The following is a 72,089-nucleotide window of genomic DNA, read 5'->3' as shown; positions in this document are numbered from 1 at the left end:
TAGTTTCATCTAAGTATTTACCTTGCTTGTATCCTATTAAACACTTGTGTGAAATTTTGTTATGATTGGTGTGACCTTTCACCACCAAAATCTTAGTATCTCATCCTTGATTCTAAGTGCAGGTTTCTACCAAATTTGAAGAAATTCCCTTTAAGCATTCCTGAGATATCACAGTTTCACTATAAAGATTTTATCCACTCCGTCCAATAACATTTAGTCTGGAAGCACCACAGTATTATTTTGACCTTAGGACAGCAATGATTGGTTTGTGTAATGTAGCCAGTGCATGACTTGACTTTCAATATATGTGATGTTGGATTTTTTTTTTTTTTTTTTCATGTCATCATCATCACCTGTGCTGTACAGATCCAGACATCGATGCTTCCTGGTACACGCTAAGAGGGATCAGACCAGTTGGGAGATTTGGCCGAAAAGTTGCGAGGAGAAATGAGCATCTGGCTCTCATCACAGCCAAAGTTTACAGACCAACAGCTGACAATGTTTGGACCACACGGTAGAAATGCTGTGGATGACTGAATGTCTACTGTGCGCTCATTCTTCACTGTTCACTTTGGCTCTGTTTGTTTGTGGGGTTTTAGACTTCAGTTTAGGCAGCAGTTTAAAAAGGCAGCAATGTAAGAATGTTAGTTTTAAAATACGTTGCTCAAAGCATGATCTGTGAAAATGTGTTGTATCTAAGAAGTCCTGGAAAGTGCTTTATAAAGAGCGATGTAAAACATGTTCACACTTCCTTGTACAGATATAACATTCTTTTGCATATTGAACATATGATGCAACAATTTCCAGTACAGTCAATAAAATCACATCATGCACAATGTTAATCTTTCTTGCCCTTTGGCCTCTCCTCTCTTTGAGTCTATCTGGGGTGTTGAGCAGGGGTGTGTCCAGACATTTTTGACTGGGTTGGCCCAAGTTGGGAACTGATCTACGCAGGGGTTGCATGAAGTGTGTGCGTACTTGTGTGCACACATGCATGTACACGTCAGAATAGCATTAATGTACAATTTCTCATATCTACTTCAATTAACAACATAACAGTATCTTACAGTTTCTTACATTCCAGTTAATTTTTTAGCTAAAAGATAAATAGTTCCACTTGGCACAAAACAAGAGTGGCACAATAAATACAATATAAAACTTCCATAATTTAATCATTAAGCCTGCAATAATTAATTGTGTTGTAAAATGACCCATTAACAAAATTAACCTTGTAAAGAAAACAAATTAAAAAAGGAAACAATGCACATTTAAAAATGCTCATCATCAGGTGTTTGAAACTGAGGTCCCACCTCTCACTGAGTTGACTCATACTTTAGGATAAGGAAGTGGCACTGGCTGGGGGATTCAGTGCAGACAGACAGTGCTGTTATCATTGAATATTATATATTCAACACTTCAAAAACATTGCTTTTGAGATCCTTTGTTTCTTTTCTAAAACATTATGATTTGCAAGGAAAGGTAATTATGAAAAGTGGGTAAAAAAAAATAGATATGAATAAATGGCAGACCCTGACAATAACAAAGACGTAGGATACTGAGTTGTTACTGTCCTGGGTGTTAAAATAATTTTTTCATATGATACTGGAGATTTATGTCCATGTCTGTATATGTGTGCATAAGTGTTATGTTTGTTTAAATGCTTCTTTAAATTTGTGCTTATGGTTGCATTTGAGAAGTAAGATACAATTTAAAAAATAACATCTGTCACCATGTCACACACAGCACAAAACAGGAGGGAACAGATTTTATATCTGCAGATGTGTTATACGCAGACTGTGACAACCATCCTACACAAGTGGATCATGGGATGTGTGTAAATTGCATGTGACTTTTTTAAGGACATTTTATGTATCATGTTTATGCACTGCAAGCTTTTTATGTGTCATTTAACACTGTTTAGTCATGAACATTTTATGAATTTTGAATGTGGTAGTAGTCAGGTGACCTTCTTCAGCATAGTCAGGTCGTCATGGTGATGGTGGTTAACATTGAGGTTTGGTTAGGTTTAGGCACCAGAACTTCTTGGTTTGGTTAAAAAGATCATGCTGTGAGTTAATCCCATAAGTTATGTTATGGACATAATGTAAGTATGTTTAACTATGTTACATTAAGTTAACTTAAAGTTAAAGTCAAGTCAAGTCAAGTCAACACTGACTTTTGGTTTCGCTGCAGCCTTCTGGGTGAAAGTCAGGTGTTTGTTAGTCCATCCATCCACCCTCCTCCATAAGTAGACTGTCTTACTCTATATTCTATGTCATCTGACATTTTTTTCTCTCATACATTTGCATATAAAATGGTGATCCTTGCATAGGTCTGTACAGAATAAATGGCATAAAGTGACATGCAAAAAGAAGAAAAAAGGTGTTGATAACACATAAGTTGACTTAAGACACTGGCTCATTGCTCATACTCCATACACCTGTGGGACAGTCTGGATCAACGTGTACTCATGTACTGTATTTTACTTTTTAGTTTTTTTAGTTTAAATTTCTTGCCCAAGACACACTTTTCACTGGCCTTTATAGCTTGGCTGATTTTTGTTAAACTTGTAGTGTATGAATGGACATGTAGTCATTGGAAAAGTGCAAAATGTATTTGTTAGAAGTGTGTAAAACTCCATGCAGACGAGGATTTCTTGTTTCTATATTCTTTAACGCTTTGTTTGGTTTTGAGGAATTTATTCGAATGAAATAATCAGTGCAAACATTTCAAACACAACACAACAGCACTCATGGAGCAAACTGAGGCTTAACTGATAACTAACTAACATCCTTTAAAAAATGTAATATTATGTTTAATCTTCAATACATAAGTTACTTCTTACTTGTTGGGTTACCTCAAAATAGCACTTCATAACTTAACAGTCAGAAAAATGTGACTGAATCAAGAATGAAGCATTGCTTAACTTCGCTCTGCATCTTGCAAATAATTGTTGAGTGCTTCATTGCAGCTCGCTGGTTTATCTTTACTTCAGTTGTATAACATGAAGAAAAGCTCGACTGAGATCACTCAGGGGGGTTACACAATATGCACAAATCTGAAACAGCCGTACTCATGGTTGTTGTTTTTTGTTTTTAATTGACAAGATTTATATACTCATAATGACAACCAAATCGGTCTTATTTCCATTTCATCTCCTCAGCATGAGGTGTTTTTTGTCTCTGTGAGGCCTGCAAACCAAATGAGGACCAGCAGGCCCTCAGGCCCTACAGAAGCTTGGTTTCAATCAGCGCAAGAAAGCCTCGCTTCATCCCAGATCTCAGCAACGTTTTAAATCACTAAGCAGTAAAAAGTCTACACTTGGAGCCACCCTGCAGAGAAATACTGTTGTGTGTGTGTAGAACACATGAGAGAATATTATGCAAAGATCAAGTGACTGACTGCAGGGGAGAGAAGGCACTTTATATGTTGGCTTCAGTTGGTCAAATGCAAACAGAAATACTATTTTATCTCATGTCAGCAGAGTCTTTTAAATCCTGGTCTTAGCAAAGCACAGGGACCATATTCATATTATTTATGATTGTGTTGTCATGCACAATGAGTTTAATCCAAAGCACAGCAGATTCCTTTGCATCACACGTTTACAAATCATTATGTCAGAAAAAACATGCAACAGCAACTCATCCTAGAACACATACAGAAGAATTTATGCAGCATGCAAGGTTTAGATTAAATTCTTTTATTATGTGACTTAAAGTATATAACTACAACACAACAAATAAAACACACAGGGAACAATTTACAATTTAACCCTTTATAAGTACATATATATGGCACAGCATCATGTTTTCTCCACTAGAGGGCACACAAGGGGCACATTTTGTCCACTGGAAGGACACCCTAAAATGCACTTTTGCAGCCTTTTTTGACTAGTTTGAGTTTTATAAAAATCAAATGAGTAAACTGAACTTGAGAAAACATGGACAAAAAGATATTAAGGTGAAACAACAACTCTTCAGTCACATTCACAAAAAATGCAAACAAATTAGATTTCCATTTACAGTTTCTCAGTTTGAAAAGTCAGTTCTTCATTTTACACAAGAACTAACAGAGGCAGTTGCTCCAGTTGGAGCTACTTTGTTCTAACACTGGCACAAAGAAACACACAATAAGCACAAATATGTGAAACCACTTGCAGTAAATGTATTGAATTGCAAGTTTAAGGGATTAGGGGCTGAATTCAATACTAACCTTTATCATGGTTGGTTTGCAAAGTTTCGTTATAAGACAGCAAGTTTCCATCATGTTTTTTTTTCTTTCAAACTATAAAAAGAAGGCTCTCAAGAGAGTTTTAAGTCTCACAAAAAGCATGCTGGGAAGTGGCTGGACTCTCAAAATAAGCAGCGCTATGACTCATACTCAACTGTTTGTACAAGAAAGTAATAAGTTGGTAAAAAAACCAGAAATTTTATGTTAAAAGCCATTACACACAAACAGCAATGCAAATAAACGGCAAAATTTTGACATGCCTGATTATTCACATCAAGCATGAAATGATTTTGCACATAAATTATTAAGCTTCTAAAAAGAAGTTGGAAAACATTGAAACATTTTTGTGTTCCGTATAACACTGCAACTCTTGTTGTAATAATGTGTTTTTGTTACAGTAAAAGAGCACTAGTCAAACATTTTATGGAACAAGAAACATAAAAACATTGAGAACATATTTTCACAAACATTTTTTAGCCATCAAAATATAAGCTAAGATAACAATTTATGTGTTGTTATGTGTTATGGCCTTGAAGTAATTTGTCGTAGTAATGTTAGCAAAATGACATGGCATAGACACAGAGTGTGGGGCTTGATCCTAAAACCGCAACAGAAAATCACTATAACAAATGGAACTGCTGTGGCTGCTGAGGAATTCATAACATAAAAGTCATGGACTCATCCTGCATGAATAAAAGTCAATAGATTTTGGTCTCTGTTACTTACTTATTATACAGTAAAACAACCTGAAAATCCCTTCCTTAATCTCAGTAAAATGCATATTGCAGGATAAATGTGGTGTTGTGCATTGGTTAGTCAGGTGAGGAATGAAAAGAGGCAGAGAAAAAAAAAAAACACTGATTCAAGCCCTTTTACTTGATTCGAGATCTTTTCATCCCTGGTGCAGCTTTAGAATGATGAAGACAGACAGGCAGCAATCAGCAGTCAGACAGTCGCAGAGGTCAGGGTCCAACTTTGCAGCAGGATGCAAAAGGACTGAACCTGTCCCTGCGACGCAGATCCACAAGCGGTGTCTCCTGCCACTCTGACAGACCTCCCTGCTCCTCTCCAATGCACTCGTACACTCTGTGGGCTGAATCAGAGCAAAATGAAACTTTTATCTCAGACCTACAATAAGACAGGATTTTATATTTTTTGTTTTGTCATTAACTGTGTTTAAATTGACAGTGATAAAGTACGTTCACCCCTCACCCCTCACGTTGGGATCTACCGCCCTCTAGTGGTACAAGAGCAGCCTCTCCCAGAGATCAGCCTGTCAGGCAGACTGGGTATGAATCCAGTGAGCACCAACTGGGATTTTAACCTTGATTTCTGGTTTGAAACTGGTGGATGTTCAGTCTGAGAGTCTCATATCTCTTTTTTCTCTCTTTCCAACCACCTAAAATGTGGTTACAGTTTATTGAATTGTAGGTTGAGAGAGAAAATATTGATTAGTTTGAAAGTTTCCATCTCTCTGGCCTCCACAAAGATGTAATTTCAACACATATAATGTTTGAGCCAATGTCATGATTACATCATGGTGTTAGCTGGAGGACATAACCAAGCCAAAATGTAATTTTGTTGTCTTGTTGGGTGCCAGAATTGAAACAGTATGTTTTATCCCATACCAGCTGCCACTGCCAGTCAACAAACACAAAGACAACTATGGTTAAATGTGGTAAAACAAAAGCTGGAAGATTTGTGCAAGCTGCGACAAAATAAACCCACAAACAAACTCTTAAAATGTCAAGAAAGGAAATATTCCCCCACACATATTTTCCACATTAAACAGAAAAATACAACTAATCACCTTCTGAATTCTGAAGTTTTTCTCTTTTACCGAACCAAGACGAGCTTTAATTGCCGTCTTAACACGCTTCACTTTTACTCAACAGACAGAAACCAAAACCATCTTGTCCAGTCTTTACAAAAATTTTGCAACAACAATTACCAACTCTGCTTTGGTCAAAACAGATCTTCACAGAGTTTGATGTGAAAATAGTCTCCACAGACTGTTTTTCTCCCACTCATCCTCTGGCCCAATGCAGACCATTAAATTAGCAAAAAAAAAAAAAAAAGATTACATCTCTCCAAAACTGGCTAGCTAGTGTTAGATAACTTGTTTAGGAAATAGTTTGCCTCCACCTAAACTCTGCCCACAAAAACATACTGTTGACCAACAGAAAAGGGGTCTATAGGCTGTGTGTTCCCAGAGGCTTTCAGGACTTTGTGACGTAAAATAAAGAAACTGCACTTCTAGCTGTCGCCTAATGCACATGTGCAAGTATTTAGGCATATTAGTCACACCTTTGACTACTCTGGGATGTAGTATAAAGAGCGGGAAAGCTGTTCAAATGATCAAGAAGATGTAGTGGCAGATGCAACACATACATCAATATCGTACTGCGACTTTAAAATGATCGTATTTTAACAAAAATTACACAAACAACCTGGAAAGGGGCCAGGATACCGCACTGAATGCCGAAAGTATGCCATGTGCACCATATTAGAGGGAATCTCCATCTAAACAAGATGGCAACAGTTTATCACTTTACACTGAAACATTTGCAGCTCATAACACAACCACTCCTTCTGTCCTTACCCATCAAAATAAAAGCCCCAGACTGTGTCACTGCTGATGTGATTGGTGGCTCTCATTCAAGGTTTTGTTACAGGTTAATGGAAAAATAATTGTACACTCTTTTTTGGAATTATTGATTGTATATCGCACAGGTGTTAAAATTATGGAACAAATTCAATAATTATTGTACACCTGGCACCACTTTGCGGTGGAAGGGTGGGTTAAACACAGGACCTTTGAGGTTTTTTGGAGTCCTGAAGTGATAAGAGGCTTTTAATTGCATACATAGGATGAGAGGATGAAAAATGTCACTGCTGCAAATCCAAGTGAAATATGGTCTAAATGTGAATGTTCATTCAGTATCTTCAAATAACAACTCAACTCTCACTTTTGAACCAATTCTGAACATCTTTTCATACACGACTGTAGTCGTTTTTCCAACGTCTTTCCAATGAAGAAATACTCACTGGGTAATTTCAGCTGTAAACCTCATTAAACCATCTCATTGGTGGGATTTGCTAAAAGACATCCTAGGAATAAACATGGAAGGCAACAAAAGTCCCAAAACAACTTCAACATCTTTACTTACCCACGGCTAGCAGCAGCTCGTTGATTTGATCCCCTGACAGTGCTGATGTCTCTAAAAAGGATAAGCCCCTGTCATTGGCCAGATTCTGTCCTTCCTGTGTGATGACATAAAGAAACCAGAGATTGTTTGTGTTAGATTATGATATACAGTAAATGTATGTGATGGGATTGACTGAGATTAGAAAGGTGATTGTCTGTGTCTCTGTCTGTACCTGCACTGATATTTGTCGAGCCTCTGCCAGGTCTCCCTTGTTGCCTACCAGCCATATGACAGTAGATTCTGGGATGTGCTGTTTCTCCAGCTCTTTGAGCCACGCCTGAACTCTGACAAATGTTTCCTACAGTGACGCAAGTACACACAAAGATGCACAATGGTGTTAACACCAGCCAAGGCAGGGTAAGTAAACGTCCGTGGTTGGTCATGTCTGTTCCTTTTACCCTTTTGCTGATATCATAGACCAAGAGTGCAGCGTGGGCTCCTCTGTAGTAAAGTGGGGTGACACTGTGGTATTTTTCCTGTCCTGCTGTGTCCCATATTTCAAAGCGAAGAGTGACGTTACTCAGATGCACCACCCGGGTCAGGTAGGCACCTGAGGGAGCAGACAGCACAGTGACACCAGAGGTCAGTGGACCTGGCTGGGTCATACATACTAATTTTTGAGAATCAGTAAATCAGAACATGTGTATGAAATGGCAAATATAAAGCAAGTGTCAGTTACGTGTCAGACAAATACGTGGGTGTCTATTTGTACCCAGGTGAAAATAGTCACAAATCAGCTGTTTGGCTATTTTCACCCAGCTAGTTTAGCCATAAACTGCGACCATGTCTCTATAGAGAAGAGGCTGTGGTGGATGAAAGGGTTAAACACAGACTTTTAGACTTAATTGAGTTTGGTTAGGTTTAGGAAACAAAACTACTTCATTCAGTTTAAAAAGTAAGTGTAAATAGATGCTTGGCTATTTACAGGATTGCATAGTAATAGATTACATGTAATGAGATTATAAAAAATAAGTAACTATAATTGGCCCTTTTTAACTGACTACATTTTAAAGTGGACCATTATTTAAGCTTACAGCCAAGAGATATTAGCATAGCTCAGCATAAAGGCTAAAAACAAGGGGAACCACAAGCCAAGCTCTTTCCAAGGATTAAAAAATATGCCCACCACACTCACTGGTTAACATGTTATATCTTGTTTCATTAATCTGTACAAGAACTGTTACTCCAGGAAGTCACTGCTGCCAGCCAGTCCAGGAGGTAACTACAAATGCATAGAATCACAACTTATTTTTACACTTCAATTAATAGATATACAGTATATTGCACAGTATACTAACAGTAAATAGACACTGTTAATTTGTAAAAATTTAGAGATACTGTGGGCTTTTTCTTTTCTTCTTCTTCTTTTTTTTTTTTTTTGCTGTGGACAGAGCCACGCTAGCTGTCCCATGTTCTTCAAGTGTTTATGTATGCTAAGCTAACAGGCAAACAGTCTTCTGACAGTAGCTTCATCTTTGCCATACTACAGAGTTGTAGTATAGATCTGCTAATCTGACTCACAGCAAGAAAGCAAATAGGTTACCTTTACAGAATTCACAAAATCAACTACTTTTCCTTTAAGACAAATCTTAATCTTATAAGGTCTTTTCAGCATTAAAATAAATTAATTTCTCTCTGATAGGTAACCACTGCTATCCAAAGCTCAGAGTGACATGAACTCACAGCCTACAGTAGGTGATGTGCTCCTGAACTCATCCTTGACAAATCGAAGCGCCAGACTGGACTTTCCCACACCAGAGCTCCCCAGAAGTACCATCTTAACCCTGAGGGTCCGAACTGGTCTACTCAAAGAGTCACTGTGGAGTCGGGCTCCTCCTGGAACCCTTGGGAGAGTTTCCTCCATCAGGACTTCACTTAATCCAAAAGAGTGAAAGAATACAGATGGACGAGACAGGTCCTCGAGTCCTCATTCAGTAGTCAGTCTTTTTCCTTTGAAGAAGCAACAGTTAGTCCAAAATGCACAGAACAGTAAATGCGTCTTCTTTGTTGTGAGAGTCTGCAGATGTGCCAGCTTCACCTTGTTCTACAGAAAATAGAAGTAAAACCAAAGTCCAGCCGTAACTTGTAAAAGGCCTTCAATGGAATTTCACTTCCTTGTATACAGCCACAACTGAGCCATAAAACCTTGCAGCCAATTGCAAGCTAGCAGCATGCACGCTTCAAACTTTGTGCTCATTACACTTCATACAAGTATCATCTATGGTCATGCTTATTGCAGATTACATTTGGGAAGTTTTTTGCGGTGTCCAAACAGAAACCAAAAGTGTTGTGGGAAATGTTTGGCTTTTTTCCAGAATTTGGTGTTGTTTCACTTCCACTCGGCTATTTTGATTCCACTGCTGCATTTCAGATACAAACAGACGCTCTGTCAGTGTTCAGTTTCCTATCTATTCACACAATTCAAACATTTGATAAAGTAGGTTATTATAAGGTTATTTTCATACTACTGACAACATAGCATGCTTTTATTAGTAATTTCTTGTATCACTAAGTATGTTGTATGGGAAAATAAGTTCCTATCGTTACAAATTAGACAGAAGTGTCCTCTTTCTTTCAGCTTGTATATCAGAGGCTGCAGAGATTCTGCACAGGCTGCAGCACGTCTGTTTTCTTCCTGTGTGTTTGTTCTCATAACACTGTATGAACACAGGATGGCAGCATTGCATATATAATTAAGTGTCAGGCCTCAGCGTCTATGAGCATGAGTCCTTTTATATTGCTTTATTTTAATGTCATTTAAATCACTGGCATTCAAAAAAGCTATTTGCAGAAAAGTTCCCCTGGTCTAATAAGTAATGAAGTTACTAAGACACTGTGATTGAGTACAAATTTGAGATTCTTGTACTTGAGTATTTTCCTTTTATGCATCTTCATACTTTTTTTCTACTGCAGTACATCTCTGAGGCAAATGATCACTGTAAGACCAAATTCACAAATTTATTAATTATAGTGAGTAATTAAAATTGAAAGTTTATTTAGAAGTTATACTAACGTAAAAATGTTCGGTGGCAGTAGAATTTTCTCTTTTTTGAGTTTAAAAAACTAATTTAGGAATATAAAGTTTTTGCAAATTATGTAAGTCTACTCAAAATGACAAATTCAAAGTTACTTAGAATCTTGCAGTTTCAGCATCATTTATGTTCCTTTTTTGACAGAATAAATTAATAGTGCATGTTAGTGCAAGTTATTGACTCAACATTGCTACAGCATAGATACCCATGTTCTGTGCTATTGAAACATAACAGGCAAAATAAATATTTTTTTACTTTTTAATAGCTTTCCTGTTCAGTAACAACCATATATCTTGTATCTTTTTAGAGAAACAGTATGTGGTTCTCACAGGACAGCCACACTACAAACATGTTGATCTTACAGAATATGATGTACTGGTGTAGAATAAAATTCACAATAGTATAGAAAGTAATTAAAATGAGCTCAGCCTTAAACATATACAACAGTAAAATGCAACATACACTTTAAGGCAGCAGTAATATGAATCCAAAAACATCAGATATACTTGTGGAACACTGACAGCGACCGTTTCACTGCACAATGACTACATTTACTTTTCATATTTTTTCTGACAAAGTTACATACTTTCACTTCACTAAGGTTTTGAATGCTGGACTACTTGTAGTGGAGTACTTTCACAGTGTGGTATTAGTACTCGCACTTAAATAGAGGATCTGAATATTTAATTGTATAACAGCTATATAAGCCATGTGTCTGCATATTATTAAATAATTCATATTATTAAAATAAATCAAATATGTAATTTAAGGTGGGAATTAAACATATACTCCGATGTTAGTGTTTAGGATAGTGTTTAAGATGCCACCATCGTCCAGCTACTGTAGGTCACATGTCTTGGTTATGTCAATCTTTGAACAGTTTCTGGAAACATGGTTTGGAAGTTTAAATTAAGTATTTAGATAAATAATCAATAATCATATGTTGGTTTGGGAACCACCTCCATATTAGAAAATATAGTGGAATGCCCTAAAATTTTGTATTGTGTGATGGATTATGAGATACTTTTTTTTTTTTTTAAGTTATGTTTTTGGCCTTTTTGGCCTTTATTATGATAGGACAGCTGAAGAGCAGACAGGAAATGGGGTGAAGAGAGGGGGGCATGACACGCAGCAAAGGGCCGCAATCAGGAGTAGAAGCAGTCGCTGCTGCAGAGGACCAACAGCCTCCATACATGGAGCAGCTGCCCCGATTATGAGATACTTTTAATGATACTGTGTATTCCATGTTTCAGTTTGTCCAGTAAAAAAAACAACAATAACATGAAGTTACAGTAGCAGCAGTAATTATAAAAATACATTTTGTAATACAGTGCATAGTCAAAGCAACAACATTTAGGCATGTATGAAGCAACTGCAGGTGGTAGTAATCACTTCCATTATTCTGCGGTCTCAAGTTTAAGCCTGGCCTGCAGATCATACCAGGACCAAGGACCCAGTTAGAACAGGATTGAAGAGGATTGCAATGAGAAAAACTTATTTCTTAAGTGAGAACATTTGCCTAAAATAATCTATAATACAACAAAACAAAATAAACTTTAATTTAACTGAACGTGTCTCAGAATTGGACTTTTATGGAGACTGTAAAAATATGACAGGAATAGGCTTTATACTTTATCGGAGTTCCAAATGATACGACAGTGATGCCAGAAGTTATAAAAAGTATCTAGTGAGGTCACTTAAATATCCCAGACGCACTACAGGCCTGTTGGACCATTAGCCTACATCAACATTATGGGATCTGCATTGTGCCCATTCAGACTGAGCTCTTGTGTATCTCTTTAAGAAACTCCAGACTGTTTTTAGAGCTCGCTGGTCATCATTAAAAATAGCAGAGGGGGTGTGAGAGAATGCGATAGCCCAGGCAGGAGCTGTGGTTTCTGGCTGAAACTGAACCCCTGAACATGGAGTCCCCGTCCAGAGGTTGATGCTGCATTCAAGTGCTCTGCGTAAAATCCAGACCTGAACCCTAACCCTAACTGGCGTCCAAAATTGTGTCATAGGAAAACTTTTCTGTGGACGTGATTTAACTGAAGAAATTAATATACCTATTTTGATTCACTCTCAGTGGTGTGTACTAAGTATATTTACTCAAATACTGTACAAGTTAAAATTTGAGGTACTCTCTAATTTATTTATTTATTTATTTATTTATTCATTTATTTATTTTCCTTCTGATGGTACGTTTACATTAAATATTAGTACATTTTCCCAATTATACTTTCTTTTATTATTATTATTATTATTATTATTATTATTATTATTATTATTATTATTATCATTATTATTTCTACACTGTGGTATTAGTACTTTTTTAAAGGATGTGAATACTCCTCTGCCATTGTTTTTGGCTACAAATGTGGTTTCTACTTTATATGTTTAACTGCTGAAATGGGTTGTTCCCAAAGAGGGGAGTTCAGAAAGTTTTCAGGTTTTATCATCATCATTTCATGGTGGTATATGAAAAATATATGTATCCATTTTCTTTTACAAAGGGGTCCATAGTTGTATGAATAATATTTTAAATTTTAAATCTAAAATAGTTCATAAATTGTATTCTAATCTAACATCTATAACTCTAAGTAATGAGAATCAGCATTTTATTTTATGTATGCACTGAAAAATAACACACACTCTTGATGTATGTAGATATATGTAATAAGTATTCTGTGCTGACATGGTGCAAATATTTTTAATACATGTTTAATATTGTTCTAATACATTTATCTTGTGTTGTTATTTCACATAAGAAGAAGAAGAAGAAGAAGAAGAAGAAGAAGAAGAAGAAGAAGAAGAAGGCTTAGTCAAATGATTCAAAGGACATATACTTTATTTGCTAGCGGTCCTTGGCTCAGAAGGAAATGAGGAGCTCTTAACTTAATGACCTGAGTTTCTCTTGTAAGTCATATTTCCGACAGCACGTGAAGGCATCTTGATTGAGTACAGTCTTTGAAGTTCGTCAGAGTGACAGCAGGTCTGGTCCTAGTCTGGTGCTGTGAGTCCGTCCGTCCGTCCGTCCGTCGGTGGAGTCAAACTGCTGCTGCTGCTGCGAGATTAACACGACACCGTCAAAACACATTTTATTAACGGTAGTTTAGCTTCAGTTCATGTTAATTCTTCACATGCTGGTGTTTATTTTCTGTCGGTAGAATGACAGACGGCTGCGGTTTAAACAGAAAGTGTGAACGGCTTTGAGTGAGAGTTTCTAGCAGCGCACGTGGGGCGGTCACAGACAGTTTGAAGCAGTCCTGGTAGTGAGTTTGTGCGTCGGTACAGAGACGCAGGAAGAAGTCTAACAACGGATATAAGACAATGAGCCATGCTGTGACTGTGAGAGCGAGCAGCTGCACCCACGGTTGGTTTTCATCACCTCGCCTTTAACCTTAACATTTCAGCCGCGGCACGTGAGAGCCAGCAGCAGCTTTGTTTGGATTATTCTGCTCGGAGCGCAAGAGTGACTTTATCTGCAGCGAGTGGATGAGAGTTTGAGGAAACATGGGGACTCAGGGCACAGGACGGAAAAGATCCACCAAGAAGGAGAGGTCGACGGCTGAGGACGATGCCCTCAATCTCATTGCGAGAGAGGTGAGTAGAAAGAGCCTTAAATGTTAAATAAACCCTTTCTTTGACTAAACACTGAGGAGCTGGACAGGTTTTACCCCTCACGCCCCTGTGTAACGTATGACCCCAAAACCTACAAACTGACACATGTGTCAACCCAGATATTTTTAGTGCTAGAGAGGCTGGTATTCACTGACCACAGTTTTTTACTTAACAAAGCCATGTCCTTAACCATAATTTATCCAGACATTTACCTCCTAATTAAAAAAACAAAATCTTAAAAGCACCCAGAATGTCCACTGACAAAAATAGCCCACTATTGTACCCAATTAAAGGGACTGTTCTCCCCAAAATTAAGAAAAACATATTTTCTCTCTTAACTGTAGTGCTATTTATCCATTTAAATAGTTTTAAAGTGAGTTGCAGAGTTTTGGAGATATCAGCCATAAAGATATCTGCCTTCTCTCCAATACAATAGAACTAGATGGCACTTGTGATGCTTGAAGCACCCGCCCCTGCCAAAACTGAAAAACCCAACGGCAATGTCTCCTTCCAGAAACCGTGACCCGGTTAATCAAAATAATCCACAGACCTTGTTGTGAGCAGTTTCATGTAGGAACTACTCGTCTGGGATGGTAGAGGGAAAATAGTTCCTGCTTGGATGGTTTGTCTGCCAGCCGTGTCACCGTGCAGAAGAGGCGTGCATGTATTCATCCCTTGCTGTCACAAGCACAAGAAGTAAACCTGTTAATATTCCTGGCTCAGGTGTGACCTCTGGTCTATGAGTAGATGCACACTTCTGATACAGCTGGTGGGTGTAGTTTGGAGACAAAGAAGCTGCTCACAACATGTCTGTGGTAGAGCTGCAATGATAATCGGCTAATTAATTAATTGCCAACTATTTTTAATTAACTGGTTTGAAGATTTCTTTAAGAAAAGAAGTCAAACTTGCCTCTAAAATGTGAATATTTCTGGTTTCTTTAGTCCTCTAGAACAGGAAACATCTTTGGGTCGAGGGCAAAACAAGACAATGTCATCTAGGGCTTTAGGATACACTGACATCTTTCACTATTTTCTGATATTTTATAAACCAAACAACTAATTGATTAATGAAGAAGTAATCAACAGATTAATTAGTCATGAAAATGAAAATAGTTGCAGCCCTATTCTGTGGATTATCATGTATAACCGGCTCATGAGTTCTGGAAAGAGACATTGCTGTTGAGTTTTTCAAATGTATTTTTTGGGCGCTTTCAGCACCACAAACTGAGTGCCATTTAGTTTGATTATGTTGGAAATAAGGCAGACTACTCTACAGCCAATGTCTCACACCAAAACTGTCTAGAGGGAGAATTAGCGCTACGGGTTAAACGAAAAATATGTATTTTTGATTTTGGGGTGAGTTTTAAAAAAGTCTCCACTGTCTCCACTGACCCAGCGCTGTACCAAGTTAAACTGTAACATTCTTTGCAAGCTTTGAATGTACAGACTTTCCAAAGCAACATATTTTCACTGCTGTTCATTGCTGATTTCCTGATTTCCAGGCATCCATAGCTTCTCTTTACTCACAATGTTTTGTCAGATGCTCAGTGGTAAAGGGCTGGTTGCACTGAGAATGATAAGTATTACAAATAACTATAAATATGGAGTTTTAAAGATCATTCTGAATCAAGTGGATGGCAGAGGGCCCTGCAACAAGTTCATTCCTGGTGTGGACGACCCACAACACAGGGTCATTCTGGGCCATGAAATTCTTCTGTCACAATCGACTTCAGAGTTGGTGTGTAGAGAAGCATTTAATTCATAAGCTGAAGAAGGAAGTTTTCCTATGCAAAAGCTCATGTCCATGAGACACATAGTAAGAATGCTGTCAGACAACCAAATAAATGCCTGAAGGCTCCTTTAAATAAAGGAGTATTCAATTTACATGGCCACAAAAACAACTGAATTCACCAGTTCTAGACGGTGCAATGAAAATGACATGTAACTGCAGGTTTGCTTATCTTTTCTTATTGTGATGACTCACTTGGACAATGTCCTGTTTTCAAGACAAGCCCTCTGTTGCCTGATGAATTGGTAAACTGATGTATCTGACAGCCAAACACTGGCAAAGTTGCTTAAACATCAGTGTAATTAGTTAATTTCTGGTTATGATAATCAGTAGTTCGGCATGTAGTTACTTTCTTGTTGTAGGGAGACTTATCTGTTCTCTAGACTACACTGAATACAGTGCTGTGGCAGTTCTGTTTTTTTTTTTTTTCTTTTTTTTTTTAACTGAATGGTTTAGTGTACCAAAGAATTAGCCTGTCATGTGCTAACCTGCAGGAATTGTTGGGCTACTCCTGAATAATTCAAGACTGGAGTTGGCAGCATTTGCATTATTTGTTTCTTACAGGTGCTGAAGTCATGTCCTGACAGGTTTGCACGGTTTCAAGCTTTATAATCTCTTTATGATGATGAGTCTAGTGTAGGATAAATTAATGTTTTGTAGTAGAGTAATGCTTAGTGTGTCTTATGTCACCCTGTTTGAAATGTGATACCCTGCACGCTTTTGTCTACACTTGTGCCTTTGAGGTGTGAATCACAGGCAGAAAATCAATATTTGAATCGAACATCAAAGCAAAATGCCAACCATCTACAGAAATAAAACAAAGCCTGACATTTACTGTTACGAAGCAACATTATTAATCGTTTCTTTGAGTTGTCATTTATATTTATGAAATACTGAGCAGTGGATGTTTGATGTCTTTTTTCTTGCCTACAATCAATTTTCAAGTTAATAAATGTGGACCCTGCTGCCTGTTTCCCAACAAAATGAGTTTCTTCTACAGTGAGGTGGTGAACCTTAAAATCCTGAACGCCGCCATCATAGCCATCAGCCTGATTTAGGGCAGCTATGACACACTTTCTTCAGTTGGGAGGAAGTTGGGTCTGTGCTAACCCAACCCGGATGTTTCAGCAAATTTGCATGTCACTCTTAACTGACAAATACACAAGCTCTATTGTCATCATTTTTTAGCTTTGAATGGCTGCAACCCTGCAGAGATTTGGCTCTTTCACTGTTATCTTCTCTTAACTGCTTAGCAGACTATTTACACTGCAGTAGTGTATCTGAGGTTGCACATTCCTGTAGCTGGCAGTCGTTTCTTGTTGTAGTCTATTTGCAGGGGCAGTGGCTGAGGTTTGAGGAGATGAGGAGTTGGACAGAGCTCACGCACAGTTCGTCAGCAGCAGCAGATACACAATATCCAACCACCAGAGTTTTTGTGATGAATGAATGATCTGTCTCTTGTGCTAGTGAGGCACCTCTCCAACAAGAGAACAGTAATTGTGGCCAGTTTTCTGTCACGTCTGTGCAGCAAAGAGAAAGTCTGTGCCTTTAAGTAGCAGAGGGGTCACGTCCCTCACTGGCAGTCCTCTGACAGGATGGTATGTCAGCCCTGATGAGTTGGCCCGTTCTGCAAAAGAGTTTTAAAAATAGACCCTCCTGAAAGATCAGCTGTTGTCTGTGGGTGGGGGATGGGGACGGAGAAGGAGGGATGTGGCCCACCAACTGGCCATCCCACCAGCATGCAAACATGGAAACAGCAAGTTGCTACATGGAATAGTCAGACACTGTTTGTGAACACAAGTCTGTGTAGAGCAGAAGTTTGAGATGCTGGTAGCTTAAGGTCATGGAAGTGGTCCATCAGTATCAAGTAACTGTGCTTCTCTGTTCCTCTTAGTATGACAAGGATCAGAGAAACTGTCCATACTGTAAACCTGACTTTGTGTGGACCAAATGGGAAAAGACCACACATCAGGAAAGAATGTCAGCGCGAAATACCAGGCCGTTAGTAACTCTGTACTTTAGGGAGTTGTTTCCCTGCCCATGTCAAACAATTTGAATCCAGTTGTAAACATTAATTTGTAGCATGCAGTTGGCATACTGAAGCTGGCCTGGGCAGAGCTCGGACTGTCTTTGAATTGCAACTTGCATTACTCGGAAACTTTACAGAATATTTGTCTCAGAAATAATTTACACAAGAACAGTCAAGTGTCCACAACATTTTTAATGCAAGCTTTTGTATGAGTTCATCTGACACCATTAGATTAATATAAACCTAGTCCATTTTTTGTGATGAACGGAGGCTCTAAGGCGTATAACTCACCATCTGATTTTACAAGGAATTAAACACACTATAAATATTAACAAAACAATGAGAGAAATACTAATCTTTCAAGCAGGGACCTGGGCTCTTTAGAGCTCTTAGCCCAATGATGTAATTCTTAAAACAGAGACATAGAAGAGCAGATTGTGTGTGTGTGTGTGTGTGTGTGTGTGTGTGTGTGTGTGTGCGCGCGTGCGTGTGCATGTGTGTTTTGTTATTGTTTCTTAAGAGTATTAAAGGCTCCTTCACCTCCTCACAAGTATTTGAGTTATTCTCGCTGACAGGACCTGGCTGATTAAACTAAGCTAGGAGTTACACGAGGTCATCTGGCTTCATGAATGAATATGAATTATAAAAGTATAATAGGCCTTTTTCATACAAGAGATTTTGACATGTCACAATAGGAAGAATTACAGGTGTAAATGATAAATGAAGTGAGTGCTGAATTCCAGTTTCAGGGTCCTGGCATTGTGCATGCTGGCTCAATGTCATGCCTTAAACACCTGATCTTTTCCTATTATAACAAGTAAAAATGTCCACTGTGAAAAAGGTCTTAACTCACTCGCCTGTGTGGGTTTATGATGTGTGTGTGCAGGGCCTTTAAACTTAAGCAATAACTGCCTATCAGCAGCAGCCTCAGCCCTCACCACTGATAAAGCATGACCACCATGAGTTGTGATTTTCAGTGACAGGCTGCCTGTGGTATAAAGTTCTGAAATATAAACTTGATTAAATTTGGTGATTTTAATTATTTCTGTAAAAATATTTGTAATAAAGTAGCTTCTAGCCAGCTCATTCCACCTTTAAGACTGAGCAGCTAATTGTAGTTTTCAGACAAGGTAGCAGCAGGGCTTTAGGGATGGTAATGTCTTTGCTGCAGAATGAAGTATCTCATTTGTTGAATGGAGCAATGGTGACCAGAGAATCATTTGAACTGACTTTGGTGATGCTTTTACTCTAGAGCTGCCATGAGGCTGACATTTGTGGTTTTCAGTGAAATGTTGGACAGATTGCCATGAATTTTGGAACAGAAGTTCATCTTCCCCTCAGGCCCAACTGGCATCATTTTGATGATTCCTTAACTTTTTTTTAATCTAGGGCCGTCATCAGGCCAAGACTTGAAATTGTTCCTTGCTTTTACTTCTTATTAGCAAACGTTGGCATGCCCCTGTGCCTAAATACAGTCTCACGGACGTGCACTTAATCACAGTACAGTTGTGTTGCTGCAGTCTTTTGTTACAAATATCAACAAGATGCATCTGCAGACCGAGCATCGCCAGCAGATTATGGCCAACAATTCTTGAGTACAAACAGGAAAATACTGCCTCAACAAATAGTATGTAGCAGGATTTAAAAGGAGCATTTAATGTTAAAAATCTGTAGGACCAACAGATGATAGTCAACAAACCAGTGATATCTTTGAATTACTTGTATTTAGTTTCCAACAGCTCAAATTTTTAATGTAAGAATGAAAAGTAGCAATAGGCTACTTTACTCAAGAGCATACTCAACATGCTTTTCCAACAGGCAGTCACTTTCATTGCTTGTTTGCTTGTCTTTTGGTCCAGCTGTCTGGTCCATGTTTGTTGAACCAGTCAGCTGTGGCATTCACCCCGATGAGCCGGCCAACTGCTTTTGGGTTTGGTTATTTACCAACCAGTTCATCATAAAGCTCTGAGGAAAAGAGGACAGTTTGGTAAAAAGGATTAATCAAATCCCCACATGCTAGAGTTTGCTTTGAGGGATTTCAGCGTGTTTATGTTCTGTACATCAGTCTGTCACAGCTACATTTTTGCATTCGTGCTGGCTTTTGGAGGAATTGTCTGTAATATAGATAGACACCTGGAAGAAGTTTTTATTTGAGTGTAGATCATTAATGTAGTAAACTGAATAGTGCACACATCGGATTACAGTAGATTTCTGTTGGCTGTTTTCAGCCCTTGCCCTTCTGGGTGTGACGTCTGTTGTGAACCACAATTATGTAGCTGAGAAGAGTAATGAGAGAGCAGAAAACCTATACAAACACTGGGGATATGATGGTGAGCCTGCTAGCTGGCAACCAGTTTACCAGTTTAACCAATGCTAACATAGCTTGCAACCACTAACCACATTTAACATACAGTACTGTATCTAACAGAAGCTTATGCAGCGTGCAAATTCTATTTACAACAGTACGGACGTATCACTGGAAATTATTGTTGCTTGGTGCCAAGCTGATATTGACTCAGTTAAGTCAGAGTCATGATAAGGAGGGAATTTGGCCGGAGGTAAACTCTCACTTTTCCGAAAGCTTTTGGTTAAGATTGAGTCCCAGTTTAAATCACACCCAGCTTTAAATGTCATAGTGTAAATCTAGCTGAGTTTGTTCATGAAGAAATGCTTGGCTTGTGAATGTTGTTGAATTAAACTCGACAGCACCCTTGATAAATATTGACTAGTATTTTAAGAGTTATGTTCCTAAATGTCTTCCATGTGTTGGAAAGTCAAAACAAGTCTTCATCTCTCTGAAAAATATTAGAGTCGAGGTTATTTAGTCCTCACACACACGCACGCACGCACGCGCGCACACACACGCACACGCACACACACACACACACACACACACACACACACACACACCTCTTCACATAGAAGATTGGGAGATCTTTCTTTGAATACTGCCAATAACACGGCAATATGCTGCAAAATATATATGAAATTTCTTTAAGAGTCAGATACACAGGATTGATGCGCTGCCTTCTTCTGACATCTTCTGCATAAACAACAGAATAATGAATTAGAACCGATCTGTCTGATGTGAGTCGAGGTGTTAAACACAGTAGACAAGTGTACATAATGGTACTGTTCTGACTCAGCACTTCACCAAAACAATAGGACTTTCCTATTATCAATGAATGCACAAAAGAGTTTTACATTTGACATGATTGCGCAGTCATTAAAATGGACTTCTTGTGATTTGGGTGTTCAAGCAACCATTATTAATTAGAACCATCAGCATACATAGTGAAATTGTTAGATTTTGCAGCTACTTAAAGTGTTTAGCATCAGAGTTGGAGATCAGTGCATAAGACATTAAAGATATTCTTATCGTGTATTGATATCTTAACCCTGGTCTTGTTTGATCTTAATTGTAGTCCCTGGTGTACCAAAAAGTTTCTTTTAAATATTTAGACAGACAGACAGAAAATAGTGGAAAATGTTGCTTTCTGTCTCTCAAAGCCCAGAATGATGTCCTCAAATGTCTTATTTTGTCCACAACCCAGCGATACTAAGTTTACTAAAGAAACCAGAAATCAGAGAATTTGGACACTTTCTTCTTCTTTCTTCTTCTTCTTTCTTCTTCAACTCAGAATGATTCATTGATTATAAGACTAGTTGGTAATTAATTTAATAGTTCACACCTAATCGATTCATAGACTGCTCGTTGCTGCTCCAGAACTGTTACCTGGATATCCTAAACCTGTCTGGGACTTGTGTGATGATCAGGTTGCAGCAACAAACACACCTCTGCAGTGTTAATAGTCGTGGGGAATTTGACATGGAGGAAGTTTTCAAATGGTTTGTCTTTCATAGGGCTGCCATGCAATATCAGTGTTGAAACCTGTTTGATAGTGTTGATATTATGAACCAGAACTGGCCTTTCACTGATGTAACAGGAGTTTTTTTTATCAAGACATCAGAAGATTGATAAGAGGGTGACATTTATAAGAAAATGAGACAGATATATGTGTTATACCATGATGGTTGAGGATTTCGTGTACTTTAATACTAGTCTTCTTAAATGTCACTCTCACAAAATCAGCTGAATGATAAGATTTCTATGGCTGCCCTCGAATATTTGACTAAACCAGTGAGAATATCAGTCGGAAAGTCTCAGTCGACCAAATTTTAATTAGTCTGTCAGTTGCAAAAGGAAGAACATGTCCAACTCCACTCCGGGATTGTCTCAACACAAAGCACTCGAATCACCAGTGCATTGCTGCTAATTGTGCTGTAGCTGCCATTGTCTAGTTAGCTTGGTTAGTGGTCGTATTAGACTGGGACACCAGCCTCTGTGACCAACAGAGGCCAGTTTGATGACTGGGACTGGGAAGTCCACGAATATTTGTTTTTACTAAGTGGGATTTCTTTTCATTTCAATAAAATGTGTCCTTGCTGGTTGTTCTGACACATTCAGAATCATGACCGCTTTTGCTGATAGCATTCAACAAGGAGCTTGCTTCATGCCCTAATATATATGTATAAATAATTGAATTAATATCATAAACAGAAGACAAGGGCTGAGTTGATGCACAATCCCAGCATCCATTTCCTGCTGGAAAATGGCTGACAATCATAGGCTACAAAGCCCTCTACCATTGTAACATAGCGATTTAAAAGCTTTCTCTACTTGAGGTAGTGCGTCGCCTCAGAGTTACTTTAAGTCAGGAATTTGGCGGACATTGCCCAACCCTACATGCGATGACTCCAAGTCAACAATGAAAATCTTTAGTCAGGGCAGGCTTAAAGATTTTTGTTGTCTTTAGCCCCATTTACTCACAACCCCATAATCCTCCATCAGTGTTGCAAAGTCAGCAGCAACTCTTCAGGTTTCCGTTGATAGTCTGTTTTGTCTGCGTGAGTTTTAGGAGACAATCTAAACTGTGGATTAAGTCGCCAGGTTTGTGCTGGGTGACTGTCAGAAGCTCAGTGAAGCGTTGAAGACAATCAAGTATTTAGAGTGGATTAGTCTGGCGCTTGACAGTGAGGAAGGGGAAGGGGAAGCCCACCACATAATCCCCTTTTTTATTCTTACAGTCATCTAGGGAACAAGCCAGAAAGCCCCAGTCCCTCATGCAGTCATAGCCAAGTTAATCTTTAGTGCTTGGGACAAGCAGCACACATTTACACAATGACAGTCAACAATAAAAATCCCCACAGAACACATGGTGAATTTGTGTAACTGTATCCCCATCCAGTCTAAGCTCTCGATTTCATTAATATGTTTACTGTGTTTCACTTCTAAACAAAGCATTTAAGTGAATCAAACAGCTGTGCCATCCAGAATGTGTCTGGAGCAGACTGACATTTTCCAGTGAACACCCATTATGCCACAAAGTACTTAAACAAACATTAATGGTCCAAACAATTACTTGTGCATTTCCTGATCTGTGTATATGCACGAACGACTGGCTTCGGTTCGGCTTGGCTCGCCTGACTCGTGTCACCTTAAAAGGAAGTGGCTCTGTGTGTGTGTGTTGGCTTCCTCTTGATGACATCATCACATGCACAGCCCATACAGATTGTTATCACAAACTCCTTCCTGTTTATTCACCATGGCTCAGTTTCTTCCAAAGCTTAGGGAACGGTGGGGGGTGAGGCTTGGTGGGGACAGACTGCAGGTATTACAGTTCATCAGGTCAAGTACACGGAGCGTGGTGATGCATGGATAAAATTTGATGGCAGTACAGACCGGCCACACTGCGTTGTGCTACATGCAAGAAGGTCTAAAATAAGACAAACGGTCAAACACAAGTTCAACCACTTCCTAATACAAAACATGTTCTCATGTGATCAAAGAAACAAAAGACGCAGCATTACTCACTTCAATATTTTTAGGATAGGACACTCTCAAACCAGGGTTTATGTTAACCAGCATAAGCTCATTTTTTGCCAGTATCACGTGTTCATTTGTAATTATAATGAACTGTATCTTTTATATTAAACTGACTTTTTTCAGTCAGTGCTGTACATCCATGTTGTTTATGTTGTTCTTCTTATACTTTTGCTGCTACTATCACTGCAGCCTGCATGGTACACTGTAAAACATCAAGTTTTGGACATTGGCAACAAAATATGGCAAATCAGAAAGGGTGACCAAAAGTAGAATTGCCCTATAAGGAACACTTCTGACCATTCCATTATCAGAGACTTGGCCGTTATTAGGACCTTACATCAGTCCCACAGTGGTTGATCAATTTCCCATGTGGCCCCACCATGAAAAATAATGACATAGTGACACATGACATAGACCATATAAGATTTCTAAAATGAAAATGGCATGTTTAAAAAAAATCAAAGTTAAATACTTTTGATTATTTTAGTGCTGCTTCCTAATAGTTGACTAAACCATGACTTAGTAACAAGAGTCTTTAGTCTATGTTTACATTTATTAATAAAAACCCTCCTCAAATTCCATTCAACAGCAGTGCCTCGCCATTTTGCCCATGGACCCTTTCTCTTGTGATACTGTAGTATCCGGCACACTGCTGCCAACTGTGCTGTAGCGGCTATCAGCTAGTTAGCTCAGTTAATGGTCCTTTTAGACTGGGATATAGTTAAATGAAGAGAAAAACTGAGGTAATTTCATGTAACAGCGGCTGTGACTGTGATTAAAGATGTGGTGGGCTCAGGCAGAAATAGGGAGCATAAAGCAGTTTAGGACCAAGTTTGTAACTTAACTTTTAAATATACATCATCTATCCATGAAAGGACCTGTGGGAGGTTTAATTCTGGCATGTTGAAGTAGCAACGTTTTATCATATGTGATCACATTCCCTTTTCTGGACAGTGAGGAAAAATGCTGCCAGAGTGGAAATTTGTCATGGTGAGCCAGCTGCTTTTGTGTTTGCACTTGATAGCCAGTTAGGTTTGTTTAGACTGTGTAATTTTTTTCTTTTCTGTAATATTAGTTAACTTTCATTTCACTTCTCCTGGCTGACCCTGTGGTCTCTCGCCTCTATTCCTCAGGCATGCAACCATTTAGATGCAGTTGAGGCACTGTAATACCACTCCCCATGTTATACAAAAAAAACAAAAAACATTTGTTATTGGAATTATTTTGACTGATTTGAATTGCCTCAGAGTGACGTTGTGGTCAATTGCACGATGGTAAGGATGTGCCATGGTTATCTGTGTAGGGCCCTGAAAGCCAGCACTAGAGTCCTGAACTGAATACAAGCTGCTCCTCGTGACAAGTAAAATGATCTTAACGTGTATAGTCGAGAGAGAGTTCCCCCTGAAGTCAAAGCCTGTCACTGTCCCCCTTTAATAAACCCCATCAGTGTTCCCAAGTCATGTAGCCATTGCCTACTTGGGTGTCACTGCTCAGTGGCAAAGAATAAACAGTATTTGTTTCCATGTACCATGAAGAAATAAATCATCCTTTGGAAACAAACATGTCACAGAAATTCCTTTCTGCTACTCCTGTTATTCACTGTGCTCACAGAGCTACTTTGTGTAACTTCCTGTGAGGTATTGCTTTCTCCCATCATGCTTTAGTAGCAGTGAGAGTTGCAACATTAACTGTTGGTGCCTGAAGCACCATATTCAGGCTACACGAAGCTCCTTATTACATCCACAAAGAAAAACAAGTAGGGCCCCACAGTGTAGAACCAATTGGAAACATGTGGGTAACCTCAACCAAAATATATCAAATGATGGTCACATACAGTACATCACAGTCTTGTTGTGGTGAGACCCACAGCTTCTTGAGAAGATCAGTCCAAGATCATGTTTGTTGATTGAATGGTTGAAAGTTTTCTGGTATCCATAATTGACTGTCTTGATTGGAAATAATATTGACGTGCTGGGCATGGCACACTGTTAGTACTTCCATTTCCCCAACATTGTAATGTTGTTTTGCTGGTTGGATTGCATTTTTTCACCGTTTAAACTCACTTACTTTCTGTTTTATTTTTAGAAATGCCTAAAGCATTATTTGTTTTATTCCTGATGTAGCCCAGCATAGTTAACTGTTAACCAGTTTATTTGCAGTGCTTAGAGCTCTACATCTGTTCCATGTGTTTGTGGTGCAGCCTTGAGTTGCATGTCTGTGAGTGAAGGCAGGAAGATCCACTGTGTAAGTTTTAGGGGGGTCTATTTGCAGAATGTGGCAAAAAATGGAATATAATATTCATAAGCAGGTTTTTACACTCACCTCTATTTTTAAGAGCACCGACCAAATTACGTCAATACCACCTAGTACTGTTAAATGTTAGATCAAGCTGTACCTGAGAGCGCATCTGGCTGAGAGAGTAATAGAGAGCATACAGAGAAAGAGAGGGCTGCTGTGGCTAATTTTAGCTCTGTTAGCCTCGCCGTATGTTCAGATTACTGGTGACACAGCTACCAAACGTCCAAACATGACTGGTTACATTGTTGCAGAGTGCTGAGGAAAGTTGAGGCGAGCAACAATGATAATGCAGCTAATTGGCCAATATGTTTCAGTAATACATATCTGATTAATTTGCTGTTATGGAAAGGTGCTGCACAGGATTCATGGGTAGCCTTTTGTCAATGTTGTGCAAACCAGTTTTTCCTAGAGCTTTCAGTACAGCCTTCATGGTGTTTGCTCCAGATAAAGCTAGCAAATGTACAAGAATGAGCTCTTCTGCTTAACATAAGACTGCAAGTCAGTAGCTGTAGTGGCAGTAACATTTCAACAGACCAGTCTCCCTGACAACTGACTGTTTCACAAGGTCTGATAAAGACCTTGTGAAACAGCTGAAAATGGACTGTGAGTGGGTGTGTTTTAATTAAGTGATCTTTTCCAATAAAAATAAAAATAAAAAAATGTGAAAAAATGAATGAGTTATCATCATGAAGTATCAATATTTCCATTGATGTAAATTTCAGCTTTTAAACAATGTATGAAAACTTAATGGCACTGCTAAACTGCACTACACTTCAGCTCTATTAAAGATGTCAAAATATTCTCTTTAGTTGTATGTTTAATCGCTTTACAAAGGCTAATTTAACTATCTATGTATTGCACAGTAGTTTTTCATGGTTTGTAGTTTTCTATGTGAGCATATGTTGACTCATTTTTTTTGCAACACTTTATAACGATTTGGAAACAAAGGCTAGATTTATCCATTTCTGCTCCTTGTGAGAAAAAGACGCCCGTTCAGTTGACTCATGTCTGTGGCTATAGTGTTAGCTGAGTGTTTAAGCAGCCACTCCCTTTTAGGCAACATCTGTGAGGTTTTGGAAAGAGGAAGTGAGCTTTTTTTTTTTAACAGCTAGTCATCATAACACTTAACTGGATAATGAGCTAACTGTGCGTGTGAATCCACTTAATAGCCCCACCCCATTTTAAACTCAGAAATCAGAGTTATTTCTGTATGCTGTCTTTGTCCAGCCTGTCAGCACTCATGGTCATTAAAATACCCGTCCATTTTGGTTGCTGAAGACTGGTATTCAGGGCGTGGGAATTTAGCTCGCTGGAGACAGAGTCAGACCAGGCTGGCATTTAGTTCTGGTGGGACTTGAAGGCACGGTGCCCTCACAGATTGTCAGTAGACACAAGGGATCAGGCTGACAGAAGCCAGGTCTGTCCTCTGCAGTCACCTCAGTATGTCGCACGCGCTATGTAGGGCTGAAAAAAGCAATTTAAAACCACTGTTTGTAGAATTTTTATATGATTAAAGTACATTTCTCATAATTCTCATGACATAAGGTTGTGTTTGCAAAAAAAATTCAGGAAACTAATCTAAGGAAGTTTAAAACACAGCCTTTACAATTTTGTAATGTAGATAAAAATGTGACATTTCATTCGGGCTTCATAGCATAGCTCTTGGTTGATAAATTGCAAGTCAGGATTAGGAGGAAGGAGAACATACGCTATGTTACATAATGCACCTTTACACAATATGTGTGAAATGGACCCTCCCTTAAACTCTTATCTTTTTTTCTTCTTTTATCAGCATTTAAACCATTTCAAAGGTTATGTCCAAATAACACATCTTGTTAGAGCATCCATTTTTGTAATGAACTAGCTCATTTGCTCTCAGGAGAACAGTCAGCCTACTGAAATTGTGCTGAATTAGAACAGTTCTGATAGAACCTGGGACCATGTAGGTCATTATAAATAGCTGTAAAGGAGAAGGGAAAAAGATGTGTGATTCTGTCTTTTGGCCTATTTCGATGCACGTTTCTGACTAGAGGCTAGATATACACTCACAGGTAAAAGTATGTATAAACAACACTGAAAAACACTGAACTTACAGGTCTTGAAATCACATAATGTTTGGATAGTGTTAGTTTTGGTTTTTGTGTTAAATTGTTTAGAAAACCAGATGGGTGGAGTTTGACACCTCAAGGCAACCAAGGTGATGTCGGGTAGCCACAGGAAAGAATGATGACTCCATTTTTACTCACTTTCTTTATTCTGACACCAGTATCGCACATTTTTGGTGTCTACTTGCCAAGCTTCTGTCATAATATAGAAAATTGTCTGCTCAAAATTACAATTAAAGGTAATTTTGAAATTCAATAATCAGATTGGCCCCTCACATGCTCCTCACTGCTTTGAATGTCTTTGAAAACAAATTGATTGTCTTATTGTTGTCGATGAAACACTGGATTCCTTTTTTTAAGCAAAAACACCACCCCCACCCAGTAAAAAGGAAGTCTGTAATGTATAAATGATGAAATGATTCACACCTCTCATTTTCAAAAGGCTCTTTAGAGGCTGCCACACTCACGAAATTTCAAACACAGACAGTCACAGTTTACAAAATGGCATTTTGTGAATGCTCACTTTTCATGCAGCCATGCTGGACTGCAGCACTGCATCGGTGACACGACTGATTACTGTTAGACTTAAATGTTTTTGTTAAACGTGTTCAAGTATAATATAGGTCTATTGTGTTAGAGATGCATGGCTAATTAATCTGATGACTCTTCTCTTTCCATTTTGTAGTTAATGTTTTCCTATCTTTCTAATAAGTGGGCTGCAACGTCTACATTTATACTCTTCTTTATTCCCAGTTAAACTTCACCAGAACAGTACAGTACACCCAACTTTACTCTCTCGGGTTTACAGCAGGGTAAACACTCTACTGTTACACTCTTGTCTGTTCCTTCTTAAGAATGGCTCTTAGCCCAGGGGGACACAAAGAAACAACTTAAACACTAAACATGTAAATATATAATTAAAATAGTTGAGGTGCTGTAAATGATAATGAAGTACTTATCGTATGCAACAGTAAACAGGAATTATGTGGGATTATTCCTACTTAAATATATCATGTACACAGTAAACTGCAAAGCTGAATAAGGAACATAAAATTAGCTCAGTAATTTAGTTCAAGAAGCCCAAAATGTAATGTGCACAATAACTATACTGTCAACAGGAAACAGCAACAGGAATTTAGAAATTGATGAACAGCTGATGAAAATAAAACATAAAATAATTGGAATAACTGCAATGTCATTATTAAGTACTCATATCAGTACTGAGTATCTGCAGCTACCCAAAGGTACGTACTTTTACTCTGGTGACTTGACTTCCTCTCCATAGAGTGCTGCAGAAATGAATCATAAAACCCGGAAATGAGTTTGCATATTTGCACCTCCTGGTCTCAGAGTCAGGGGTTTTTTGTTTAGATGCCTGAAGTAAGGTCTGCGGGTGATACAGACTTTTCACGTTTTTTTTCTACAACATAAAATATGTCAGTAAATACCCCAGTCATGAGTTTTGAAGCTTTTACACATCTTAAAAAAACATGGCTGTCAAATGAGACTAAAGAGGTTGTTGGGGACATTAAACATCATCACACTTCACCTCCACTAAGTGTTAGTCACTTAGTGGAGGTGAAGTGAATTCATTTGACTGTTTGTTTATAGTTAGCCTTTTACTTTGAATGGTTACATTTGTGCTTCGAAATTAATAAGAGTGATGTGCATTTATGAAAAGGATCTTGCTGAACAAAACATCTCAGTATCATAAACTTTTGTTTGATACAAAGCTTATTACTGCATTTATACAAAATCCACTGGAAAAATCCTTTTCTTTTTAATGTGGTAGAAACCAGAGTGAGGTTAACTTCCGCGTTGGACCACAAAAATGTATTATCCCTGCAGAAGTCTATATGGTGTCAGTTGTGTCATCACGGCACTGAACGCACTGCATGACAGACGCCACACAAGGACACCTTCAATGTTTCAAAATAAAATGTAGGTCAAAATGAATGAGCAAATAATTGAACAGCAAGCGAGTAGCACTGATACCAGAGAACTCTGCTGCAGAGAGTGATTTACGCTCTTTAAAATTTTACATTATGACATTATTTCATTTGTTTTTTTTACATTTTGTATGTATGTAGCTCTTGTAAAAGGCATGTTTATGTTAAACTATGTATACTCATACAAATAGTTATGTCTCTTGTTGCTCAAATATATATGTGATGTGCAAAATGTGCAATCTTCAAATTGCTAAAAGTGTTTTTTAGAAGGAATAATTGAACGTTGAAGATTTGTGGCCAGTTTTGACCTCTCTAGTGTCAGTCAAAGGTGAATAAAGAGATATTTAATGTAACTTAACATGACCCAGTGCATTGACTAGAGTTAAGAACATCACACCTAAATTTACACCTAAATAGCATCTGGGGTTTTGGACAAACTCATCCAGTATTTATGTCATGTCGTAGTTTATTTTAACAGAGGATAAGTGGACAAACAAAGTATGGTAGATTAGTAATAGACTTGGAAATAACTCTTGGGTTTGTTTTAATCCGCATGCTGTCGTTGGGTGGGGTTTACTTCATCCGGACAATTCAGAGAGTGTCGAGTAAGTTGTCATTCACAGGAAAGTCTAATTTACAATGCAGTGATTGTCTACCTGTCCTTGCCCTTATTGTGTTGTGTTGCATTGTATGTGGCACTTTGGTACCCACCCATCTGACGCTTCAAGTCAAAAACAGCTGTAAAAATATTACCAATTGTTTCCATCCCAAACTGACTGGTATCAACTAATGCCTCTGTGAAATGTTGATATTTTCTCTCGCCTTTCTTTTGAATGAAGTCAATAGAAAGTCTTATATACTTAATGCAAACTAAAGACAAAGGAAAAGTTGTTTAAGACCCCTGAGGCTAAAAGACTGATGTCATTTTACTCCTCTGATCCTCTTGTGACCCTTAGATTCATGGGAGATAAAACATGAGAGAGAACCACACAAGTTACACATAAGCTTCAGTACAGATATGACTCAGCACAGGTAAATTATTAGATTTGAAGAGCTTGTGTTTTTTGTGTCTAAAAGCCAAGGGCACAAATGTTAAGAATCCCAAGGACAATGACCAATCATTGACTGAGAGGAAATGCCATTGAAGCACTCAGTGAGTGAGCCACAGGGAGAACAGCAATCAGTAGGGACTATTACTGGAATATCTCCATTGCTCAGACTGTTTTTGTGACTAGCTTGATTAGTTATTTTAAAGGACAACATTCTCTTTTTTTTAGGAAGGTCCTGGTACCCATTCACACACATCCACAGGCAGGAGGTACTTAGTACACACATATTACTGCAGGGTAAAAAGCATCTCCACTGATGCAGCAACAAGCCTGCTGTTCTAACATTTTAGGCCATTTCTCCACTACCAGAGCTCTTTCAGAGCAAATTCAGGCAGATGGCCATTGCGTAAATCATTCACTGACTTATGAGAGTGCAACTTAAACTTCTACATTGTATAATTTAAAGAGAAAAGGCATTGCTGCGCTGACCTCTACAGGTTGAAAGGTTCAAGTTTTTGAGTCATTTTGAATCATTTTTGTCCAAATTCTCTCCTTTCAGCTTCTTAAATGTTTTTTTCCATTCTGGGCTGTGGACAAAAGAATTTGAGGATGTCACCTTAGCCTTTGGGGAAACACTAATCAACATTGTCCAGTATTATCTGACATTTTCTGGGCCAAACAAATATTGTGGTTAGTGCTGACTGATATGCAAAAAAAAAATCATATTGTGATTCTTTTGACAGATGCTGTGGTCTGCACCAAACAAGCATTTTCCTAATGTCTGAAAAATTTTAGCCGGTTTGTCCCACAATACTTTATTTATAATGGCACTAGTGCAGTGCCACTACAGGTTGGCCATAGGTTTTGCTGGTTGCAGCTGTACTAAACATTAAACCTCAAATTAGCTAACACTTGTTAGGTATCTGCATGGCAAGTGTAATGCACCAAACTTTTTCATTTAATTTGATTATGATTTGTTTTGTTTTTTTGATTAGTTGATAAATCTAATGACTAATTTGTCAATTTATTCTAATTATTATTTTTTAATTACATTATTAATAAAGTATTTTCCCCAAAATAAATATCAAAAACTTGTTTCATTGATACTTCAATATTTTTTAAAATCATCTAAGCATTATGTTCTAATTTCCATGTCAGTTCTGTGTTATGATATTAATATTAATATTAATAATAATAATAATAATAATAATAATAATAACAATAACAGAACAGGTGTCTAGTCAGAAAAATACTGGACCTCAAATTTAAAAGGATTGTGGTGAAGATCAACTTATTGTGTCCTTCATGGTTTTGTCTTGGAGATGGAGAAGAATCCTTTAGTTACAGGAACAAGACACGTCCTACTCATTCATGTTTTTTTGTCTTGTGAGACACAGTGATAAAGACTGTTAAAGGCATGACTCAGATAACCCCGTTCACATACATTAAGTTTCAGTGTGTGAACGCGCTTTCCTTTGAAGTCAGTTCTTCTCTTTGTCTGTTTTCCTGTTACATGGTCATGGTGACTGACACTAGGGAAATGCATTAGTGTGATGATAGGAGGGGTTTCGGTGACCCCGCCTAGAGGCGAACAGACTGCAACCACAGAGTGCCTACCACAAAGTTAGAGGAAGGAAATGCTTACACACACTCATACAGTACACGCTCTGAGAGAGGTCCTTTTAAGGAAAAGGTCCTGCTCTAGCCTGAGTGCTGAGTGGAGCAAAGGCAATGCCCTCAAATACAGAAATATAAATACATACACACATTTACACACTATTGTGACTACATATCTGCATGCGTCTAAAGATTTCTCACAAGATTGTAGACATATAAATACAGTCCACTACAGCTATTCAGAGTTAAACGGACACCTGATATCCTGTTTATAGACACTGCTACAACACTGGTAATCCAGTCCACTGTGGCAAGAACATGATCTGTGAGGACTGGAAATCAGTTTTTAGGTACACTGATTGAAGGTTTAGAAGCATTACTTTGGTTTAACTGTAAAACCTTGCATCTTTTAAATAAAGGGCTCAGTTATTGAAACTCATAATGCACTTGCTTCCCAACCACTTCCCACAAATTTCACGTCTCTGTCTAAGAACTGGACCTCTGGTCACACGCATATGTCATTTATAGATGTGTGCCAATTCAGCCCAGCTAAATCGGCTGCTGTCTTACTTCTCTTTTTTTCTATTTTCTCTCTCATTCTATTTATTTCTTTATCTGTCCCTCAGGCCGAGGCCAGGCTGGCAGCGAAGAGGGCAGCCAGGGCAGAGGCCAGAGAGATCCGCATGAAGGAGCTGGAGAGACAACAGAAAGAGGTATAAGTCAAAATACACTCTCACATTTAAAACTAAGAACACAGGATACACCTTATGGATAACTGTAAGTCACCGGCATTGGGCAAGCTACCCAAAACATACTATATTACATATTACTTGTTGATTCATTTGAAATTATTAAGTTTCTTTATAGTAGTGCTGTCTGTCAATATTACACTACTTTTTCAGTCCTTTCATCAAAATAACAGCAGAAGTATGACTAGGCATGATAAGAGGGTAATGTTGTTTCATAGGGGGTAATCAAAGTGCAGAAGGTCACGTTTATTGTAGTTCATAAAAAAGCCAGTGGTGGGCAATATTGTTCAGCCTAAAGAGGGCTCTCCTCCGGACCGCAGATCTGGTCCATTACTACATTCACACACAATGTAACTAGTTACCACTGATATTAGAAAAGAAGTTCAGTTTTTCTTGAACTAGGGTTGTATGAGGTATTTATCCATAGTCAGTGTATTACCTACAGTATTTAGAGGTCAACATGACCGTAGCTTGGAGAAGCAGCGGGAGTACTGGTGCAGGAAGACGAGCAATGTACTGCTGTGAACAGGGTCAGCAGCAAAACATATTTTAGTTACCTAAAAACAGGTCTACTAAAAAAAAATAAGTGTCAGTTTAAGTGTACACTATATTACACAAGGATATTTTCACCACTTTATCTTGCAGTCAGACAGTTTTTTTCCAACAGGAAACCACTGTTATATAAGCCAAATATCACTCTCTCCAAAGCCCCCAGAGTCCTTTGGCAACAGTAATTTTAGCTTGCAGGACACTTTTTCTTGAGTTGCTTGCTGGTCTAGAGCTTCCTCAACAAACTGGGGGCTTGGCAGCCACCATCTACTGTAGGTAATACACTGACTATGGATAAAAAAAGGAAGATAAACAGTTGCTCTTTTATTTTCCAAAATGCAGGTGTTACTTTTTTGAAATTTTTCTGTTTGGATGGTGGTTTATGTTGGTAAATGTCATTTTTGTGCTGTTTCATAGTTTTAAACCTAGGGGAGAGCTTTTGTCTCCCCCTTCTGGCAGTGAGTGTAATTACACTAATAACACTGTTGACGTGCTTGTGAAGTACACCTACAGTTTTCCGACATAGGCTACGCCATGCTGTAGCCTACTCTCTTGCTACGTTTGCTCCTCTCTTTACCTCTGGCAAACCAGTCATTGCTGGTTGACAAAAAACACATTGTAACTGGTACACCAGCACAGAAATGTCACCAGACAGACACCAGATTAGCTATACTGCAAAACACAGAGAGATGATAGGCTAAATCAGCATTGTGTTAGGGGTTGAATGTAACAAATCATCATTTAAGTCCCACAGTGCAGATGTAAGTATTAGTGAGGTAGCTGGTATATTTACTGATGCTAAGTTGTCCATGTTGGCCTTCACTGGCAAGCTGTGATGACATAACTCCACCCACTTCCTCCCTATCTCACAGCCACCTGACAGCAGTAGTGCAGTGAGCTGGTAACATAATGCTTGACATAATAAATGTACTAATATTACTTAAATCATATTAGTAATCCAGTATATTACAATAGTGAGTTACCCCCTAACATTGTGTGGCCTAGTGGCATATGATGGTTTGAACAAAAGGGAAAGATTTTGAAGAGTGTTTTATCCATGTATCATGCCAACTTTCCTATTTCTTGGGTACTTATATTATGCCTGAATCAAAATAACTGCTTATTGGTGAAGGTCATCATTTATTCAGCATCATTACATTCAGGTTTGTAACACCATATGCCATATGGCATACAACCTGATAAGGCTTAAACCTGAGTAACAAGAGGATTTCCGCAGTCTTGTTGGTACTCTGTTTGCAGTTTGGACCTGAAGCATTTCCTGTCAATGTTGCCTTACACTCTTAAGCTGAGACTTTTAAATCCTGTGGGTCATGGATCAGAGGTGTAAACAGGGTGCTGTAACTGCACCACTGAGGAGTGCTGCCAGGGATTTTACTAGCAGTCTTAATTTTTGTTCATAGAAAGTGTCGAAAAAAAGATAGAACATGGAATTCCTCTTAAAATTGACATCTAAAATATAGGTGATGAAATGCTGCATGTGCATGTTGTCTTGTTCCACATACTAAGCAGTATTCTCAAGTGAAGTATTCATATTCTCTCAGTCTTAAGGTTCCACTGGTTTAGGAAACATCAAACAAGTCAAAATGAGGTTAAGTGACCAGTAAACATGGGCGTTTTCTTCATGGTGTAGCTTCCCACTGTGATGTTTAGCACACAGTCAGCCGAAGCGATGAGATGAAAGTCCCCAAAGAGGGTCCCTAATTACTTTTTCGAGAAGGGTTTATAACCTTTTCCAGATAGTTTTAGGCCAAATTGAAAAAATCGTCCAAGCCTTTTAGCAGAAACTTTTCAAGTCATACATTTAATCAGAATTCTTCTTCATGATCAGTGTGGAACGAAGAAAACCCAAGGTACACTGTAAATTGTTTTATTTTAACCAGTTCTTCCAAACCAATATATTATTCTTTATCATCATTTATTTACATTCTATTCTCTGTTATATACAAATAATTAATTGATAAAACTTGGTTTTATCATGGATCTTTTTGTATAGCCCTGGTTCTTTAGTTAACAACATACAGTATAAAGTATTGCAGTACTAGTATTTATTCCTCTGGCTGGCTGCTGTAGTTGATCCTAGAAGCCTCTGGGTGATTTCTTTGAGAAATTTCGAGGCCTTAAATAGAGGGGCCTGGTGTGTAAAAAAGGTATGAAATGTGGTAATTATTAATTTAAATAAATAAAGTAGAAGTTTGATTGATATTTTGTGTAAATGCTACGCATTATAGATAAATAAGAAGACCAACGACACCCTATATCTCTGGTTTGTGCCCTCTGCATCCAGCATCTCCAGCGCTGGCACCAGACCTACATTCTGATTTGTGTTGAAACAGGTGCAGAGCTGAAAGGTCTCTGTGTGTGGTTGTGTGTTTGGACTGCAGGTCAGTGGTGTGTTACTTGGGTTTTCTTTCTCTAGTTTAACACCTCTGATCTGAACCATGGGGAGTCGCACTTTTCCCAGCTCACTATTCTTAGCCTGGCATAATCTCATACACACAAACAGACTTCTGCCTCTCACCCAAACTGAACTCATAACGGTTTTCTTATTTCTGTTTCCAGAGAGGATTTGGAAATTAAGACCCCTAAAACTGTAACCCTTGGTGGCCTCAAACTAAAACCTAAAACTCTTGTACTTTCTCTACTCAGCCACTTTTTGTAACCTGAAGATGTTTCACATTTTTAGGGTTGAGAGAAAGGCACACACCTTCTGCTAGGGGTCAGCAATATTAAATCATCTATAACAGTATCTGTGATGCTTTGTTATAAGCATGTTGTCGGCATCGACTGATAAAGGCAAAATTAAATATTGGTACTGGGCCAAAGTGAACATTTTTGCCAATATGATGCTTTAATTATGCACATGGATGCAAAATGCCTTTTTGATGTTTTTTTTGATGTGTCCAAAACGGACAGCAAAGTTGCCATTTGCAATGATTACTCGGCATCGGTTAAGATGCGAGAAGAGGACAAATCACTTTCCTTCAACGCTACAAATTTAACTGTCCATCTGAAGAGCCATCATCCCGATCACTGACAAATTTGTGAGCAGTTTAATTGTTTTGTCTAGTGAATGTGTATGTCTTGAATTGTATGTCTGCATCTGCCAGTAGACGTCTGAGGAAGGGCCTGTGTGCTCAAAACGTCACTTACCTGCATAATAAATCCTTATAGTGGGCACTTCTTGGTGTGCAGATTTGTTTATTTTAAACTTTCTAAGAAGTTATTTGTCCGTGGATGTGCATGTTTTTCAGCTTTTTTTTTCTTGCAAATGCCAATGTGCCATATCAATAAGAGTAGGCATAATAATGTCAATTTCACAGCAAGACAGACAGATTTTATACACAATTATGTGTATACATCTATCTGCAATCAGCCAAGATGTGTTGGAAAATAACAGATATTTGCAAAAATCCAATGTTGTGCATCCCCAATATTGAGATATATTGCTGGAAATGTAATTGAATAACACTTTAACAATAAAATATTCAGATCAGGATGACATTTTAGGCAATTCTGTCAAATAAATACCTGGAAAAACTTAATCCATTATTGAAAAAATACTGTTAATCAAATACTGACATAAAAAAAAAACCTCCTGGATTTACAGCATTGCTCACAATGGCCTAATACAACCAGGGATAATGCCACTGATAGCTGCTATACTTTGCTATAAACCCTGAAAATCTCTGATAATATGTGGTCACATTTCCCAACGCTATTCTTTCTGTCCTTTTAAAAATAACCACTTCACGACTGTCCAATCTATTTTATAAAGAGATTTGGTGCTTGTCATTATAGCAAACGCTTTTCCCATTAAGTTATACTGGGATAATCAGCATCCCAGCAGTACTCAATTATTCAGCAATCACAACACAGGTGGTGAGCCCAAACAACAACAATCTACATGTGCACACACACATCCACCAGTCATACGCAGCGGATTAATGGTCATTGTTAAGCCGAGTCTGGTCAGGGTGTGTGTGCATGTGTGTCCCTTAAACCCTTTAGCCGAGTTCTAAAGTAGCTTAGCAGGTTGCGCTCCTTGGTCCAGCCTACAGTGGAGCAGTTATTGTTGACATGAGCGATGGGTCGCTGCACTCACAGCCACCCTCGGTACTTCTGGATGTTCTCTGATTCACTGAAGACTGGATCTAAAGGTGGATTAGTTGCTGTGTAACGGCGAACGAGAACCTTGTGGTGGCTTCTGTTGTTCCGAGCTCAAATCTCAGTGCTCCGTCCCTCTGTGATCCTGCCTACATGACTGGCTGTGGTCTTACCGGCTAACTGCTGAGCAATGGCACCTTTCCTGGTATCCTGAGAGCAGCAGGACGGCCGGGCGTCGGCTGGCGGGGAGGGGGCTGAGGGCTGCCCTCACCGGGCGCCCGCAAACCCCTCCAATCAAGAAGGGGAGCTCGGTGAGTTGAATGAAACAAACATGTAATGCTTACATGTATGTAAGCTGATTGTGTAACTCATTTGATGAATGGGCTTATGACGGTGTCTGGCTCACTTGCTAATCGGGTGTCCAGACAGTAATGAGAGATAATTAAGCAGACAAGATCTCTTTGGTCAATTTTTTTTTTTTGCAATATGCATTAGTAATATTTGTGCCATATTACGCTCTTGGACATCATATTCTTATAATTTACAACTGTTGGAATAAGTAAATATTTTTATATCTTTTAAATGATAACATCCTGTAGATGGATGTCAAAGGTTATAACAGAGAGTTGGAAGGTCAGCGCTCAAGTTGTTCAGGTGGATGAAAAGATTAAAGTTGATAAGGATTTATCTGATAACTATTATGGCACAATTTTGTTTTTCAGCATAATAGTGGAACAATTAGGATGTTGCAGAAATGAGGTGAAATTAGTGCATTACTTTACTCTTGTACTTGTAAAACCAGTGTAAGATTGTCAAAAGTATTAACACTTTTTCGATAACATGTTTGAAATGATACGATTTGTTAAAAGTACTGTATGAAAAGTATCAAAGCTCTAAAAAAAAATATGAAGTTAAGGTCAGTTCATATCATCCTGCTTGAAATTTAGCTCACAGCAACGCAAAACCTGTCTGTGTTCGGTGACTTTTTCTCTACCAGCACTTTATGGAAGTTGTTAATAATAATTTGAAACTCTTTTTAATCCTACTTTTTGTGCCTCAGACTTTTTTTTCTTTTTGCCATGGTATCAAAAGACCCAGCAAGTATCTTTATTCTAATACTAGTATTATAGTTAAGTTTAAAATTTGGGTATCGTCACAACTCTGCAGTAGAGTGATGTATCACCTCTCCTCTACTGGAAGAGAGGATGACTTTATTTTCATGACTAGATGAGCTCGAAGAAATTCTTTGAGTCAACTGCAGTAGGAGGTCACCAGCGTGTGGATCTGACCTTTCATCTCGACTGAACCAATACATTAAGAGCAGAGGACAGGCGAGGGCACGAGGCTGTACTCCACTGATTACCTGGGAGCGTTGTTGTTCCTGAAGTGATGCCCCAGACAAAAAGGTCAGCCGAGAATCCATTTCTGAAAGCCAGAATTGCAAAGCCAATCCATATATTGGGCAAGCACACGAAGCAGACAGTGGTAGTAAATCTGGATTAAAGTACTGGACCGATGGGATGGAAAGTGCAGCAGTAAGGGGTGGGGTGTTGGATTTGTTAAGAGGTGAGGAGCTGAAAGAGGCCTTTTTAAATTTACGAGCAAATGTGTTTGTCTCACTGCTGAAAGGAGCAATTGCACATTTAAAAGTGTGTATGAAAAGAGCTCAGTCAGGCAGTGGTTTCATTAGATTTATTTAATGCTAACTAGTTAAGTCAGTTGCATCTATGTAGTGCTATCTTTGGGTTGTGAGTACAAGACATTTGAGGACGTCATCTTAGGCCTTGGGAAACACTGACTGGCATTTTTTACCATTTTCTTACATTTTAAAACAAACAAAACTATTAATAAATTTATCGAGAAAATGATGGACTGATCAATTGACTATGAAAATAATTGTTGATGATGATGTTGTTGCCAGTTGTAAAATCATCTTTGTCTCTGCACCACATGTCCATAATAGTTAGTTGTGTTTAAAAAGAAAATAATAAACACGACATGGACATGTTGTGCCATGATCAGCAGCAACAGCTTCTTTTTATGTTCTCTTCCACATGTCGAAAACGGAACTTAGGCAACAACTCTATGGCAACTCTGAGGAGACACACTACCGCAAAGAGGGCTTTTAAATGACAGTGTTACGATGGTTGATGGCTCACTGGTCAATGGCAGTTAGCTGACAAAATAGATGATGGCAGCGTCCATCAGTCCAACCCTGCTTCATAATATTATTATAGAAATTCAACAACTTCTACCATAAGCAAGCACTTGGCAGCGGTGACAAGAAGAAACTACTGTCTGGACCACAGATTTTATTATGAAGCCTCTGACTGGTTGACAGACCCAACCCAAGGCACCTTGGGATTGCAAGTGGGTGGCTACCAACAACAACTGTTTTCAAGACATAAAAAGTGAATGAATAACTACAGGAGACATGCGGTGTTGGATTTATCTTTGTGGATTTGTTTTACCACATCTCCAAAAAGATGCTGCAGTTCAAGGCTGGATTACAAAGCTTCTGAAAGGGATACGATCGTACTGGAGCAGACGTAAAGGTACAGCGCTAGTGTTTGCGGTTGCTTAGCGTTAACCTTTCCTACTCTGCTTACTTCGGGGCTTTCCCCCTTCACTTTTCCAACAGCTGGGAGACAACAGACAAGACTTGTCTTGGTCTTGAGAGGCTGCAGTGTTTATTGACTGGCACACTGTAACCTGTCCTGTACATTTACTGCCAGACTGACAACTTGCTGCTCTGCTTTGTTAGCAGCACTGTCGCTCTCAGCCTGCTGCTGCTCTCTCTCCCTCACTTGCACACAGCACACACTTATGTCCTGTCCTATTCCTTAAAGGAGTTACATTATGCTTAGGTATGCTTCAATCAAATGTCATTATTAAGGCAGTCAGGGTAAACTGCCATCCCATGAGAATATGTTGCTTTGTCGGTGCGGTAAGAAAAAATCAGTGTCTTCACAGCTCTAATATTACCATTGAATCACAGTGTACATACATGAATAATATAAGAAAAGTTAATTGTGGTGTCTGTTGAGGATTTAAATGAGTGTACTAATGAAGACAGTGGCAAATAACATTCCATATAAAATAAATATAATCTTGGGTAATTGGTTTATGTATTTATCTGTAATTGGCTATAATTTGTGTACTTCCTCAAGCATTCCAAATTTTAGACAGCAACGCCCAAAAGTGACAGCACGCACACCAGCCACGAGAGACACCTACCTGGTGACATACCGACTCACAATGACAAACAGGCCAGCATGGTGTGAACTCTTGTCCCCACAACCTCACGCTGAACCTGGGGAGGTTAACAGAAATGAGAGGATAGACATGAGTTGGACTGACGTATACCTGCTCAAGATTACTACCAGTACTGATTAGGAAAACTGTACAGATCCCAAGGTTTCAGAAGATACCTTCAATCATAGAAGTGTGTTTAAAGCGGTGCAATAAACAAACAGAATTACAAATTAAGTGTATTGTTGCAGCCATAAAAAACATAATTTTGGGTATATATCACGCATTGTATGTATGCTGTAGCTTCTGAACATTTTGGTGATGTTGTTGTTGAAATCATCTCTCAACAAAAACCCTCTAAAACCACAGCTTGTCATTATCACCACCAAGGAGGTTATGTTTTCAGCTCGGTTTGTTTGTTTGCCTGTTGTCATGAAACTTGGTAGAAGGGCGTAGCATGGGCCAAGGAAAAGCTCATTAAGTTTTGTAGCAGATCTGAATCCCAGGGGAGATAAACATTATTTTTCACTGTTGTTAACATGCAAGATAGGTCAGTTGTTATACTGGTGACTATGGCAAAATTAACTGAATTTGTCAAACATGCAGGGACCTGTTGTAGCTAAAGTGAATGTTGTTCTGTGACTAAACCATAGACCCTAAATTACTGTTAATAAGGGACAAAGCTTCTGGGTCTGAAAAGCGAAACCAAAGTGGAAGCACACTTGCATTATTTGTAATGGCCAGTAGGGCTGCAAAAAGAAGTCAGATTGTATGCAGTCTTGTGAAAAAATAACCCAGCTTCTCAGTTGATTTATGACCTCAGTAAATAGTTTCTTAATGAGTTTATGGCCGTAAATTGCTAGTTACACATCTTCCTCTGACGTACAATTAGGAAATTATAGTCCCATTTAGCATAAAATTGCTGTTAAAACAGGCTATGCTTTAGGCCACCATTATTTCCTGTTTAATGGACAAGCCAAAACCAAGCACCCGCAAGTCGTCACTCACCAGCTCCATGCTCTTGTCAGTGCTGCACATGCTCTGGTGGCAGCCCCCATAATGCCAATCTCTAGGCTTCAAAATCATAGTCCACAGACCAATGGACAGTCATTCAAACTAAACTGCAACACATCAAAAATTACTGTAGAAAAAAAAAAACACAGCAGGTGTGTAAGAAATAAGCAATGTCTAAATTCCCATTATTGTTTTTTTTCGAAGTTGATATGACCAGAATAAGCCTATTAAAAGGTTATAGTGGGATAGCATACACACTCCTGATTGCTTCTCAGTATATATTAGCTTTAACAATCATACAGTTGGTCGTTGTTGTTGATTTCAGCCTAAGCCTCTGATATTTTTAGATATGTACATGATAATAAAATAATTTGTGGTTTTCACTAATGTGTGTGAAGTACTTCCAATTTAGAAGTTCATAATAAATGCACAGCTGAGATGTTAATCTTCAGCTGAGCACAAACATATTGACATAATTGTTATAGTTTTGGAAATATTTAGATGTAGTGGTTGCTCTTGAAAATTTACAGTTCTGGCCATGGTGGAGGTCTGTGATCCCTGAGCGCCCCTCTAGTTGCTCTTTGGTTTTTGTATGGATTAAACATACAGCATGTTAAAGGGTAGGTGACTATGGCTTAGACAGACAGTAACAGACAGACTTAAGATTGACGTCTAAATTCATCCACTGCACAAAGCAGTTTAGTTCTTGACTATCTTAAGTAGGACTGTGGCACAATCAATTCCAGGTAAATTAAGACCTTTTTCAAAATAAAGAAAAATCCCTGACCAAGTGACCACATCCAACCACTCGGCTCCGTTTACCCCAGTAGAAAATATGTCTTCGGTGGGAACTTAACAGTCACAAGGACATTTTACTTGAAAAGTTTAGCAGAGGGTGTAACAATGAAAAACAAAACTAGTATAGTATCTAGTATATATCATTGTAGTCTCCATAACAATGTTAGAAAACCACAAATTATGAGTCATCTGTTTTTTCTGTTTTGTTGTTGGGTGCTACTGATCAGTTGGTGGCACTGATTGTTACCATGGTAACATGGGTCTTGAGCCTGAGTCAGTCTGGGGGTAAGGTGTCTAATGTTTTTGGCTTACAGTTAGTCAGTCTTTATTGATGTGAAATGGTCTAACTTGCAACAGACTTTAGAATTGTCTAATACTTCAGACTATTCTAAAATGTCTTTGTGAAACTGGCCCCTGAAGTGGTTTTGCTTGTTGTAATCATTCCTCCCGTCAGTACAGTGTAATAAGAAGTTTACTTTAGAGGTGCTGGCAGGCTGATTTTGTCACCTTTGGACTGAGCCTGGCTTATTTTTCCTTGGGTTTCCTGTCATTATGCTAAGCTAGGCTAAATGCTGCAGTTTCAAACTGCACGGCAAAAAAAAGAAGTGTATAATTTTGCAAAATGTGTAACTATTCCTTTAATGGCAAACGTAAAGGGGATATTGAGGTTAATAATCACTTTAATTTGAAAGTGATCTCAGCTTGCAGGCTTCTTTTGTTGAGATTTTGATTCTTGGTACCAGGAAGTATCAGAGGCCAGTATGTCACAAGACTCAGCTTTGTCGCTATGGGAACATGGACCTGAAAGTCACACTGCTGCGCTGGCACTCTACAGCTTTCTGCCATTGATACCAGCCTAAAGGAGCCATGGGAAAGTGCCTGTTAACCCAGGGCCTCAGCAAATGTCCAGTGAACTTGTGTTCTTGGGTCAGGTACTATTGGTCCAGCCGTGCAGCGGGGTACTTCGCATTCCTGAGCTGCTCTCATTAGCAGAAACCTTCCTCTGTGCATGCTCTCTGTCCTCTGTCCCATACTGCAGCTCACTCTGCCTTTTGTAAAGTTTTAATTTCATATCTGTCTTTATCATATTATCTCATTATCTCATTTCAGTCTTTTCCCCTCTGTTTTCATGTTTGATAATCTTTCTCCTGTACCTCTCCTCGGTGCTGGTGTGTAGATCTTTCAGGTGCAGAAGGTAGGCCTCCTCTTCCTTACTTCCAACTCTGACCTCATTTTATTTAAGCATTATTATGTAATTGTCCTAGGTGTGTTTCAGTTTTACTGAGGAAAGTAATGGAAATCTGTTACCTGTTTTTTCTTGCCCTCATTTCGCATCTCCTCTCAGAAATATTATGGCTTGGACACCAAATTAGACGACCGAGGGGACAGCAAATGGGGAGATATTGAACAATGGATGGTATAGTTTCTGTGCTGTGGTTATACTTAAACATTAATGCATGTGTTTCTTTGCCTCTGTGCATATTTTGAGGCTTGTATTTCTGTTTGTTTGGAAGCTTTTGGCGTGTGCCGAGTCTGCTTTTGAATTCCAGATAATTCCTGTTAAGCCTTTTTAGAAAATAACGGATTATAAGGAATCAAAGCTTGGCCATTAATGATAATCCACTTATTCAAAGGAGCAGGGTGCCCGTTTGGCTTTGAATCAGCATGACCATCTGCTCCGTTGGTGTGAGACTGCATGGGATTTACTATGATGAATTTACCACTGTGGAGTTACTTAGTTTGAATTGCCCCAGACCATCAGAGAGTTTCAAACACAGCATTTAGGATATTTAGCGTGTGTGACTTGTAATTTCACTAACCACCGTGTGTTTTTCTACTAAAGTAATTCACTTACAGAATGCTGCAATTTGAGGTGACAACATGGGTGTCTCAGTGGTTTGTTGACTGCGTCACTGGTTCAGTGTGGTGGTTTTAAGAACACGCATGCTTGATTCTGTGAATGTCTGTGTGTACTTCACTGTCAGGTTGTCTAGATTTGTTTAATTCATGCTTTCTACAAATCCAAAATGAACCAAAAAGAATTTGACATTTCCTGGTATTTGCTTACATGCCAGTCACTTCATGTGGTGTCCAATATTGTGTGCTAATTGCTCCTAAATAAAATACCAGCAACTATCTTGGCCAAAATAATCACACATATCTCAACATCATAAACCATAAAACAATACTGTAATAAGTTTTAAAGATTTTTTGGCTGTAATCAAAAAATGCAACTTCTTCTTAGACTGGACACAACTGGACCTCAAAAAATTGAGAAACGGTTAACTTCCTCCTCCATCTGTCTTGTTGATCTTTTGACATTTCTCTCCTCCTTCATCTCCTCTCCTCTCCTCTCCATCTTCACCCCTTCCCTCCCTCATCCAGGAGGACAGTGAGAGATACTCACGTTCTTCACGGATACACACGGTTTGTAGCCCTCCCTCTGTTTCCATCTCTTCATGCCTTTCCATGTCTAATCTTGTCCACCACCTCCTGGAGAACCACTGGGAGCAACTCAGTATCCAGTGTTTGCTTCAGGTCGATAGATGTAGCAGGCTGTGTGTGGTCAGAAGTGTATAGATTTGTGCAAAGGGTGCTCCGATCAGGATTCCTGGGGCCGATCCCAGTGTCTATTTGTAGCCTCCTTCTCATCATTTAGCTTTTCTTTTTTAAATTTCACTATTCTTAACAACTTTGTTAAATATAAAACAACTTGAAAATGACCACAGAAGTACTAGAGAACCTGTTGAATATGCCTGTGTAGCAATGAATGGTATATTGTTACGATTTTAGCTTCTAATTATGAAAAATACTTTAATGAAACAGCAAAAAAGTAATTACATGTGTAGGCCTATGTATTTCCTGTTTTAAAGGCAACTTGAGTATAGATTACTGAGTTTCGAGTTGCATTTGAATGCACCATGAAGTACTTTTAGGCGCCCTCATGCTTTGCCCCACAAAGCTTAGTAATTACGCCTGAATGCAACATCAAGTCGCTGTCCCTCAAACTATTTTGAACGAATATTTGCTGATAAAGATTGTGGCTGATCAATCAGAGCACCCTTAATGTGAGCATATTATTTGAAAAGGGCCTCTAATGTGTGAGTTTATTTTTTTTGTCTGGTGACATGATGAACACAACACTTCTCCATGTTTACCTGTTGTCTTGATAAATTCAGATGAAAGTACGTTTCTTTAACACCAATTACATCAATATGGTAAAAGTGAAGTTTTTAAAGTCAAACATAAACAGCATTGTGAGTTTCATTGACAGTAGTTTGACCATGGTTGTAAAACACTGAGTGAAAACTGTTTTTGTTAAAAAGCATAGCTATGCTATATAAAAGACAAAGCGCTCGCTATGCCTTTATGAGCTACTAGCCTTTGCTAGCTAAGCAACCAGACTCGGACATTATGCAGAATCACAAAGCCCTGAAATAAATCATAGTTATTTCGAGATGTTTTGAGATTTGAAATTTGATGTTCTTTGTACTTTTTTATTTTTTACTTTGGTTTTCATCTCAATTACAACAAAGTCCACACACACATCAGATCTCTAATCATCATAAACATTGTCAGAAGGAAAACACTGTAGCACTGCAGCAAGATGTCTCCTGTCATAATCCACTGTTCGCTGAGACTGTTGACGTAAATCACACATTGTGACCATTTTCCAAACCCCTAACCATCCATTTCAATCTCTCACTGTCTCACACAGCTCTCAGACGACGATGAGCGGATGTCAGTGGGAAGCCGGGGCAGTGTCAGGGTCAGTATCACTCAAACTGCACATGCATTTAAAAATCCAGAGACTTTCTTTAAACCTCTCTTCTCTCCTCTTCCTTTAACGATTATCAAATAAATGCTGCTTTTTGATTTCACAAAGATGGACCTTGTCCTCTTGAACCTTTGGTTATGTGGAGGCAGTGTGTCTGTCCTTGGCAAGTTAACAAGGTGCCGTCAGTGTGGGTGTCACACGTTGGTGAAGATGTTGTTGTGTCGTTTGTACAGTCGGATCTCGACGCAGTCGGGGCTTACGGCGGAGGGGTAAGGGTTGGTATGCTTGGATGAGTTACTGCTTGAAGATTTGTCATGTGAATGAGTCGTTGTTTGAGTAAGAGCTGGTTCAAAGAACTCAAAGCATGGAGTAAATCTTGTTTTATCCTTGTGATGAAATTAGGGTTTACAGAACATCACTGTATTATACAAAGCATGTCTGTGTGCTGTCAGTTCAGTTTTATTTTCTTTTTTTATGAAGGATGAAAGATTTATGGTTCATAATTTTAAAGTTTGTGATTGTGGAGGAACACAACTAATTTAAATATGTAGGAAACAGCATGAATCTTGATAAGTTTCATGTGATCCTCTCAAGTGATTATGTTTGGTCGTGTGCTTGTTTTTGCTGTTCTGAAGAAACATTGACCTTGGAGTCAGTTGTATTTGATTTCGGCAAAAAGAACAGGGTGTGTTAGAGAGCTTTACAGCTCCAACCAAAACACAGTGCGCTTTTTGGCTATTTTAGGCTCTGTTATGTCTCAAAATGGTAAGTACTATTTCTTTAGTGCTATGTAATGTGGAAAAATTCTTCATACTGATCATTCTCATGGTCGTACAATCCTGGATATTTGGCTCAGCCAGTTTTTTTTCCGCCAAATCAGTTATTTTTGACATATAATGGAATGTTAATACTTTGTGGCCTTTTTGTATGCATATTACTAGAGTGTGGAGTTCATGATGCATGTATGTGTTGCTTGGATTTTCCTGCTACAGTAATGATAATGTTATTGTATACCCTTTTTTTGAAGTGAGAGATTTGTCCAGATGGCGTGTTTGCATCCTTCACCCTTCACTTCTCTTTCTCTCACTCTAAGGCTTCTTCCTCACTCTCTTCTCATAAGAAGTCAAAGAAAAAGAAGAAGCATAAGCACAAAGACAGAGATGTATGTAAATGCCCCACCAGTAAATGCACAAATGGCCTGCACGGAAATGGCAGCAGTGTTTCTCACTTGTGTTCTTTATCCATAGAGGAACGGCTGTGACGATGAATACAGTGTAATATCCAGCAGGGTCAGTAGCTGTGTGTTGAACTGATTGTACAGACATTTACATTTGGTCGGTTTGTAGAATAAGGGAATGTTTGCAAATTTCTAGACAACCTCCAACCTGTCATTCACGAGCCTCGTTTTTCTCATGCTGCCAGAGCTCAAGACTCAGTGATGAAAGCCGAGTGTCTCGCTCCTCCAGACTAGACCTCACGGTGCGTCTCCTCATCCTTATTGCTGAAAGCTGTGCACTGACTGTCCAGAACAGTATATAATTTAACTTTGGGCTTGATGAGCCAAATACAACTGCACTGTTCTGAGGCCAAACTGCTCTGTTAATGCTGTGATACTCTGATAACAAGTGGAATTCTGCTTTGTGTGGAGACAGATTTGTCTCAGTATTTGTGTGAACAGATTGACAATCCATATATGTAAATCTGTAAATATAAAACACCTTCCACAAATACAAAAAAGGATTTGTAAAGTCATAAAAATATTTTGCAAATTATAAAAACAATCTGCAAATACACTGCAAAAACCAACAATAATATCTGTGAATACATTAAATTTACAAATAAATGAAGAGAAGTTGTGAATCTCTTCCTAACATTTACAACTTTCAAACAGGCATTTGTGAATCAGTTTTTATTTGTGAATCCAAAACTAAATATGATGCGGCTCTACACAGACATTACAGCTACATTAGTAAGATGTGAAGTGCTTTGTGGCTTTTGCACTCGCTGTGTGATATTAACATAATAAAATAATGAATGCATGCTGCATATTGACAGTTTAAAGACAAAAAATATGCTTATAGAAACACTACATGGTCTTGTTTTGAAATGTGGAAACAGCACCCTGCTTAAGTTTTTCGATTATATGTTGGTGTTGGTAGTTGTTTAAATTTTTCCTTCAGCCCAGGAAACTTTGTCTCAAAACTCTGTCTTAAATGCAGATCCACAGGTGTAGAAATGAGATTTGCAAATGCCATTTTGATTCACAAATAAAAACTGGGTTCATAAATGCCTGTTTGAAAGCTGAATGGTAGGAAGATATTTAGAAATGCTTTTCATTCATTTGTAAATTTAATCACAGATATTACTTTTATTTGTGCAGTCTGTGTATTTGCAAAATATTTTTGTGAGTTTACATCTCAGGTTTTGTATTTGTGGAAGGTGTTTTATATTTAAAGATTGTACATTTACATACAAATTTTCAATCTGTTCACACTTAATACCGATAGCTGATCTCTGTAGCTTTTGAAAATGTTGTTTTGAGGCAAACTTAAGTGTTTTGTTATTAAATTTAGTTACCTGGCAACTTTGATTGGTTGCGTGAGTACGGCCAAGTTGAAACAGGATATCACATGTTGTTGGTGTGCACGGAAGGAAAATGTTCTCTTCAATTTGATAATCTACAAGCACAATCTGAAGGGATTCCTTTGTGTTTGAAAAAATGAATAAGACTTGGCCTTGGAATGCAGCAATAAAACTTTAGATGAAAGCTTACTTGATTGAACAAGATAAAGAACCAACAACATTACATGACAAAGGAAGGACTAAATAAACTGTTTAATTAGTTCTTGTCGAATGAAGGAAATTAGCTCAACACAAATAATGTAACAATTTATTCAAGATTAACCGCACCTCCACAAAGGACATGGCGGTTTTTTGAAACACAACATTAATAACAAATTTCCAAACCGATAGCTTCAGATCAGTATACTGTGTGATTTGTCAATAAGTTGGACCTCTGTGATGCTGAAACAAAGCTGTGTGCTGTCAAATGGATATATTGAAAATGACGTTCAGTTTCTGTGATGTTGGCGTTTGACTCTCAGAGCTCCAGACTAAGTGATGACAGCCGGGTGTCTCGTGCCTCCAGATTAGACCTGCAGCCGGTGGGTAGCTCTGCACTGCAGATGGTTTTATTTCTCATATCACTAATAGTCTGTGGTGATCACCTCTCTACGTGTGTAAAGTTGTGAGGCATGTAGTTTTACTCTAATCAAGCTGTTCTGTTTTATACTAAAGAACATGTGGTGCATGAATTTTGTCATCCTCATTGTTGTGGAGTATCTCCCGGAGATGACAAGCGGTGTGATTGCCTTGTTGTATTAAAAAAAATAGCTTCCAGAGATGAATGTCTATGTACCAGTGGACTTTTCCTGACAAGGACCCATCAGACCCAACAGTTTCAAAACCATAAATGTAATGACTTGGCTATAGTGGAAATTTATTTACATGAAACTGTCATGTACAGTAATCCAGACTAACCTTTCCACTAGCAGCACTGTTTTTTGTTTGTTTGTTTTTGGTATGCATGGTATTAATCTATGATCTTGGATGCTTTACATCTAAATTATTAATAGGACAATCATTATTGTTATTTCTGCCTCTTTGTTAAATGACAGTTAATTGACTGAATGTAGTGCAAAGACGTACTGCATGCAGCAATGTGTATCATTATGCACTAAAAATGTCAAAACACACAATTAAAAAATATGATTATAGACTCATGTTGTCAGCATTTGTAGGAGATACTTAAAGAAAAGCCCCGCCACTGAAATCTAACTCTAAGCAGTTTTTCTGTCCAGACAGGGAATGAATGAAATCTTTAGTGCTGCATCATTATTACTGATAAAATAAGGCACCAACAACACACACACACACACACACACACACACACACACACACACACACACACACACACACACACACACACACACACACACACATCTACACAAATATGTCAACAGTCATCGGTAGCTGGGCCAATAGTGGCCAGCTGGAAAATCATAATATATCACCCAACCTTAATGCCCACATAAAATTTTAACTTGCACAGTCTTAAAAAAGTGTTGCATTTGGGTCGCAGACTGCATCCCTGTGTAATACAATATGTGGAAAAAAAAAAATATGTTGTGACTGTTTTGAAAGATTCAATATGAGTTATGATTGTAGGAGGAATTTTTGCATTTCATTTTCATTGAAAAAAAAGGATGATGGTGTGATATGTAGGCTGGGGTCTCTCTAGCACCACGATGCTTCATTTGTAGTGGTTTGTTGTGAAACATTTTACCTGCAAAACTGCAGTTCCTGTGATCTGGATATTGCACTTGGCTGTTGTAGTTTTGATAATATTTTGATTAATTGCTCAGCCTTAGTGTGTAGTCTTAGTTCCACTGATTTGTGCATGTGTGTGTGATCCTGGTATGAATGCATCGTTCACAGCTGCAAGTTACACTTTGGTTGAAGGATGACTGTATAAAATGATGTTTCTGACCATCCTTTCCATTTTCATCCTTTCCATCTCCTTCTCTTAGCTTGTTACTGTCGCTTCATTCTTCCCCTTTGTTCATTTCAGGCCTCCTATGCTTCTTCTGACTTGTACAGCTTCAATGGTCTGTCCTCTTCCAGAAACCCAGGTTCATCTTTCAATGGTTATCAGGTCTGTATACAGACGACTGCTAGTGTTATTGCTACTCTCAACCCGCTACGTGACCTTCCACATTTCTGTGGAGAGGGACAAGAGAAAAGAGAATTGCTCATGTTTTCAAAACGTGTTCCAGCCTGCTGTGTCGTAAACCTTAGTCTTACCTCCAACTCCATCCTGTGTTGCAGTTCTACAGGTCACTCAGTCAGATCAGCCAGCAGCTGTATCGCAGGGTTGGTTCAAGTCATTATCAGCTTACCTTTTACCCACTGTAACCTCCACGCAGTGTAAAATGACACCTGTGATTATCGTTCACTCACACCAGCGTTCTCTCACACCTGAAACTGACCTTGTTTGTCTTAAGAGCAAAGGATTGAATGAAATCAGTCAAGGGCTTCCAGTTAACAGTATTTTTATGCATGTTGGAAAAGGTTAATGGAAACTTTTTCAGTTTTGCTCATTTTATTGAATTTTATGTTTTCCATTTAATAAATGAAAAAAAAAAACAGAAAAACATGAGAATTTAAAACACAACACCGTACGTCTCAGCATATTAATAAGGAAAGGGGGAAAAAACAAGCACATCATTCTCTGCAGGTACGTCTATCAAACATTACACATCATTTGAGTCACCACAGCAACCACCATAGTGGGGCCGTAGCAACTCATAAACTTAATATTAACGCTCTCACATATTCATATATACAAGAAAAGGTTTCCACCTGATAAAATTAGCTGTTTTGCTCCTGAAAAAATAACGGCACGATATTTCTTTAGACTGTTGTATATCAAAAAAGTTTTTACACTCACTTGAGATGGTTTTTGCTTTTCTTGAAAAACAGTCAATGGCAGATAGCAACACCTTTTCTGAAATAAGTTCTGGCATAGCAGATATTTAACTCAAATGATTGATCAGCTGTTTCCAATCCCACTGTCTCCTCGTCATTCCCATGACTCTGTAATACATCCCTGATAGCGCCACACATCTCACATCAGCACATGAAAATAACAGAAATGGAACATTTCTATCCTGTTTTCAACATTGTTTTTCACTGTTTGAAGTTTGACTGATGCTCTTTGGTGATTTACTATATTATTGGTTCAAATTTGTGATACATTTGTTCAGTTCTGAATGGAGCCACACAGAAGGCACTAACCTAAAGGCAGGGATGTGTTTTTTCACCATTCAGTAGAAAAGCAGACAATAAAATGACCAGAATGTCATTGTTTATTCCCAGCATACTGCTTACACTGTGTGTGCGTGTGTGTGTGTGTATGTGTGTGGCATGTCACATGTGCAGAGCTCCTTATATGAAGACAGTCTCTGCAGTGGGTCACGGCGGGTCACTGGTTCCACTTCTCATGTAAGATTGTCTTTGACTTGTGGCTTTCTTGGTTTGTTTGCAAAGTGTTTTCTGTTCCTGGATTGTTAACTGTCTGGACTGATCATACTAACAGTGGCTTACTTAGAAGAAGAGTGAGTGAATATAAATTCATTGTGAAATAATGGATTGGACCATGTGTGAAGTTTGCTTTTGTTTTCCTCTTACGTGAGCGAGACATTCCAGTGTTTCCTCTAGGATTTTTTTCAGCAGCGGGGGCAGGCGTTCCATTTCTCTTCTTAGAGAAATATTTCAATAAACTCATCTGAAAAATGCAGTCAGTTGTTACATAATGGTGTGTAGATATTAACGTTAGCCTAATACTATCAATTAGTTTACTCACATTAGCGACACTGAGTTGGCACCGGGCCAAATTAACTTAAACTACCGATAAGTTACGTAACGTTAGCTGGTCATCAACATATTGTTAACGTCTGTTTAACTTGTAAAATCTATGTCGATTTATCTCAAGCTAATAACTTACGTCTACCTCTTCTCCGGCCGGTAATTCGCTGCTTTATTGTTTATTTGTAATTCGGGAATTCGCTCCGCTAGCATCATGCAAATGAGCACGCACAAGTATATTTCCATACTGAGCAAGATAGTTATCTGCAGTTTACCTTAGTGCTCGTAAGTACCTGACAGGGTAAAAAAAGAAATTTGAAGGAGTGGCGGCTAGGATTTAGGAGTGTAGAGGAAACACTGCATTCAGTAACTTTTGAGTGATGCTGCTGCATGGGAGTTGTTTTGAATTTTAATGTAATTGGGTTTAATTTTAAGTCTGATTCAAAACAAAGTAAAAGATTCAGTGAGTCTTTTCACCTTAGGTGTATATTTTGCATTTAACAGATTGTGATTTAGATCCTAAATTGTGTTATTGGTCCTCTCCAGCATGTTTGTTTGTGTTTGTGTCCACGTGTAGACAGAAACATAACCGTCTGTTCTCTTTACAGCCTTTAGAGTACACTAGTTATCGCAGCTCCGGCTCCAGAGCGTCCTCCAGGGCCAGTTCGGCCCGCGCCAGCCCAGTGGTGAGCCTTCACTCCCCAGACACCCAGCTACCAACCCTGAGGTGTAGCAGTTTTTAGTTTAGCAGTAGCCCACTTGTACGTTGTCAGCATACTTGAAGTGGGGTTGTATGAGGTCAGTATATTACCAACAGTTGGAGAAGCAGCAGGAGTGTTGGTGTAGGAAGCTAAGCACTGTGCCAGCAGCAAAAGCCACTTCATAAAGTCAATATCACTTAAAGTGTATGCTATGTTTAGAATATTTTCACTGTTTTGCCTTGCTGTTGGACAGACAGTTATATGAGCAAAACATTACTCTCTCCAAAGCCACCAGACTCCTTTTGAAAAAACTTGTAATTTCCCTTCGCAGAACATGAGTTGTTGAAAGACAGTGGTAGACCAGAACCTCTTGTGTTGTAGATAAAAATTACTGTTTTTGCCAAAGGAACTTTGAACTGATGAATATGTACTGTATTTTAAAGACTGTCATCCAAAGAGTGTAAAAATTAAGCATGGGTTTATTATGTTAGTACCTTGCACCTGATTTACTGAAGGTAAAACAGCATAAAGTACTTTCTAATTTGTAATTGATATCTACATATGCATACATATACATGCATATAAAAATTATAAAGGAAAGTATACAAAAACAATATCAGTGCAATGCTTCAGTACTACTTCGGTAGACATTGCTCAGCTCTAGTGGCTAAAATACATTATGCTGATGACCCTGTCACAGCAGTACTTTGCTTGGCTTCCATGTTGGTTCTCCTCTCTGCTTCTACAAACTGCCGGTGTGTTGACCACCGTGCCCTTACTCTGAATACATTTGGTTTACGATTCACTGTTGGACATTAGAGGAATTTGATTTATAATTAGACCATGTTCGTTCTTGGTGTTACTGTGACCCACAGTTGGCATGGTGTGCAGAATTTGCGTAAACATTATTTGTTCAGTGTGCCAAGGGCAAGCAGGTATTTCCTGGTGGCCCTGTACAGCACAGCCATTACAGGATGTTCATGTTTTGTTTTCAAAGTGAATTAGTTGTGAACTGGAGCGCGAAGAAGCAGTGAAAGACACTCAGGTTAACAAAACCACACGGATGTCTGAAACGTTACTATGAAATGAGAGTCTGCTAAATTTGCGTGGTCGTCAGTCCAGTTCACTGAGTTTAGGACGAGCTACAGTACAGTTGCTGGTCAGGGCCATCTGTCACAAGCCTGCAGCAGCAGAGGATTGTCATTCACAAAAAGCAGCTGCAAAATATTCCTGTTAGGATTTAGATGTCTGTTGATTTATCTGAAAAAGCAGGTTCCCACACCAGTATGCATCAGTCTTTTACCCTGTCTTAACTCCCATACATGGAATTGTACATATTCATTCCTGTTTTCACTCTGGTCCGATTTATTTCATACAAGCACCTGATTCAGATTTTCAAAATAATGGTTTGAAATAATGGCTGGTTCAGAGGCCTGTAATGTGAAGGAGAAAATGAGGAACCTGAGGTGATAAAATTAGATTAAAGCAGTGTTTCTCAGACTTTATTTCTGTGGACCCACTTTTCAAAACTGGCAAACAATTGTGACAACGGGCCTTATTAATAAACAAGTAATGACCTTTGATTCTTTTGGTCCACTGATGATGATTTGTTAATAATTCTCTACTGTGTCTTTCAACATGAATTTCTAACTTGCTGGTGTTTCTTAAAGTATTGACCCTCTCCTGAGTGTTTGGCCTGTTCTTCTTCCTGTTCTGTGTCGCCCCCTGGTGGCCAATGTAGGACAACTGCGGCTCTGTTGCCAGTTTTTTGAGGAGTGCGGCCAGTAGCAGTGGCCTCCCCCGGGACCTGGACGATGTTACTATTCCTGACTTTTCTGACGTGAGTCGCTTTGCACACGCAGGAGGCCGAGGCTGTGATGTGAGCTGATCTCCTTCTTGGTGGCTGTTTTGTTTGTGCATGGTTCCTTCCTTTTCATGCACTTCACCCTACAGGAGGGCTGATGACACACTGATTTTGTGTCAGAGGTTAACTTGTTTGTTGACTGTGTGTGGAGATACCCAGTTTGTCTTGTGACAGAATAGTTTTATGTTTTTGGCTGGCCAGATGTTTGAAGTGTATTTCTAACACATCATTTGTTGTTATTGGACTACTGAGTTGGACTAATTTTTGACCTGTTATATTGTGGTAGTGCCATTCATACTAATCATTTGCATGGTGTTTCATATCAAAATAACCTTGTGCAGTTTCTTTATTTGTTCATGAGTAGAAAGGAGATGGTATCGCTTTTATCGTGTTTTGTCTGTTCCTTTTCTGGTAGAAAATGTCAGGATAAATCTTTTTATCAGTTAGGTGTGGGTCCCAATTAAAAAAAATTGATAGCAATACCATTAAATTCTCAGTATGTAAGTTCTGTCACTAGTTGTCTCTCACATTAAAACAATTACAAAAGACATAGTTTGATGATGTTGTGACTTTCCACTTACATGTGAATGACAAGTCCTTAAATACTTGTATATTTTATGCATTTGTGTTTATCAGAAGCCACAGGCTGCAGCGTGCTGGACTGCCAGCTCCATTAAATACACTGTGCTCAACTTCACCAATCCACAGACTGTATGGGTTGTAGCTGCTGCAGTAGAGGACCAATCACACGCTGCTTGCAGTAATTATCGGCAAGCAAAACCATATAGTCATTTTTTTTTTCTAGATGTGGGTTGAAAACAGATCAAATGCAGGTGTTGTTTGACTGAGAATGTTTTGATACTACTTGGTCCTGGATTATTTCAGTCATTACCTTTTAAGGTATTGAGTGCTGATATCCAGCCCTTTTAACAGTGCTGAGCAACTTGTCGTTAGGATCTTCTTCCCTCATCAGTTGGTCCTTTTGCCCCCGTGGCCTCTACATCACCCCCTTGCTTGCTCTGACTGTATTTTATTTGTCTCAACAGGTGGAGGACAGAGATTATCTTGAGAAGGTGAGTGAATCACATCACCAAACTCTCTTTGTTGTTATTCAAGATGCATAAAGTATCAGCTGATGCTAAATAGTATTTATTTTTTTTCCTCAGGGATCTCGAGCAGCTTCGGCTTTAACAGCAGGAACTCTCACATCCTTAGGTGGGACTTCCTCACGGAGAGGAAGCGGCGAGACGGCTATAACTGTTGATGCAGAGACGTCTATACGAGAAATCAAGGTAATGCTAGAGAGACATGACTTCCTATGGACAAAGAGGAGATTTTCTTGTGGAGTGTGGTTTTGTCTTTAGGTGTCATACAGGGTTGTTGAATCATTTTGAAAAAATCATCATTAAAAGCAACAAGAATTTATATATGGACAATCACTTGGAAAATAGGAATGTTTGAGCCAGGTGATGCTTACAGACTCTCAATGTGCATTACATGGGAAATGTACTTAAAAATTTCAGATTGTTGATCATTTCAGCCACAGTCATGTGGCATTTTTTCCACATTTTGAATGTTTGACCCATTCAGATCACTGAAAAGTTTTGAATTGTTTTCTGTAAAAGCATAAATTCTGTTTAGAGTTAAATTTTAGTACTCAGTAACTTTTCTACATTACTGTTTCATTAAAGCTATTACAAAGAACTTTCTTCTTTTTTTTTTTTTTTTTTATTTTGGAGCCCCTGTGGACAAAAATGACAATGTTCCCACAGTAATAACCACAAAATTTAATGTCAAAAATAAAATGATCATGTCATTAGCAATAAAGTGATGCTATTTCATAACCAGCGATCTAGAAAAACTTGGATTTTACTGTTTTACCTAAGTTTTATATGGAAAGGAGTAAATCCAGCAGACAGATATAGGGAAATATTCTGTCTAAAAAAATGAAGTTCAGTGCTGTCATGCCATTTCCATTCTCTCTTCAAACCCCTGTGTTGCTGTCCTTCATGCTTGGTCACCAAACTTTCTGCGTCACCTTTTTTTCTGGTGCTGTCACACTGTGCTTCTCTGCTCACTGCTGCTGCACTCTTCACCAGGAGATCCACGAACTGAAGGATCAGATTCAAGACGTGGAAATCAAGTACACACAGAACCTAAAAGAAGCCAAGGTATAAGCCTGAGACCCTCAAAGAACTCCCAACCCCTGACTCACTATTCACTAATATTTGGTGTCTCTAACTTACTCACAGTGGGTCAAATATGCAATAATATGTGCAGCCTGTTCACTGTTATACCACCCAAATGGCACAGTCTTCTGCGGATCATTAAACCAACTGATAATCCAATAACTCTGAAGCCTTTTGATTTGAAACCAAAATAAACACTCCTGCCTTATCTAGAAATTCTCCATGAAGAATTTCAGGAGCAATACTGTTGCTCCAGACTCAACACAAATATTGACACAGTCAATATGCAGTCCTTTGTTCCTTTGTCAAGCATTGTTGCTCATTCATTCTCCGCTGGGCAGATGTTTTCTAACATGTGTATGAACTTCCAAACTGGCAATCTAACTTGCAAAATTGCATCTGCATGCTGCTGTCTTTGTTCATTTTGATTTGTGTGTTATCCTGCACTTCTTGACTTACCAGGGTTTACAGTGGTGACATTCAGGTACAGGTTTGACTTCATAATCATTTATCAAATTGAACTGAATTCCCTGCCAGCTGCATCTGCATCACCTGTCACTCCAAACATTCAATATACTGTAGTTTGCTCTTGCTATTTGACAGACGAATGTACAACCCTGATCCCAAAAGAGTTGGGACGCTGTGTGAAATGCAAATAAAAATGCAATCATGTGCAAACAAAATGTGTTGACCAATGGTTTTATAAAGTGTTATGAAGCAATATTTACCTGTCAAATGTGTTTTTTGAGCATTTCGCAACTTTCCCAGTCCTTTGTTGCTCCTGTCTCTATTATGTTGGTGGATTCAGAATCTGAAAAATTCAGAATAAGCATGTTTTCACAAAAAACAATAAAGTTGCCAAATTAGTAGTAGTAAATAATATGTCTTTGCACTGTTTTTGCACTGTTTTTGCACGTATACAAAAAGGGTTAGACATTCTATCTTATTTATGTTTTATACAGCGTTCCAGTTGGGGTTATATGATTCTAGAGTATTATTTGAGGACATGATATCTATACCTGATATATTTTCATATTCTCTGTATGTCACAACATTAGGATGCATTAGCAGAAGTGGAGGAGAAGTATCGTAAGGCCATGGTGTCCAATGCCCAGTTGGATAATGAGAAAAATAACCTGATGTACCAGGTGGACACACTCAAGGACTCGCTCATGGAGCTGGAGGAGCTGCTGTCTGAGTCGCGCCGCGAATATGAGGAGAAAGTCAAGGTACTACAGGCAGACAGACTGATAGTGATACTGACAATATTAGTGTTAAGCCACATGTTATTTGTTTGACCTGCAGGAAACATGAGCTCTCTTTGTTCAAAGCCAGTAAAGTCTGGTTAAAACATAGCTAGCACACCGAAAGTAACACACCTCACAGGAGTGTAACTCTTTGCTAGCTTGTAGGGTTGCAAATTTTGTGCATTTTCCTTAGTTGATGTTAACAATTGACCAGAAACTACACAGATGCAGTAAAACAGCATTATATTGGTGGTGGGTCAGGACATACAATATCTGTGCAATATATCAGCTAAATGGGGACGTCAATACACATAACAGACTTCTCAAAATGACAACTGAAGACATCACACTTGATGGCACTGGAGGTAACTTTCCTGTAATGTTTTTAGGCGGGCTGCCTGTCGTGTGTTTCTGTGCGTATAAGATACATGTGTAAAATGAAAATAAAAGGGGTTTATTGGTTGTCAAGCTGTCTCTTGTTCCTCACAGGAGTTCGAGCGAGAGAAACATGCCCACAGCGTGCTTCAGTTCCAGTTCAATGAAATGAAAGAGATGCTAAAACAGAGTGAAGAGCTGCTAAATGTGAGTATTTGTCCTCCAGTGTGAATGTGTGTCACTTTAAGTGGAACAGGCTGCAGAAATGGAGCCTCCCATGGATTAAAGAGACGGATTTTAAGAAAAGAAAACAGCAGCCTTTCACTCAGTTTGTCACTTGGAAAAGCTGCATGTTGCATTTCACAACTTTCTTTTCTTTTTACACACTATATATATGCATGCACCATGTTTCTCTTTCTGCTTTCTCTCCCTACATCTCAAACTATATTTCCTTTTCCTGCTGTTTAGGAGATCCGTCAGCTGCGTATAAAACAGGAGAGTCTTGTTAGAGAAATATCTGACCTGCAGGAGACGGTGGAATGGAAGGATAAAAAAATTGGGGTACGGCCTATGAGCCCTGGTTGAGCAGTTTTGTGTTGTATTGACTTTGTCACACTCAACTCAGTTTACTTTTGCTGACCTGAATTCAGTATCCCCTTTGCATGAAACTAAATGTCAACTTTTTACTCACTTCTTTTCACCTCTTGTACACTTTTCACTTTCTTTGGCATGCTGCCACTTGGGGCCTCTGCTCAGGCCTTAGAGCGACAGAAAGAATACACAGATGCAATCCGAATCGAGCGAGATGAGCTCAGAGAAGAGGTGGTGAAGCTGAAAGACATTCTAAAGGTACTCAGTCAGAGTGTGAATGCTTATTTCAGCCAGCTGTGGGTAGGTTTGGAAAGAAACTCTAGTATGAAAATAAAGTTTTGTATATTGTTGTCATGGTAACTAAAGCTTAAAAAACAAAACTAATTTATTGAAAGTAGAAAGTACTGATTAGTGCAAATATCTGGGTGTACTTTGTTGTTTGAAAATGTGATTTAATTACTTTTATGCAAATGACTTTTACATGAGTCAAGTTTTTATCATCAAAACCAATTATAGCCTTTATATTGCAAATTAGTTTCAAGGTTTGTAATCTGTGGAGCTAATGTTTAACGTTTTATTTTGTCTAGAAACACGGTATAGTGTTGGGACCTGATCTAAACGTCAATGGAGACATCGGTGAGACAGAAGTTGACGGGTCCCCCAGTGCGGATCCCGCTGCTCAACCTGCTCCGGACTCACAGGCCTCCCCAGCAGAGGGGAACAGCATGCTCGGTAAAGCACATTTTTGAAAAAGAACTTTTAACTGCATGGCTTGGCGTTAAACTGTCTGAAGACTTTCATTCCAAAATGCTTCAGAGTAGCAGAGGAACACAAATTTAATCCATAAAAATATAGAAATGAATACTGAGCAGTGAGATTACATGTATGGACTGACATCTGAATATGCAAATGTTTAATGTCTAATTTTGGAGTGAACTCTTCAGTTTCCTGTGTTGTGCTCCTGGCATGTGAAATGTTACTTTATCTTTGATTTGCACTGATCTGAAAGGATAAGTCTGGTGATATTCTGTATTTTTCTTGAGATTGAGTGTTCATTCTTGAACTTCAATCTGAATTTTTAAGCCACTGTTAACAAGAAGTCCTTAAAGTGCACAGAACAGTGGGTTTTAATATTTTGACAACTAACTGGATTGTGTTACTACGTTACTAAATGTGTTTTGTTTTTTGTCAGCTATTTAACAGATTCCATTAAAATACCAAAACTCAATAATGAATTAATCTGACTTACCAGGACCGAATGTGTACTCTATACAACTATATTGTTGTCCAAAAACTATTAAAAACACATCAGTGAGCCACATTATTATACATAAATACACGCTCATACACCAAATGTGCATTAATCTGCAGCTGAAAATAGTGCCAAAATGCACTTTAAATTCCTGTTTGAGTGATGTTTTAGGATATTTTATATATTTTATATTTTTCAAAAATTTTGAGAAATGCCAGCCTTATCCTTTAAATAATATCTTGCTTTCCTGCAAAAACTAAGATTCCACTTAGAAACTCAGCACACGCCTCTTCTTTACTAATGTTTTTACTTTTATTATGCACTTTTCTCGCACTTTACATGTGACTTCTGAATCACAACTAACTTTGTTAATGCTGGTGGTGTTGGTGTGTAAATGCTGACAGTCTCTACAGGGTTGATAATATAAAGCGTTTGATTATTATTAGAAACAAATAGTAGGATATGTATGGAGATTTTGGATTACTGTTGATATAATGTAATACCTTTGAGCCGACTGCTTCAGGTTTCTTTCTTGTCACGCTGATGTTTTGGGATCAAGAACTTCATTCCAATCTTCTTCCCGCCTTCCTTCATCTTGCTCTTCTTGTGCTTCTCATGGTCATCCTGGCTCTGTGCTTCTCCTTCTGGCCACTGAATCAATCAGGTGTTCTGCCTTACCTTGTCCTCTGCTGATGCACTTCTTTATGAAGATTACAGTTTTGAAAGTCATATCTTAAGTCAACATTTTTTGGCCCTCTATCACCGTATGCTCTTCATGATCTCCCAGGCAACACAGAGGAGACTCAGTTGAGAAGTAGCGGAGAGGAAGAGGTGGATCCAGAGCAGCATCAAGAAATGTTTGAGGAAGCCAAAGAGAATCACTTGAACTCTGATGCAATCTGTAATGTTGCAAGTGTGTCCACACTGGAAACACAGCCAACAGAAGGACAGCAGATGTGCTTAGCCACAAAGGAAGACAATGTTGAAGAAAGTGGCCTCAGCAAGGACTTAAATGATGACATTAATGACTGTTCAGTCACAGAAACCAAAGATACAGTTGTTTGCAGCAATGTGCTTGAAGAGATCGTAACAAGTTCTGGGGAAAATGTTACAGAAACAGAAACACCTGAGGGGGGAGATTTAAAAGAGACGAATAACCTAGATTCAGGAGAGACAGAAACCAAAAGCAGTTGCATTGACATACATGGTGATGACATTAGAGAGTCATCTAACAACATTTTTGAAGAGCAAGAAAACAAACAGGAAGATGTTGAGGAAAGTAATGTCAGAAATACAGAATCATGTCCCCAGCAAAAAGCTGCGCAAGATGGTATGAAAGAAAGTTTACCTGATGAGTCCATCCCGTCTGTTTTAAATACCGAACCTCAACAAGACCCTGAGAATGCCGAAGAGGCAGAGAATGATGAGGCAGAAGAAATATCAAGTAAATCTCAAACTCAAGGTGCTACCGCTTCAGGGAAAAAGAAGAGAAAGAAGAGGAGAGGTAAAAAGAAAGGAGGAACACATGAGGATAAGAATCAACAAAAAGCTGAAACAGGCAAGGAAAAGGGCCCAACAGTAAAGGACACTGAATCAGCTACAAAAAATAATGAGCCGACTGAACCTGACATCGATGGTGTTGTTACTGGAACCCTCAAAGAATCAAGGGGGGACCAAGTTAAAACAGAGCAGGACAGGCAAGAAAATGTGGAGGTAGATGTAGAAAAGGACACTGAAGCAGTAGAAGCAGTGAAACACACCGAAACAGTTTCTAACAATGAAACTCTCAAAGAATCAAAAATGGATCATGTTACAGATGAGCATGACGAGGAAGAAACTTTGAAAACAGACAACGTTGAAGAAGTAGAAGCCATGACAACAACTGAAACGTTTTCTCACACTGAAACTCCTGAGGAAATAAGAGTGGATCATGTTACAGATGAACACAACAAAGACCAAAGTGTGGAACCTGAAACAGTAGAGGCAGTAGCACCCAGTGAAACCTCTGCTCAGGTTGAAACTCCTCAGGAACCTACAATGGATCCCAAAAAGTTTGAGCAAGACGAGGAACAAAGTTTGGAAACAGAAACAGTAGAAGCAGTGGAGGCAGCAACACTCACTGAAACCTTTGAAACTGTCAAAGAATTCAGAACCAAGGAACAGTGTTTGGAAACCGAAACAGTAGAGGAAGTGGGAACTATGACAAGTCCTGTTCCAGAGGCCAGCCTTAGTACTGCTGATCTTATTGACATCTCTGAAGGTGCTGAGAACACCAATGGTCTGGACAAAGTGTGTACTTCCAGTATAGACAACTCTGAAAGTGGAGTAGACATCTCAACTAATGGCAGTGTTGTCCATACTGAGTCAGAAATTGTTGATAGTGCAGAAGATGGAGTTGGGTCTGTTGATCAGATGAAATCTGAATGCACACCTGATGACTCTGAAACGGTAAACAGTGAAGAAAACACTGAAGCTGAATCACATGTTCCATGCAGCGAAGACATTACTATCAATGAATCTGAATCCACAAACAGTTCTGAGAGTAAGGATAACACATTGGTGTCTCTGCCACCTACCGATGGCTTGACTGATGGTCTCAAGAGCTTGTCTTGCTCAGAGGCACCTTTAGAGCCATCTGCAGCTGTAAACCTGGGCATTGACAACACTCCTGTTAAGGTTTCTGAAAAAGATCCTGAGGAGGCAAGTGAGACAGTCAAAGATGATGAGGAGCCAGGAGCAAGTACTGAACAAGAATCCTTTTCTCCCGGCGTCACCTCTCCCAGTCATGACGGGGACAATTCAGAGCTCAAAAAAGACCAAACAGAAAAGGAGGAAATTGACGGAAACCTGAGGGAACCTGCAGATTTAGTCGAGCCAGACAGCCCCTTGCATGAAGACAAAAATGACAGCTGTGACAGTGCATCATTAACGGAAAACACTGATGCGGTTGACACTGCAGAGAGTCTGTTGGAGACAGTAGAGCAGGCTTCACAATTGGAAGATGTAGAAAGCCAGACATTACAATGTGAGGATCAGGTTGATGAACCTAATGTTTCTGAAACAGAAGAGATCAATACCATTGATGTGTTAAATACACCAGAGTCTTCAAATGAAGCTACTGGGTCCACTATCGAGCAGGACCACAGTCCCAAGGAATCAACCACATCAGAGCCAGACCATAAAAATGATCAAAGTGATCAGCAAAGTGAGACACATCTAGAGCTGCAAGAACCCAACAAAGACCAGTCTGAAGATAATGATTCGTCTCAACCCACCCTACAGGACAGTGATGAGGAGGACGGTGAAGATGAGGAAGGGCAGTCTTTTGATTTTGATGACATGGATGTGGAGGTGGCTTTAGCAACAAATCTCCCTGAAAATCCAAAGGAGGAAGGAGTTGAAGAGGGAATTGAAGTCATGCCAGATGAAAGCAACCATAGTAGTTTGGGGCTGTGCCAAAGTAATACAGAGTCAAAGGCAAATACACAAGATGAGCCAATTGAAAATAATGATGAGAAGTGTACAGTTGATGGAGGTAGCCAGGTAGATGCACTAGATACAGAGACAGATACTGTGCCTCAAGAGGAAGCCACATCTGAAAATGTGGAAAATGTGTGTGAAAAGCAGAAAAATTCACCCGAGGGAGAAGTAATTGTAGCAGATGAGCTGGTTATGGAAGAAGGGAATGTTTTGATTGGTGGAGAGTTGGGTGATGTTGCAGTGAATGTCAACCAGGAAGTGCTGTTACCTGTAGAGGAAGGATTAGATGCCATCAAGCATGAGTTGCAGGGTGAAGATGTGGTTTTACCTAAGAGTGCAGACCAAGTGGCCAGCGATAAAGAGCCACCGCAGGCAAGGAAAGATGTGAAAAAGAACGGCAAGAAAGGCAAAGCCAAGGGCAAAGAGGAGTGTAAAATGTCTTAGCCATCGACTGTAAATAAAGATGGACAGCGTGTCTCCATTTCCACCCACTGCACAAAAATGAAGCCAAAATATGCCAGATTCAAACGTTGCCATCTTGCGCTGGTGACGTCTTCACTAGAGATCTGTGTTTGCTCTGCGCTGTCGACGTCCCTGCTGAGTTAATCACAAGCAGGGCTCAGTTGTCAATCATGATGTGAAAACCCCCATTTTGTAGCCTCACATAACTAATCAGAATCAAACCTAACAGAAAAAAACACTTGAACATACATCAGCGTGATAAGAACTACCTAAAATGACAGAAACATCTTCAGTAAAAATTATGCATGTACTATGTTTTTGTTTGGCCCACCTGCTAAAATGGAACAGGTGGGGTTTATGACCTTTACTGCAGCCAGCCACCAGGGGGCAATCGATATGTTTTGGCTTCACCTTTTGGGGGCTGTCATGTTGTCCATCTTTATTTGTGTAAATGATCTTAGCTTATAGATGGTATCTAGTGCAGATAGAGATGAAACAATTACTGGTTTTACTGTAAACCACAATAAAATTCCCAGTAGCTAGTTACGGTTTCAGATTTTAATTATCATTATAACTGTGTTTGATCACTGCACTTTGAAAAATTCACAGTAAATACTGTCCAGCATCAACCAAAGTTAGCAACAGGACCAGCATGCAAAGCTGGTTTGTTTTGCATCAGTGGAAACAGGACATTCCAAAACTGATTTGAAATTATTTTAGTGTGTGTCAAAACTTTTTGAACATTTATAGCACATTTTGACAATACAGTAATAATACTGATAACTTTTATAATTTTGTCACTATAGTCTTAATATGAAATTTCCATACTGTTTCATCTCTATCATTTGATCTGCCCTTTACTAGTTATTGCTTAGCTGTTAACAAAGTGGTGAAATAAATATTCTGCAAAACCTCACAGCACTTTCACAAATGAATATTCGTGTAAGTATGTATATTATATTAATTCATCTTTATATAAGTGCAGTTTTCATTGAGGTCAAAAGTGCAAAAAGTTATTTGTGAGTGGAGAGATGAGAATGTTAAAGTGCCTGGTAAATTGGTAAAGTGGATTTTACCATCGGACAATACTGCACTTGCCATATTTTGTTATTGATACACATTGTCACGCTGCTTGTAATGTGTTATAGATAATATTGTTCTGCAGCTGTATCATACAGTGTTTTCTCTTGCTGCAATTACTGAAACTTATTCAAGTATTGACTTTATTGGTGTAAAAAAATGTCATTGCCAATTTTCATTAGCCCTTTTCCACCAAATTGCTCTGGTTCTTGAACCAGTTCCATTCAAGATTCTTGGAACCTTGGTGCTATCTAGTGAACCAGCCCACATTTCCACCAATTTTAAGCACAACCATTGTAATCAAGGATGTCAACAGAAGAGGGCAGTGCACAATGTAGAATATGACACGCCCACTTTGATTCTCAAGGACAAAACAAACTGTCGGATTCTGAACCAGTTCATTTTTGGTTCAGATGCCCCAAATGGTTCAAAATTAGATGCACACACTGGAACAGGGCCGGTCCTATGTTGGTGGAAAAGACCTAATTAAGACTCTAGCCTTTATATGTTCTAGTTGTAATGTTGATGGTTAAAATGAGAATTGCATGAGACCCTGTTCTGCTCTCAGGGATTTATAAGACTGTTGTTTGACTTAACATTTCCATCTACAAGGACTAAAGCACAAAAAATGTACGATTTCATGTATGTTTGCATTTTGTTGCACTTAATGGAGAAGATGACTGTGGTGCGTCCACTCTGAAATGCAAATAAATAACCTGCTGTTGCCAGTTTGAAATGTTGATCTAAATGCATTTTTGTTGTGAACGTTCTTGAGTGAACAGCATTGTGCCAGCTTCATCCTTTTCCCTTAGATGTTCATATCTTGTCACAGAGTGTTAGTGTAGTCCTACCAGCTGTGTGCTCTTGCAGTGACCCTCTCCTCCACAGTTTATGCATGCTAACCTCCCCCCTCACGCTCCGCTCCATCACTATCCCATGGATGCCTGCTCTGTTGCATGCATCAACCTCCCACCCTGACCCAGTCCCCCCACTCCCACCATCTCACTGGCACCTCCTACCCCTGGTATGTTAACTATGTTTTTAACTACTTAGCAGTTATGATCATCTGAACTGAGTGTTGTAGTGTGGCCTTGTGGTGCATGACATCATATTTGAATTAATGATATGTGACCGGGACTCGGATGAGACGTCGTCTTCTCAAATGTGTGTTTTATCTTTCAGAGATTCGCCTGAGGAAGCTGGTGGATGAGCGTGAAAAAATGATAGAGCAGGTGGGTCAGTGATCCGTCTGTTATGAGAGTGATGTTTTTAATGTTGTGGGTAAACTACCATCTCTCAGTGAAAACTTATATTGGAATCAAAAAGTCAAAGTGTGTTACAGTCATAGCAGACTGTTGCAAATCCATTTTTCAATTCCTTTAAATTTGTCCCGTTACTAAAAAAATAAGATACCTACAGTATAATTATCAACTTTTTGCTGTGCAGATGTTTTGTCTGAATGTTGCAGTTGTCTTTTAAAGGATTTTAAAGAAAACAGCAATATTTTATTATTTTCACTGTCAACAAATCCCATGAAAAGACCCAAACCAAACATGAACTGATCCAACTAAGTATTGTGTGTGTGTTCCAGCACTTGAGATCTTTTTCCTGTGTGCCTAAGAGCTCCATTGTTGCCCAAAAACTATTAAAAACACATCAGTGAGTCACACTGTTGCACTGGCTGACATGTTCCTTCATTAGCAGTGTGTCTACAACACACACACTGTAGATTATTTGGTCTCGGTCCTACAAACACGGTCCCACTGCCACAAGTACCGACTAACAAATGTGTACTGATCATTATGTGTTGTGTTTTTAGTGTTGCACTTTTAAACACAAGACACCAGTGGTCATTTCATCATCTTGGTTTCTTTCATGTATGTTGCATGATCCTTTTTCAAATCCAAGATTTCTCCTAAAACTTCAGTGACAAGCTGTTAGAAAATTACCAGGGCTGAACTGAATAGGTCGAAGCTCCAAGGCTTCATTTGACATTTGAATTCTAGATCAACATTTGAATGTGGCACAGTTTTTTTTTTTTTTTTTTTATTGTTTTTGCATGTAAAGTTTGCATTTTTGCATTCTGCTTTAAACAGTATTTCACAGTTGCAGCTGAAGACTAAGTCACACAGTATTATACTATTTGTAGATTTAGACTCCAGAGGTGGCTGTGTAAGACTGTTTACGACTTCAGAACGTTGCAAAGATCAAATGTCAAACGAGATAATCATTTCCAAAATTTAAGTTTTTTTCCTAACAGAATATTCTTCTTCAGTCTTTGTTTGTTGCCGTTTAGCCTTTCAGAAAAACATTTTCACTGCAGTCAAAAACTGTTACATGCTGCACAAAAAGCAAGGCAAGAACCTGTTCCTACACAGTCTGACAGCAACATATAGTTACGTTTGTTTTGATGAAACTGAAGCGTTATAATGATTCAAGGAATTTGATTTAATTAATCCAATAATCACTTTCTACAACTTGAGGATTTTACTTGTGCCTCAGACAGTGTAGGGGACTCAAAGACTGAAAAAGGCATTGTTGGTTTTGGTCTCTTCACCGGATTTGTTGACAATAAGTGAAATATTGAATAATGCATTTTCCCTTAAACCCATTTAAAAGAAAAGCATATCTTTTAATTATGACAATATGTAATTAAAGTGAAAATGCATAAAAAGCTGTGGAAGTGAGCTGCCATGTGTTCCTTCTGGAGAAATGCATTGAAAGTTGAAGGTGTGTGTGTCGTTCATCAGCTGATGTGTTCTGGCTCCATCTACAGGTGAAGAAACTAAAGGCCCAGCTGGAACAGAAGACACAGAGGAACGGCACAGAGAACAGTGCAAGTCCAGATGGTGAAATCCTTGAAAACGGCAATGACGCAAACATAATAGAACTGCAGAGTGAGTATCCATATGCATGAAACCAGACCTGTGGTTGCAGTTTGCTACTTTATTATCCAACAACTCAAGATTTGCTTTTTCTTTCTTACCAGGAGATTCAAACAGGCAAATAAGTGACCTGAAGTTCAAACTTGTGAAAGCAGAGCAGGAAGTCACTGCTTTGGAACAAAATGTAAGCTGAGGAGAATAATTAATCCGTAGCCTCTCTGAGAACATTGCAGTGGTCTTACTTAAGAAGTCTGTTTTTAAAAACTATTTTGGGTTCCAGGTGACCAGACTCGAAGGTCAGGTGACGCGCTACAAGTCTGCAGCAGAGAACGCCGAGAAAGTGGAGGACGAGCTGAAGGCAGAGAAACGGAAACTACAGAGAGAGGTAGAGTTTTGTTTTCTCGCACTGCAAAAATGACAAGCTAGACTATTAGGTGATTATTTGATTTTTTTAAAGTACAGTGTTAAATAACGGCAATAAATATTGTTATGGTCAAAAAGAGATGAGCAAAATTTCAAAATGTGTCATTTACAAGAGAAGAGCCGGTGTTGCTTTAGCCGAGGTTAAAATATCTCACACACACCATGATTCAGTGAAGTCTTGCTGAATGTGAAGTCGCCAAAGTAAATCCTAATTTGATAAAACAGTTTCCGTAATAGAAAATTGAAGGGAAAGTCAGCACCATAATTTCCTCATATTTAAACTGCATATTTTTTAACAGGCTTGCTTAAATTTTCCATGGAGCCGTGTTCATGATGACCCCAACTTCATGAAATTTTGAGTTATTTTCCTGTTCAGCTTTTGAGAAAAGTGTGAATGGTATAATCTAATATGAGATGACTTTCTCAAAACTGAATAACTCCAAATTTTAAATTTTGTTCATCCCTACTTGGCCATTAAAAGTCTCGTATTTCAGTTAAGATTTTTGTATTCTAAAATGAAAATCAAATAACTTGTTTTTGTTTTTTTTAATAACTTTCTGTTTCTGAAAGGGAAATCAAATGACCAGTAGATACACTGACCTTATTCAACAGCCTCTGTTTTGACTACAGCATACTCTCTCTCTCATTTGACTCAATAGTTGCGATCAGCGCTGGACAAGGTCGATGAACTCGAATCAAACAACAGCCACCTTTCTAAAAGACTGGAGAAGATGAAGTCTAGTCGCGGCATGGCTCAGACTCCATAGAGACGCCACCATACGTCCACTCTACCTTCTCTTGATCCAAAACTGGCTGATCTTTGGAAAAGAGTCATCCTGCATTTTGGGTTTCCATCTGCCTGATAGCAACGTTAAGAAAAAGAACCAAAAAAAATCAAGAAGCTTAAATATGATATCCACAGAATAGAGAACACCAACAAGCAATGTGCCATTTCTTTGTCTGTTTCCTGTATGGTGAGAATTCTTCGTAGCGTTGTGCACAAACCCAGACGGGAGACGAGGTCGGGAAGCGTCTGTGGTTGAACCTCTGCACTGCTCTGCTAAAGAGGGGGAAATGGGCCACATGGAGGGACTGAAGACTTGCCTGCTGTCCCGTGTAGCGAGAGACAAACCGTTGCACTGCCCTCTTTCTGCTGCCTCTCATCACCGTTCAAGATATTCACTTGCCTTGCTCACATGGAGGGCAGAGAAATTCAAGAAAAGACTAGTGTCCATGGCCCAGGACTGTTAACCCTCACTGCTGAGAAGACATGAGTGCTTTGTGTGTGTTGTGAATGAAAGAGCAAACAAAATTAAGTGTATTTTCTTCATCTTTCCTCATTTGCATCCAAAGCCAAACTATTTTTAGAAATGTAAAAGTTCAGGAGTGTTTGTTACTTGTGGTAAAACTCAAAAAAAAAAAAGATTACTCAGTTTTTACGCAGCACCCCCCCGACACAGTATAATCATCACAGTGAAAAAGTCACCAGCTTTCAGTTGTAGTTCTCTCATGTAGCCAGCAGCCTGATGCAGGTTATCAAACACACGGTTTTTGACCCACAGCGTGTAACCGCCCCTCTGCTGAGATCCAGTCACATCTCCGAGCTTCTCTCTGCTTCATATAGTCGGTCACTGGTTGGCTCTTGTGCACACACTTACTTGCTGAGACTTACTGAAGAAATGTGATGACGGGGACTCAAAGCGGTGTTAGCAGGAGATACTGAACACACTGGGGAGATGCTGCTTCACTGTTTACAAAGCTTTAAAATGTTTGTAAGGAAACATAAAGAACTGTAATCTTTGTGCAATAAAAGTTCAAACCATATTGGTATCTGCACATGTGCATTTCAGTCCTGGACTTGTCCATCTGTTTCCCTGTGTACCCTGCTGTGTTTTCTTCAGCGGCGCTGAGCACAGTTCATCCTTCACCTTTGAAACAGGTATTTGAAAAGCTCTCAAATAAGGGAGTAAGTTGACCTTGAGTTGTTCTATCAATATCTGAATTTTTAAATAAGGTATTGGCAATCAGTTGATT

General features: G+C 38.8%; 3 protein-coding genes across 7 annotated transcripts; 2 read left to right on the top strand and 1 right to left on the bottom strand.

Annotated features, from left to right (window-relative positions):
- Positions 1 to 4,158: 4,158 nt before the first annotated feature.
- LOC146322492 (ras-related protein Rab-17-like) lies at positions 4,159 to 9,548 on the bottom strand. Its single transcript, XM_084723975.1, has 5 exons — positions 9,123 to 9,548; positions 7,838 to 7,989; positions 7,612 to 7,737; positions 7,401 to 7,494; positions 4,159 to 5,323 (listed from the first exon to the last, which is right to left on the bottom strand). The coding sequence occupies exons 1-5, from the start codon at positions 9,301 to 9,303 to the stop codon at positions 5,193 to 5,195; spliced, it is 684 nt and encodes a 227-aa protein (XP_084580101.1). The 5' UTR covers positions 9,304 to 9,548; the 3' UTR covers positions 4,159 to 5,192.
- A 4,128-nt stretch (positions 9,549 to 13,676) lies between these two features.
- On the top strand, positions 13,677 to 65,953 carry LOC146322491 (uncharacterized). Of its 5 annotated transcripts, none has more exons than XM_084724489.1 (24): positions 13,677 to 14,074; positions 33,442 to 33,528; positions 44,480 to 44,497; positions 44,648 to 44,719; positions 45,688 to 45,729; positions 47,021 to 47,071; positions 47,314 to 47,349; positions 48,174 to 48,242; positions 48,328 to 48,369; positions 48,503 to 48,559; positions 50,185 to 50,244; positions 51,711 to 51,794; positions 53,081 to 53,143; positions 54,115 to 54,192; positions 55,949 to 56,047; positions 57,118 to 57,144; positions 57,238 to 57,363; positions 58,171 to 58,242; positions 59,319 to 59,489; positions 59,997 to 60,089; positions 60,351 to 60,443; positions 60,639 to 60,731; positions 61,061 to 61,205; positions 62,513 to 65,953. In XM_084724489.1, the coding sequence occupies exons 1-24, from the start codon at positions 13,985 to 13,987 to the stop codon at positions 65,647 to 65,649; spliced, it is 4,905 nt and encodes a 1,634-aa protein (XP_084580615.1). In that variant the 5' UTR covers positions 13,677 to 13,984; the 3' UTR covers positions 65,650 to 65,953. The 5 variants fall into 5 exon arrangements, with proteins under 5 accessions (XP_084580615.1, XP_084580613.1, XP_084580616.1 ...); XM_084724487.1 differs by having other exon boundaries at positions 55,949 to 56,086; XM_084724490.1 differs by lacking the exons at positions 44,480 to 44,497; positions 44,648 to 44,719; positions 45,688 to 45,729 and having other exon boundaries at positions 55,949 to 56,086.
- A 32-nt stretch (positions 65,954 to 65,985) lies between these two features.
- Positions 65,986 to 71,087, top strand: LOC146322490 (leucine-rich repeat flightless-interacting protein 2-like). Its single transcript, XM_084724494.1, has 6 exons — positions 65,986 to 67,771; positions 67,930 to 67,979; positions 69,524 to 69,644; positions 69,737 to 69,816; positions 69,913 to 70,017; positions 70,715 to 71,087. Exons 2-6 carry the CDS (start codon positions 67,968 to 67,970, stop codon positions 70,820 to 70,822), a joined length of 426 nt encoding a protein of 141 aa, XP_084580620.1. The 5' UTR covers positions 65,986 to 67,771; positions 67,930 to 67,967; the 3' UTR covers positions 70,823 to 71,087.
- Positions 71,088 to 72,089: the final 1,002 nt, after the last annotated feature.

The sequence above is a fragment of the Lutjanus erythropterus genome, chromosome 8, assembly GCF_056507025.1.
Source record: "Lutjanus erythropterus isolate fLutEry1 chromosome 8, fLutEry1.hap2, whole genome shotgun sequence".
Classification (NCBI taxonomy): Eukaryota; Metazoa; Chordata; class Actinopteri; order Lutjaniformes; family Lutjanidae; genus Lutjanus; species Lutjanus erythropterus.
This window is presented reverse-complemented; position numbering and strand designations above follow the sequence as displayed.

Bases quoted from the DNA above. Each gene is read 5' to 3' on its own strand.
- LOC146322492 (XM_084723975.1), bottom strand. From the start codon at position 9,303: ATGGAGGAAACTCTCCCAAGGGTTCCAGGAGGAGCCCGACTCCACAGT. The intron at 7,990-9,122 runs GTGAGTTCATGT...CTGCTCCCTCAG, and splicing joins CACATCACCTACTGTAGGCT to GTGCCTACCTGACCCGGGTG. The intron at 5,324-7,400 runs GTAAGTAAAGAT...GCTCTGATTCAG, and splicing joins CGAGCTGCTGCTAGCCGTGG to CCCACAGAGTGTACGAGTGC.
- LOC146322491 (XM_084724487.1), top strand. From the start codon at position 13,985: ATGGGGACTCAGGGCACAGGACGGAAAAGATCCACCAAGAAGGAGAGG. The intron at 45,730-47,020 runs GTTTGTAGCCCT...TGTCTCACACAG, and splicing joins GTTCTTCACGGATACACACG to CTCTCAGACGACGATGAGCG. The intron at 48,370-48,502 runs GTCAGTAGCTGT...TCATGCTGCCAG, and splicing joins ACAGTGTAATATCCAGCAGG to AGCTCAAGACTCAGTGATGA.
- LOC146322490 (XM_084724494.1), top strand. The intron at 69,817-69,912 runs GTAAGCTGAGGA...TTTGGGTTCCAG, and splicing joins TCACTGCTTTGGAACAAAAT to GTGACCAGACTCGAAGGTCA. The intron at 70,018-70,714 runs GTAGAGTTTTGT...TTGACTCAATAG, and splicing joins AACGGAAACTACAGAGAGAG to TTGCGATCAGCGCTGGACAA.